This window comes from Myotis yumanensis, unplaced genomic scaffold (genome assembly GCF_028538775.1).
Source record: "Myotis yumanensis isolate MYYU_CA2020_CCGP unplaced genomic scaffold, mMyoYum1.0.hap1 SCAF_4, whole genome shotgun sequence".
Taxonomy (NCBI): domain Eukaryota; kingdom Metazoa; phylum Chordata; class Mammalia; order Chiroptera; family Vespertilionidae; genus Myotis; species Myotis yumanensis.
The window spans coordinates 2,954,031-3,025,504 of record NW_027223755.1 but is presented as its reverse complement, the minus strand read 5'-3'; the positions used below and the strand labels follow the sequence as shown (position 1 = coordinate 3,025,504).

The window sequence follows — 71,474 nt, the reverse complement described above, 5'->3', positions numbered from 1 at the left end:
CCCTGGGGGCGCCCTTCCCCCTGCTCACACCTCCCTAAATAGTCCCCTCATCAACAGCTCTCTAGCTCAGCCCTGGGGGTTTGCCATCCCTTTGCTGCCAGCAAACTCTCTGATTCAACACAGAATATCGTTGTCATAACTGTATTTTCCTTGAGCTGCTCTGAAGGAATACCAGGGGTAGGAAAGTTTAAGACAGTACAATAGTCTATTAACATTTCAATGTGCTCCTCTTGCAAATTGAGTGGTAACAACTCTTCCACTGAATCCTCCTCCATTTGAACAACAACAACAAAAAAACACATTTATAGTGGTTATTCACATTTACATACAAAAATAACGTTTACAAAAAATACCTTCAAGGAGCAAAAAATGTGTGTGAGGCTCTTTTAGAAGGAAGCAGAGGCAGGAAGGAAAATAGAGAGCCCATTGTCATGAAGTAGCACAATTCACTGCAACATTGGAGGGCGAGGAGACAGAACAGATCATTACTAGAATAAAGAATGGTAAATAGAATTTAATGTTTTAAATGTGTGTGCCCATCAGAAGCACACCTGCTTTGTTTATACTCCATCAAAGCTGTTACCAGGGCTGCGCTTAGAAACTACATCCATGCAATGCCAGTATCTGCATGGATCAAAAATACTTTGTCCGACATCTGTAATACTTTCAACAATAACGACGAATTTTATTTTATTTTTAAAAATATATATATTTTATTGATTTTTTTACAGAGGAAAGGAGAGAGATAGAGAGTTAGAAATATCGATGAGAGAGAAACATCGATCAGCTGCCTCCTGCACACTCCCCACTGGGGATGTGCCCACAACCAAGGTACATGCCCTTGACTGGAATCGAACCCAGGACCCTTGAGTCCACAGGCCGATGCTCTATCCACTGAGCTAAACCGGTTAGGGCATAAAGACAAATTTTAAAAGTACTTCGTCAATCTTCTAGAGACTTGCTGTAATATGGAAAATAAATATCCCAAATGACTGGTGTCCAAAAATGCATTTGTCGCTTAACATCTGGCCCTTCTATACTGTGTGCAAGGGAGAGCGGGTCCAGTCGCCCACGGAAGAAATGCCGTTGGATGGGCTTAAATTACGAGCGTCCACACTTCACTGAATTACTAGTAGATAAATCAAGGGGAAGTCATAAGGTAGCATGATTTCAAAAACCCTCCCCAGACCCTTCCAAATGGTTAGATAACTGGGTTTCTTGCAAATCAGGAAATTTTCTCTCCGCCTCACAATATCAGACCCTACAGATTGCTTATTACGCTGTGCAATCGCAGATGAGGAGCGATTCTGAGAAAAAAGTCCAGGTTCCATGCGGAGTGGCTGGAGATTTCTCGCATTAATTAACCTTGGTTTGGGTTGCCATTAAGCTGCAGGTCCCACCTCAACTGTCAACACTACACCCTCTTCCCTCCTCACTCCGGGATGAATGTCCCCAGGAGAGCAGGGGCTCCCGGGGACTCCACCCACCTCGCTCCTGGAAGTGCCACGGAGTCACGCACACAGAGACACAAGCATTCAGGCCCACATTCTCTGAAACAAAGGTACAGGCAGGCTTCATTCTCTAAACAGGGCACATTTCAAAAAACCCTCACATCAAGGCTTGTGACAATATAAGGCTAATTAAATATGCACATGAAGGTTATAATTCTCGCACCTGGCATTGAGCTATCAAATAGCTGCCTACCTCTAGAGGCATGCTAAGAGCAGAAAACATTGACGCTCACATTGTCTGACTGTTTGAACCACCCTGAGCTGCCTTCATAACACGGTACTTGTTAGTAAAACACAATGTGCTTGAAGTCACAAGTGTGTGTGAATACTTGCATTTTCAAGGTCAATTTAACATTTTTACCAATATTGTAATAAACCATTTGTACTTTACAGGAGAACTAGAGATTGGAGAGATGGGACTCTAATTAATATGTATGATAATTGGTCTATCTTTGGTATGAGGTATTAGTTCCTCTTCAAGTTGATGGACACTATAATATGTGTGTAGTCAACATTATAAAGCTATATAAAACATCATGGATAGTACTTACAAAATCTATGTACAGTATAAATGAAAATGTTAGTATTCATTTCAAATGTTAGTACACACACACATACACATACACATATACCATGTATATATAAAACATTCCCCTGGCATCTCTAAATAATACTAAAGCTATGTAAATATAATCATTAACAAATAATTAACTAGTAATTAAAACCTTAGTGTATTTCACATTCTTAAGTCCTTTGCCATTTGAACAACAGCATGTCTACCATAGCCTCCCTAATGCTACTACTGTCATAACCACCAATAATAACTAGAGTAATAATAATAATAATAATAATAATGCAAGTATAAGAATGCTGTAACTACAATGCCCATAGAACCAATCTGTTTTATATTTACAAATCAGTTTCAATTATCCTGTTATTTTGACTTCAAGCATTAAAGTAAAATACAGTCTTTAAGATTAGAGGTGTACATTGCAGGTGACAGGAAAGGAAAATTAGATTTGCTTATGTCTCATGTTGTCACTAAGATGTACACATCAGTTCTCTATGAGTAGACTTGCCGTGCACACCTTCATGAAATTGAAGCAGACACTGTCAAAACGCCTTTTTCTAGGTCGGTACTTGAAAACCAACCAAACTTCCGCTGATGTGGGGCTGCCTCAGCCCACCAGAGGCATCAGCTGAGAGCAATGCGAGCATCTCAGTGTCAATTAGGGGGAGAGAGCAAACCTGGGAAGGCCAAGGCAGGGCTGGGAGAACGTGCCTTACACCATGGCAGCCACATCACCATGTTGGGCCCTTGAGCTCAGTCAGGACCAGCACTGGAATCAAGTGCACCCCCCAGAGGCAGGCTCCCCAAGCACCCCACAACAGCACCATGAGAAGGGGGAGGTTCTAGAAACAACCTGCTTCATCATTCGCCTTCTCCCTGATTCGCCACACGGCCTGGATATGCAGCAGCATTTCGCTCTACAGGCTGTGGGGGGCGAGTGACAGACACCTGGCCAGGCGCGAAGACCGGGAAACTGAAGGATGAATGTGGTCCCGGGTGGCTGGAAGCTGATGGCTGATCGTTGCTTACTCACCTCAAGCAAGAACTTGATGGAAACGTCTGGTCTATGGCAGCCCTCCAGGAGGAGCAGAGGCACGGCGGGGCAGCTCTGTGCCTACACCTTTCTCAACAACATGGAATGGAGAGATCTGGGGGCGATTGTGTCCTTTGATTCGTGAAATTCAACCCAAACATCCAGAGATAAGCTTCCATTTCTGATGTTTTCCCTCCAAGAAATTTCAAGTTACCCTAACTGACGTGGACCAGCCATCCACATCCCCTGCTGATAACGCTGTCATTACTGCGTAGACGAGGCTCTAACACTTACTTGGAAGGCTGGAAATGTGAGAAATGCATGCCACTCCAGCTGGGACTTCAGAATGAGCGGGAAAGGGCCTCTTTCTCTAACAGGAGGAGGAGAGACGGGGGTTGCTGGGGACAACCTCCCTTCCTCCAGCGTTAGAGAGAGAATCACTCCGCACCGGACCATTTCGGACCAAGGACACAGACTACCAGGCAAGCAGGGGGCTCTGTCCACGCTGAGGGAGGTGAAGGCTCTTCGTCTGGCTCCGTTGGAAGCATTTATTTGCCCACCCAAAAAGTTTCCCAAAATATAGCTTATTGGGGTCATTTTAAAAAGATAAATATTTAGAAGGACACAACATACTCAACATACTTTTAGAAAGTGTTGTTGATATTAGCAGCAGCAGCTCGTTGTTTATTTTATACAAGTTTGAAACAAAGACCAATTGAGAAAAATCCTTTGAGTTCTAACTAATATACCAGTTCAGGAACTGATCATTAATAATGCCTTCTCTTCCAAAAATACCTGTATTAAAAACATGTTTATATACATTTTAAGGTAATTCTTTCTCTTAAGAAGTATATATATGTACATAAAACTTATTTCGTGTGTGTGTGTGTGTGTGTGTGTGTGTGTCCCATCAATGTAGGGCACTTTCCATAACATTGAAATGTGTCTAGTAAAGTCTGGAGTGACCTACTGCGTTCTGCTCCTACATATGTAACTATGTGCTTAATGGACAGGTTGTAAGAGCTCTGTCCCCAATTCCCTGCAATAGGTCCCCTCATTCACCTCTTTCCTTTGCTCTCATTAGAGCGATTCGCCGGGAGGAGAGCAGCAGCACTAACAGCTGGGCCCAGTCTTGTGAGTTAGGAGCTGGCCTGGCCCCCGCTAGGCCTTGGCGTTCTCCTGCGGGACCCACCAAACAGCCTCACAGAAGTCTCCACAAGGCGAGGTTTCCCTGCGACGGTAAAGAACAGCAGGACTCCTGAGCGCAGGACAATCGCGGGGTCCCTGTGTGAACCTCAGAAACACCGAGCACCTACTACTGGTCATGGGAGTCACTGCTGCCTCCTTAGCAATGATCGGCAGCTGTTTCCTGCCAGTCCGCCCTTCCTCTGGAGAAGATGAAGACACCATGGCATTATCTCCACTTTCTGCAGCATCCAGTCCAGAGTGAGCAACCCCCCATTTCCTTGGACTCCTGCCCAGCACCAGGCCAGGGCACAAATCCTCTGCTCCTTTCTGGGACCACTCTACTGAGACCCCACAGTTCTCCACGGGGTCAGGCCCACATGGCTCCCTTGCTGCAATGAGCAATAAACCCAACCTGCTCCATGGGCGGACTCTGGAAGGATGAAGGCATTAACATAAGGACGCACAACTTTTACAATAATGTGTATTGTATGATTCAATTGCAATAAATATAGATGTGTATGTACATATAAATATGTAATGACGTGGTGTTATATAAGGTACATATATATATGGGTGGGTGTGTATGTGTGTGTGTGTGTGTGTGTGTGTGTAAATGCACAGAAATAGGACTGTGGCGAAGAGCATCTGCCCCAGGGCAAGCAGAGAGATATTGGGGTAGTTGAAGGAGGGCTTTCTCTTTCGACTCTATTTTTAAAAAATTTTACAACCATATGTTTTTGCCACAGGCAAAGAAATGGCCTGATTCTTTCCTTGAACAATGATGTTTGAACCCCAAATCCAAACCATGAAGAGAATCAAATCTTCTGTTTACAAACCATCACATTGGAACACTTTCCCTTCCCCACTCTCTCTACCTCACAGCATGATTAAGGGTAGAACCAGTGGCTACTGGAAATCAGATGCTGAGGGCAGCTCACAGCCACTTAGGCTTCCAACCAAGAAGGAGCGCGTTGGGCATGTGCCAGAGACCATCCACAGGGAGAGAGGAGGATGCCAGCCTGTCTGGACAGCCTTGGGCTGTGGGCAGGTGCAGGGGGCAGTGCCCAAAGGATCTGAAGATCTCAGACGTGAGTCACGCGGACTCCAGGACCGGCTGGTGTCAGAACGGAGTGCGCAGGAAGTAGTGTATTTTCCAGGTCAACTGGCTGTTGACACCTGAGGAAGGTCAGCCAAAGGCAGCAGGACCCCAACAACCCAGCTGGGGGCCATTTGATAATTCACCAAAACATGCTGAAAGCCAAGAGTTTACACTATTGGATGAGAGTGGACTCTCTCCTTTAAAAAAACAAAACAAAAACATAAGAGGTGTGAAGATGGTGGGAAGGCCTATTCCTAAACAATGTAGGAGTGATAAAAAACAATTTACCCACAAAGCTAGAAATTATAGAATTAATTTGACTTTGGGAAAAGTAGGGCATTTGAGAAGCCTTCTTGAAAGTGTATATTGTGACCACTAATGGCGATACTACAGGAGGGAGGACAAGTGATGAAAATGAAGAGATTGTGTAAGAGGTTCAGCTTGGTGTTCCTGGCAACTCCTGATGAACACCGGTCAGGCTGAGGCTGACAGAAGCTCTTTCTCCCCCTTTAAGCGCCCCCATTTAATCACAGACAATGCTGTACACATGCCCTTCCCCCCAGCATCTTGTGATGAAGTTTATAGTGATGATACCAACAACAACAATAAAAAATAGGGCAAGACAATAGTTGCTTTCTTAGGTCTATTTTCAATAGGTTTACGGAAGTGTAATGTACATACAATAAGCTGCACATATATAAAGTGTAGAATTTGGTAAGCTTTGACATGTGTATGCATCCATGGAGCTATCATCACAATCAAGACAATGAACCTCCAAATGATGAGTCACCTCCAGAAGTCCCCTCTCTGCCGCCTCTCCCTGTCACCTCACACCCCTGGGCCCCATTTGTCTCATTTCTGACACATACAGTAGTTTGTATTTCCTAGCACACAATATACAGGGTGCCCATTTGTTGGTCTTCTTCCTCTTAGCATATTTATTTTGAGCTTCATCATGTTATATTGTGTATTGATGGTTAATTCCTTTTCACTGATGACTGGTATTCCATTGCATATCACTTATTTTTAGGTTTGTCATCCTTTTTTGACACCTTCCTTTCTTACTTTTTTATTATCAACACTAGAGGCCCAGTGCATGAATTCGTGCACAGGTGGGGTCCCTCAGCCTGGCTGGCTATAGGGGCTGATCGGAGCTGTTTTGCCCAGTCCCTGCACTGTACCAGCAGGGGGAGGGGCTGCGGCAGGTTGGCTGTGGGAGCGTACTGACCACCAGGGGGCAGCTCTTGTCTTGAGTGTCTGCCCCCTGGTGGTCAGTGCACGTCATAGTGACCGGTCATTCGGTTGACCAGTTGTAATGGTCGCTTAGGCTTTTATATATGTAGATGCTTATTATAGAAACTTCTATAATAGTGCAAATAGGTAGGGTGAAAAATCACCTACAGAAAATGTTGGTATTTTAATTAAAAACCAACCAACAAAACTAGACAAAAATCTCTGAAGACTAAGAGCAGGCAGACAGCTCTAGTGAGGGGTGAGGGGGTGAAATGATTGAGCAAAAAAAGAAAAAAAGCGAGAGAGAACTCATGGACATGGACAACAGTGTGGTGATTTGGGGGGAGGGGCGTGAAGGTAGAAGAGGGCATTGAGTGGATAAATGGTGATGATAAATAAATAAATCAATAAATAATAAAGAACTTGGAGTGTCAAAGAAGTAAATCTCACAAGAGTAATGTGATGTCCCCTGATACGATGCTGATGTGTGGGTGGAGGTGCGATGCTATTTCAGTCTGGGTGGCCTTGCCAGAGCCCTCTGAACGATACCAGTCAGGCTGTCACATCATTCCTCTGAAGGCTGCCATGTAGCATGTTTTGTTAGACGAACGGTGCCTCAGTGAGAAGAGATTATGAAGTAAGACAAGATGCTAAGTCTAGGAACACAGCGGAGTATACAGGGCACCTTAAAATGAGAAGTCCTGGAGAGCCACAGGCTGACAGCAACCGATCACCTCACCCCAAAGCGAACGGCAGGAGCAGAGCGAGAAAACACAATTTCAATGACCACGCGTCATCAGGAGTCTTTCTATTGTGAACCACAAATTTCCCTTTAAAAAAAAATATTAAGCCCTAACCGGTTTGGCTCAGTGGATAGAGCGTCGGCCTGCGGACTGAATGGTCCCAGGTTCGATTCTGGTCAAGGGCATGTACCTTGGTTGCGGGCACATCCCCGGTGGGGGGTGTGCAGGAGGCAGCTGATCAATGTTTCTCTCTCATTGATGTTTCTAACTCTCTATCCCTCTCCCCTCCTCTCTGTAAAAAAAATCAATAAAATATATTTTAAAAAAATATTAAAAACCCATAGGTGTTTCCAGTTGGCCATGGGACACACAGTCCCCACAGCTGCTTCTGTTCGCCCAGCAAAGAGCCACCCGACCGTGGCCCACGGCTCGTCCTGCGAAGAGTGCGCTTCGTGGAGCGTGTGCGCATGGGAGTGTTCGCGCTCGGCAGGAGGCGCGGTCTCTTTGCTCGGTATTTGGCCGTGATTAATCCACATCCACCCTCTCCCTGCCCGCAGCCCTGAGCAGGTGCCTTCGAGGCGCTGGCTTCTGGCCGGGCGGCCTCTCCCGGGCCCTGCTGCCTCCTACCAGGCTCTCCGGCCCGTGGGCTTGTGCACGTGTGTGGACACTCTGACCCGGTACAGAGCGCATGCGAACACCTGCATCGGACCCTTCCGGCATCTGGACCCCCCCCGCCCCCCAAACCTCCCCAGTGCGCGGGGGCGAGGGATGCTCCCTCGTGGGCTTGGCTTACTTTCTCTCACATCAGAAGAATCGTCTAGAATGTGAAGCCAGGTCAGAAGTGCCGACACCACAGCGATGTGTGGGCAGCCCTTCCCCGGCGGCGGGAGTGTGAGCGAGGGCCGTGTTCTCACATCTTTCCGTTTGTCTGTGGTTTAAGTGAGCAGCTCCAGAGATGTGAGTTACACTCCTGGGATGATCCCATCTGTAGCAAGGGCTACCAAATCTCTGGAAAACCTTGCAGCCATTTCCTTTTACATGTTATTCATTGATTTGAGAGAGAGAGAGAGAGAGAGAGAGCGCGAGAGAGAGGGAGAGAGGGAGGGGACGACGGAGAGAAACATTGATGTGAGCCCTGACTGGGGCTCGAACCCAAAACCCGGGCATGTGCCCTGACCAGGAATTGAACCTGAGACCCTGCAGGGTACAGGGCAACACTCTAACCACTGAGCCACACCGTCCATGGCTGCAGTGGTTCTTTAAAGTTTCTTTTCAGGTCTAACTTTTCTCCTACTTGAGTCCTGAATCCTGCTGTTAAATGAACCTAGTTACACACACACAGTTGTAGGAATCCATTTTATGGTATTGCTAATACTTTTGGTTGGTATTTTCTGTGCGAATACCCTTTACCAATAGTGAGTTTACTTCTGGTAAGCATTTTAGAGTTATTTGTTTAAAGATGCAATTCAACTTTTTAAAATAATTGCCAAATAGTCTAGTTTTCTACAGAAAAAGAACCCTTGAGTCAGTTTTCCAGTTTTAAATGTCATATAAAATAACTATAGAGCAGTGATGGTGAACCTATGACACGTGTGTCAGAGGTGACACACGAATTCATTTTTTTTTGGTTGATTTTTCTTTGTTAAATGGCATTTAAATATATAAAATAAATATCAAAAATATAAGTCTTTGCTTTACTATGGTTGCAAATATAAAAAAATTTCTCTATGTGACACGGCACCAGAGTTAAGTTAGGGTTTTTCAAAATGCTGACACGCCGAGCTCAAAAGGTTCGCCATCACTGCTCTAGAGTCTACTTTTCCCAGGTCTCCCTCTATTTTCTCAGGCTCCATCTGCTGCTAGGAAAGACCTGGGTTTTACCCTCAAACGCATGGCCTATCAGGGTGAACTGGATCGCAAAGCCTATTCCTTGTCATTTTGGCGTATTTGTTTTTTCTTTTTTTCAATGATCGTTTACATTCGATGTTATTTCATATTAGTTTCAGGTGTACAGTTTAGTGCGTAGACAATCATATACTTGACAAAATGCGCCCCCCCCCCCCCCCCCCGATATTTCCAGTGCCTACCTGGCAGCACACACAGTTCTGACACTATTACTGGCTGTACTTCCTCCTTTACATCCCAGCACTGTTTGGTAACTACCGTCTGTCATCTTGGCATTTACTGCACTTTTTCCTTTTCCTGAGAAGCTTTCTCTTTCTCTCCACAAAGTAGAAGGCTCTTCTCATCTTAGTCTCATGCCTACTTTCATTTTCTCTTCCGATGGCTGACAAAGTCAGGTCCTCCCCCCCCCCGCTCCCCGCCCCCCGTCTGTCCTCAGCCCCCCCCCCCCCCCCCCCCCCCCCCGTCTGTCCCCAGCACCAGATTCCACAGGTGGTTTTGCACCCCTCCCTTTCCCTCCCGTGCTTCTGCCTCACGGCTGGCATAGTTCACAAGAACATATGTGCCCCGCACCACGTATGGGTCATGTCAGCAGACCCCCAACGGCTGGGGTACGGGAACATGGAGAGGGGCATCCTGGGACATTTGGGGCAGCTACATCAACATCCCTGATGAAGGAATAGGCCGCCAACACCGAGCAGACACGGTGTCTATGTCTTCATACCCCAGATGGGAACCCGAAGCCAGGGTCCCGGCACCCAGTGCTTCTCCTCACTGTCACGGATGTGTGTGCGCAGCTCATAAGAAGGAGAGAATGAAACGCACGTGGTACCACGCTGCCGTGGAACATGAACTCGTGTGGGTCCTGTGCGGAAGTGAAAGCCAGCAGGAGGCTAGCTATGGGCAATCGTGTCACCTCTGACTTAGCATAACCGTTCCTGGCGCAGTGGTCTTCCCGGGATGGCATGTGTAGCTCAGCTGTGCAGAGAGGAGTCTTAAAACACAACAAAGCATCCATTTAGCTCCATTTAAAAGGGAGCGCACATGTCACACGATGGTTCGATGTTTTAATAACGAGACCGAGCACTCTGCTGGCGAGTGGGAGGCGCCGTGTTGTTCCCCAGATGCATCGTCTGACTTCTGGTCCGTTTTGATAAGAGACTCTAGACATTCTCCTGAGCAGCCCTTGCTCTTCCCCTTTCCATTAATTTCTTGTAAATGATGAGGTGGCTACATCTAGTGTTTTTAAATTTTAATGTATTAACATTTATATGCAAATAAAGAAGCACAACATTGCCAACCCACAGCACTTAATTATAGTCATCTCATTTGTTATGGACTTGAGAGAGAGGAAGGGGGAGAGAGAAACATTGATTTGCTGTTGCACTGATGTTTGCATTCACTGCTGCTTCCTGTCTGTGCCTGACCCCGGGATCACACTGCAAGCTGGGAGTAGTGGAGTGCTGATCTAACCAGCTGAGCGGCCTGGCCAGGGCGAATTCTGGTCATTTCCTAGCCATTTTTTAAACTCAGATTTTTTTTTTTCTTGCTCATATGATGTGATTTGAGAGTCCCGTATAGTACGTGGGAAAATACACACGTTAAATGCACAGCTGTGATGAAATGAGACTGTTGACAGAGCCGTGTTTTCTTGTATTGACCTGTGTCACCTAGTATTGGACCATCGTGTTTGACAGGATTTTTGGTTCGTGAAGTTTCCGAATTTTTTTTTCTATAAAAGCACCTCTGAATATTATTGTAAAGCCTGCTCATTATTTATTTTCTTGGGAGGAGGGTGTTATGTGTATTAGAAATAGCATTTCAAACTTTTCTTTATGGAGTTACCTTGCAATATTAAAATGATGTTACCACTAGCATTTAATCATAACATAAATGATGTATAAAAGGTAGGGTGTATACTTTTGTAATGCCTTTCCTATATGTGTGCGAGTTATACATAATCCATAGACAAAGAGCTCTATCAGCATGGTTACCTCGTTACACAGTAATTTTTTACTTTTCATGTTTGGATCGAATTTTGTACCACGGAGGCTTTCTAAGCTATGCGCCAACGACAGACAATTGAGAAAAGGCAACAAGGTAATTGTTACGCCTTGCCCTTGCCCGGTGAACTCTTAAATCAACAAAGGCCCGGCCTCTCAGGATCCCCAGCCACGTGGGTCCCCTCGGAGGGGCGAGCACGGAGCGCATCCTAGCTGCCCGAGTTTCTCTCTTGTTTCCAATTCAAACGCGTGCAACACAAAGCGAATACAAATAAACCTGCAACATTGTGCCCACGAGGACTTCGCTGGATCTCTATGCGGGGGTGACAGTAACAATTAGACCAGTCACTCCAACGCCCCGCACCAATAACCGGGCTGTCATTCCCGACGCTGCCCCAGGCAGATGCGGAGAAGAGACTGTCCTTCAGTCTCGGGGGGCGCGGGCCCTAGGGAAGCTGAGCTCCCGCAGAGACGGCTCAGAGGGCCACTGGCCGGGTTTGAGGCCATCGAGATGGTGCCTGATCCTTCTACAACTGCATTCGTTTTGGGGAAGCCCGGGAGGAGGGGGCCTGGCGGAGAAGGGGCCCCCTCAGACGGAAAGTTTAATCTTTGGGGAGGGGGCCTCTCTGAGTCCCTCCCAGTCCCCAGCAGGAGGGGCCCTGGTTTCTCCACTCCCGGCGCCTGGAGGCTGGGTGGCCTCCCACCCAGCAGCCCCGCAGGGACAGGCAGGACCTTCCTCCCTTAGCGACTAAGGCCACGATTCCCCTTCGCTCTCCATCCCCACGCGCGCCCTTGGAAACAAGGCCCTGGGGCCTCTGGTCCCCGAGGTGGGCGGAAGGAGAGTCCCACCAAGGCCTGCGTGGCCTCTGCCAGGCTCCGCCGCGGGGCCCACGCGGACCTGCGGGGCCTTGATTGTTAATTTCCCTTGAATCTGGCAGGAGCTGGTGTGTGTGTGCGCGCGTGAGTGTGTGTGAGTGCATGTGTGCAAGTGTGTGTGTGCGAGTGTGTTCTGTTCGATTGCTTCACTCCTGTGAACAGGGAGATAGCGCAGCAGCGGAGGGTCGGGTGGTCGGGCGGGAAGGTTGGCAGGTTGGGCAGCGGGCGGAGGAGGCCTGAGGCCGAGGGGGGGGGGGGGGGCTTTGTGCCTGGCATCCCCTCCCCGGGACCTCGCCAGGCGAACTTTCTAGACACACACGTTTTTGAACGCGGGCGGTGGGTTTCGCCCAAAGTCCAGAAACTCGCCCTCAGGGCTCTGAGTCCAAAAAGGACCGTCGGACAGGAGGCTGGGCCCTGCGACGGGGCGGGCGGTGCCCTCGGAGGCGGAGCGGGGAGGCCGGGAGGGAAGGCGCCGGGCCCCGGGCCCCGGGGGCGCAGCTCTTCCCGCGGCTGAGCCGATCCGACCCCGTTCGGGGGGCCTGTCCCGCGGGCCTTTCTCGGTGGGTGTGCGGGTGGGTGTGCAGCAGGCAGAGGGCACGGCCGGCCTCTCCGGGAGTCACCGGGAACCGGCGAGTCTTCCTACCGCGTGGAGCCCAGGCTGCGGGTCCGAGGGCGCTCCTCTCCCGCTCCTCCCGAGTCCGCGCAGGGACCAGGCTTTTCTCCAGCTCCGGGGCCCTCTCCCCTCTCCCCCGGCCTGCTCTGTGCACCGCAAACCCCGCGGGCCCTGCCCGGAAACGGCCCCCCACGCGCCTCCCAGACGCTCAGCGCCCCCCGCGCTCTTGCCTGCAGGTTCGCTCACAGAGAGCGGCTGTGACCCCGAAACGCTCGCAGCCCCCCCCCCCCCCCCCCCCCCCCCGCTCTCACGCTGCCCGGAGGCTGTTTCCCGGCGCCGAATACGGAGTCGAATACGGAGTCGGAGACGGGGAGGCTGCGGGCGGCATCCCGAGGACGCGCCCCGCCCGGCGCCCGGGCTCCCGCTGCGGCTCCACCGGCCTCCTCCCCGCCCCGCGGCTCCGGCAAACCGGTGGGAGGGAGGGAGGGAGGGCTCCTTCCCGCTCCATCCCGAGCTGCCGGCGCGCGGGCTGCGGGGCGGGAGGTGGCCCTGCTCTGGGGAGGTCCGCCCTCGGAGCAGCTCCCGGAGTCGGCTGGCTCGGGGCTCCCAGAGCTCGGGGGGGGGGGGGGGGGGGGGGCGCGGCGTCGTCTGGACTCGGTGCTGATGTGGGAGCCGGGAACCCCACGGCCCGGACTCCCCGGGCTCCAGCCGGCCCGGGAGGATCCGCTCCGGGTGCGGGGCGGGGGCGCGAGGCTCAGCGAGCACCGCTCCCCGCTCCAGCCCCGCTCCAACGCCGTCTGGCTAAGAGTCCCAGGCACCTAGGGCTGCAAAAGGAAAACAGAACAAAACCAAAAATCCAAAAAAAAGAAAAAGAAATTAAGAAAAAGAAAGGTTCCACAGGACTCTGCCAGCCGCTTTGGGAAAATCAGAATAAATGCCTCCAAAGCACCATTTTAAAGGGGGTGGGGGGGGAGGTGCAGAGTTCTGCCCCCGAGGGTCCAGCTCCCGCTGCGAGGGGCTGCGGGCCACGCTGCCCTCGGTCTGCTCGCGGGTCCGCGGCCTCAGCGCGGACGCTGCCTCCCGGCTCCACGGCCGGGGAAAGGGCCCGGCATCGCGGGGACGGAGCCCCGGAGCTCACCCACGCGGGCTGGGCCCTGCTAACTCCCCCAGATCGTTTTAACTGGTTAATAAAGCGATTGACACTCAACAAAACCGCCGTCGCCGCGGGAGTCCTTGGCAATAAAGTGAGAATCACAACTACCGGTTTGTAGTCGTTGTTAACTGCCTTTATTACCATTACTTGGTATTCCTGAAAAAAGAAAGAAAGAACAGAACAAGGAACAGGGCTGAAGAAGAGATAATCCTTTCAAACCCAAAGGCACATAAAGGAGACCCTTCCCTTTTTCTCTGAAACCAGAGCCCCGGTTTTTCTGGATTCGCCCTCAGTGAGCCACCACCAGTAACGCTGGGAGAGAGACACAGGAGCTCTGAGCACCGTTCGGGGTGGAGTATAAATGGTTAATGGCGACTCCCTGAAAACGCATAAAATTTTATCTGACTCTTGGCCCTGATTTAAGGTACGGATGCTTTAAATGGTCGTGTTCTATCTACAGGATGAGACGACACAGAAAGGGTAAAAATAAGGAGAATGAGATACATTCTATACCTGTTTCCTGAGGTGAATAAAATATGTTCATTTCATTTTGACACCCTCCCCCCCCCCGCCAAATTATGTGCGAGGGATATTAGAAAATATAAATCATCCAGTTATGTAATTTTCCTATTGGAACACCTGACATGGAAACTGGCATCCCCAATTGTGATTCTGCTCTTGCAGACCGATTCCGATGCCGGCTACACACAACAATTCCCGGGAGTGAGCGCCCAAGCCAAGCCATGGATCAGGGAAAGCTGACCAAAGCCCCTCTCCTCCCCTTCTTGGTTCACGGAGGTAGGAAAGGCGCTGTCCCACACGGTACATCATTTCCCACGGAACCAACCTAAAATCCACTTCGATCTGCCAGGGGCTGTTGGGGGAGGAATTAAACCCTAAACGTGTAATGCTCCTTTGCAATTGCAATCAAATCCTATTTAGATTTTTTGAAAAGTATCTCGAGAACTTGGTATTTATTCAGGGACCTGCATCTAGCATTAAGTTTGATGTGGAATTTTTCAATTTTAAGTAAAGCAGAGAAAAAAAGCAACAACAACAACAACACACACACACACACACACACACACACACACACACAAAATCCAGGCCTAGGAATTCTAGGTGTATTGGCTGCATTTTGGAAGGTGCACTGGGCAGATGCCACAGAACCAAGAGGAATTTATTAAATCTTAGCTTCTCAAAGACACTGTCAAGTGCACCTGGGTGGCCTGGCCGTCACAGGAACTATATCCACAACTACTCCCATTCTTCCTTCTCTCTCCTCAGCTGGACACCTAGCACCGGGGCCTCCACACCACTGCTGTTTTAAAGGATGTATTTTTGAACCCACGGAATATTCAAAGGTCAAAATGAGTCCCTTTTTTGACAAGAGAGGGTCTAATCCCCCCTTTGAACACAAGAGGTCGCTCCTGGGACCAAATACTGGGGGAAATATTGCTAATCACTATTTGATATATTCTATAAATACATCACAGAAATTTTTTACAGATACATTTACTGCATTAAATGCACACATCAGCGAAGGAAATGGGACTAATCTGTGATTCTATTGGAACTTCCAGGTGAAGGGAAACAATTAGTACCTGCTATCCAAACAGATTCTGATGCCAACTGTATCAGCAAGACACCACTCCAGAGCGAAACAACATAATCATCGGGTTCCCTCAAATTGCCCCCTTGGACAGGGGCAGCGTCTGCTTAATCTTCACATCCATGGGCCTGGGAACTTGCTAGCAAAATACTTGTTTACAATACCAGTGGCTGCAGCAGGCAAACACACACTGTCCTCCCTTTAGTATGACATTGCCCGGCACTAACGGTTTTCCTCCGCGGAGCACGCCAGCTTCTGTTTGGAACTGCTCTCACCATCAGCAATATTCTTTGGCACCGCTCATTCGTTTAGGGGGTTACAACGCCACACGGAGTGTGTAGCTGGTGGGAAGGAGGGCGCTTTGTGAATTTCAAACATGAGCCCTCAGGCTTCTGGCAGCTTCCGTGGTTCAATTCCCCGGTATAAAAGCGGCATGATGGCATATGATCGGTTAAAATCCTGTTTACTTTCTGGTGCTACACTGGCATCTCTTTTATTTTCCTAGAGTCAACTTGGTTATCTACCCAGGAAACATGCCGGTATACCGGGAAGCCAGCGTCAGTTTTGCAAAAGCAGCTGACAAAAGGCTCCATGCATAGAACAGCAGAGACTAGAAACTATTACCAAAAACCAAAACCAAAATTCTGGTAAACTGATCAACCAATTTGTGCATCCGACTTTCTCTCTCTCTCTCTCTCTCTCTCTCTCTCTCTCTCTTCTCTCTCATACACACACACACACACACACACACAGGACTCACAATGAAAATAAAAGGGATGGAATCCAGTTAGAGATCTTCCTTGAGAGAAAAGAAAACACCACAAATGCATGTTCTTGATAAAGCCTCGGCGAGGCCAGGGGGACACTCACGCATCTTGGCTTCTCCTGAGTTCAGGCAAACCCAGCCACCGAGGCCGGCTGGCGGCTGGCGGCTCTTATCAAGGGTGAGATCTGGGAAAGATACAAAGAAAGGAGTTTCCTCACCGCTGGCCTCATTCCGGGCAACAAGACACCAAAATTACCCCTATTCTACTGCGGCCTGAGTTTGTGGGCCTTTTCAGATAAACCTGGCAGCCACGTTAGATAAGGAATCACTATTTAGAAGCTTTAGGGGGGAAGTGTGGGAGCTCCTGGGGGGGGGGGGGGGGGGGGGCTGAGACTTTGTCTTAGGGAGACGGAAAGATGCCAGGAACATGGAAGAATTTACTGGAACGGGTTCCCGGCGAGCTGCAGCCGGCATTCATTCCTTTCCAGGTTGTTTTCAGAGAGAACATGAAGATATTCACGCCCAGTTAAGTGAAATCCGTATTTCAGTTTTATCTTAGACCCCTCCCTACTCTCGCCCTTGGACTAATGCATTTTAGAAATCTCTAGAGAGACATGGAAATTTGTCTTTATAATGACCGAAACGCCACGAGCTAATTGTACACGTTTACTCAAAGACAAAGGGCAGGAGACCAGCAGAGAGAGAGAGAAACTGGGCAGGACATAACCTCTTCACAAACTCGAAACTACTGGCAGGCCATTTCGCTTGGGGCTCGTGTGAGCGTCCTAACTCCTGAGTGAAGCTGGCACAGCAGACGCCGCGGGGCACGAGGGGAGAGAGGAGTTCTCGGAGCCCACTGGGTTTTACCTGTGCGCCTCCCACCAGATCCTCCGCTAAGGCCGGCGCGCTCCTGCCCTTCCACCCCGCGTGTTTGGCGATCGGGGCTCGGAGGGGTCGGGGTCCCGGGGGAGCAGTAGCGAACAATTCCTCTGGGTGCATTCATCCCACCCCCGGGCCTTCTTCCCCGAGTCAGCTCCCAGCGGGCCCGGCGGAGCCAGCTGGGGAACTCACCCTCCGGGAAGCCAGGCGCGGCCAGGCCCGGAGCTGTGCGCCCCAGTGCGAGGTTGAACCCAGCCAAACGGGCTGTTCCAAGTGGCCCCTTTGCTAGCACCCGGCGGGGGGGGACCTCATCCTCGGGAAAACCTACCCACCAGCCGCTCGCCCGCGGCGGTAGAAAAGTGAGCCCGGCGCGCAACACGGCCGGCGGGCACCCCAGGAGCGCTGGGCGGAGGAGCGGCGCGACAGGCGGCGAGGGCCCCGGCGGCGCGGCCGGGAAGGAGCGAGGGAGGGGACGGGAGGAGGCGCGGCAGCCGGAGAGGGAGGCCGCGGCCCGATCGGCCGGGCGGCGAGCGCCGGGGGAGAGCGGCGGGCCCGGCACCGGCGGCCCGGGAGCCCGCAGCCCGTCCCGCGGGCGCGCCGCGCGGTCAGTGGCGCACGGCGGCGGCGGGGCTGAAATATGATAATCAGAACAGCTGCGCCGCGCGCCCCGCAGCCAATGGGCGCGGCGCTCGCCTGACGTCCCCGCGCGCTGCGTCAGACCAATGGCGATGGAGCTGAGTTGGAGCAGAGAAGTTTGAGTAAGAGATAAGGAAGAGAGTGCCGAGCCGCGCCGAGTCCGCCGCCGCCGCAGCGCCGCCGCTCCGCCTGCTCCGCCGGCTCCGCCGCCTCCGATTGGACTCCCCGATCGGCGAGGGCGCGGCGGCCGGGCAGCCCCCGGGCCGCGGTCTCCCCCTGGCCCGCAGCTCCAGCATCCTCTCTGTGGGCTGTGCACCCACTGTGCACCCACCATTTCACTGTGGACACTACTCCCTCTTACCGATATGGGAGACATGGGCGATCCACCAAAAAGTAAGAGGCTCTTTTACCTTGTGGGGCTCGGTGTGCCTGTCTGTGCGGGGGGCTCTCTGGCACGCGCGCCAGGGGCTCTTCGGAGTTGGAGTTCTTGCCTGGAGACACACACGGAGACGGTGGCTTTGGCTCCCGGCCGCCACTCCTGCATGCTCGGCTGTCGGTTCTGATCTTCGGGAAACGGATCAGACCTGGGGTTGGAGTTCGCCCGTGCGCCCCCCGAAGCCCTAGCCTTCTGGTGCTACGGGGCGGCTTCCTCCCGGGGAGCCCTGAGCTCTCCGAGACGGCGATTCTGTCGCAGAGGTCTGCCTGCACGCACAATACCCGGCGAGGTGAAGCAGCATTAGACTTGCAAAGGAGAACGAGTGACAACTGTATTGATGTGTGCTCTTGCTAACGAGAGCCAGTCCCCGGGACCGTTCGAGAGCGCGCTTCGTGGAAAACACAGGCATCCCCGCGTTCCCTGAACGCTTCTAGTCAAAACCTTTTCTTTGACTTGACTTATTCATAATCGTTCAGGGTGGCTATGGCGAAGAGGGAGGAGGGGAGAAAAAGAAATGCAAAATGAACGGGTTTGATGGTGTGCTAGGCTTACAAATGTGGACTATTCAAATCTGCATTTTACATATATTCCACCTCCTTTTTTGAAAAAAAAACGAGTCAGGGTTTTGATGGCACGCTTCAATTACCATTCCAAAGTGCAATGCGCTTTAAAGAGAAAGAAAGGAAGAGGGGCGGGAGGAGGAAACCTCCCAGAGCATGCCCTATGAGAGAGCGATCCTAAAAGTGTGTTTATCTCGGTAGGAAGTAAACGGTTAGTCAATCATGTATTTATTTTCATTTCAGAAAAACGTCTGATTTCCCTATGTGTTGGTTGCGGCAATCAAATTCACGATCAGTATATTCTGCGGGTTTCTCCGGATTTGGAATGGCACGCGGCGTGTTTGAAATGCGCGGAGTGTAATCAGTATTTGGATGAGAGCTGTACGTGCTTTGTTAGAGATGGGAAAACCTACTGTAAGAGAGACTATATCAGGTATGCCGCGTACATTCTGCTTCCTTCGCCTCCCGAGATGTCTGTCTCTCCCCACGCCTCATTTATTATTTGGGGTAAAATGGTGTGACTTGGCCTGTTTTCCTAGTTTGCCTTAGTGGGGTCTGGCGTGCAAAAGTTACCCAGAACGTGTATTGCATAAATTAAACTAAGCTGTTCATCTTACTTTTTAGGGGAAAAACCCCTGCAAAATTTGACTGTGGTTTTCACAAGTTGTGTGTTACTGAAGCTTGTTGAATTGCTCTTGGAATTTCTGGTGCTCAAAATATTTTTCTTTTTCTCCCTCCCCCTTCCAAAACAAACAAAAAATGCATAGAGGGATACATTGGGGTTTCTAAATTTTAAAAAGATTGATTTTTGTTGTATTGTGCAGTATTTTTCTTTCCTGTATGCTCTAGTTCAGGGTTTTATTAGTAACTTACAAATTCTTTGGAGATGTCAGTGTAATGGGCGAAATAAAAGTTTGACCTAAACATGCATTTTGAAACAGCAAGTAGCCTTTTACTTTTAGGCTAAGAGTTTCTACCTTGAAAATCTAAAAACAAACCCAAATATTTTCTGCAAAAAGGCCGGAAATTTAATCTTTTTAAATATTAACCCTTTGGTGATATCTGACTGTCTTTTCTTTCTTATCTTATCTGAGCTGATGAATTAGACAGGGCAGATCAAATTGCCCATCATCCCTCTACGAACAATTGGTATATTTAGATAATTGAACAGCTTCCTTTCTCACATTAAAATCTGGTAACTGATAAAATGAGCGAATTGCCCACACGGACAAGACTAAAAACCACATAAGGGACTTTCTGGGTTTTCTTTTTTCTTTCAGTGTATTCTGCGTCTAAACTTCATGCTTTGCTAATCTCATACTTTCTTCTGAGCTGGGTATATATGTGTGAGAAACTTCATTTCCTGTCTTCGGAAGCCAGTCGAATGTCTAAAGAAAATTTTATTGTTTCAATAACAAACCGAAGAGATAATACCTTTGCTATTATGTTAAAAATATCAAAATCACATATTTTTTAAAATTCTCTGGTGGCTATTAACAAACAAAAAATTAGCTTCTTGTAACTCCTGGAGTTTCTTTCTGGAGCTGGGAACTTATTTAAAGTTTAGTCAAAATTTAGGTATGCACTTAAAATTTTTCCTGCTCGCTTCGTGTCCAGGATTTTGCATTATTTTAAAAGCACGAAGTGGTGAGTAGAATCTTGATAGATCCAGCTGAGCAGTGCAAAGAGAAGTTAAGGAGACTTTGATGGAGGTGGGGGGTGAGTGGGAGGAAGTGGGGAAGCGGGGAACCCACGAAGGGGGAGGGGTTTTCCAAATTGTTTGGTCACCAGCAAGGTGAAGCCCTCATCCTATGAAATGGGAGATCTCACCGAGAGGAGGCGGAGGGAGGCAAACTTTGGAATCTACCTTCTAACCTCTGACAAATGAGCCCTTTTCCCATTGTTTACCGGATGGGTGTGTGAACTGGCGATTCTGGCCGGGGAGCGCTCACTTCGCGCCTCCCGCCGCAGTATCTCTACCCCGTGGAGATAGGGTTGTGCCCAATTGCAGGATTGCATACCGACCTGCAAGGGCCTAGCTCTGGAGACACGGTGTAGAAGGAGCCCATTGCTGTTAGCCCTTCCTCTCCTCTCTCAACCCGTGTGTGTGTGTGTGTGTGTGTGTGTGCCCTTCCTTTGAGATCCTGTAGTTGTAAAAGCAGAACAGAGAGGTCCTTCAGGTTTCCCAGTGCCTTCTCCCCGTGGGGGAGTGAGGTGCCCCCTCCTGCTTTCTGCGGATCCCTTTGTAGCAATGCCGCTTCTGTTGTCGCCGGTAGCGGGCCAGGGGCCCGGCCAGTGCGCCCCGAAACCTACCCGGGAAAGGTCAGCCGCGAGGAAGAGGCCTGGCTCTCCCGCAGACTGAACTAGAGGCAGATGCTTCGGCCCCTGGGAAGGGGTTGAGGGCCGCCGCAGCCGCAGCGGATTTAAAAAACAATAATGAAAGGACGACCGCGGAGGAAACTTTCTGTTAACATGGTTGCCCGCGGGGAACCTCTAGTTCCGGTCAAATCGCTGCAGACTCGTGCGGGATGGATCTGCAAACCTCGGTTTCATTTTGTTGTTTTGCTTGTGCATTTGGGGGGGGGGGGGGTGTGCACAGCGCGTGGCGTGACGGTCTCTCTTTCCCTTGGATGGAGGGCTTCTGGTTGCAGGTCTTAAGACCTTTCTAGAACGTGTGGGCCAGAGAGTACCCACTCGGTGGCTGATCGCTGCAGCCGCGCGCGGCCCAGGCTTCAGAGCACAGGAGGCATTTGTCCTCGGCGTGGCCTGGGCGAGCGGAGAGGTGCGCGGAGACCGGAGAGGGGTTCGGAAGGAGGAAAGGGAGAGGCAGCGAGACCTCATGGCGTCGGTGCTTCCGACCCCAGCTGGTCTGTGGATGCCGATCTCGGAGGCTCAGGGCCTTGGGGCCCCGGTCGTCGCTGGTCTCAGACGGGACAGTGTCCGCCTAAGTGACCGCTGCCCTGTGCTTCTCCCCGGCCCGGCCCGGCCCTGCCCAGGTTGTACGGGATCAAATGCGCCAAGTGCAGCATCGGCTTCAGCAAGAACGACTTCGTGATGCGCGCCCGCGCCAAGGTGTACCACATCGAGTGCTTCCGCTGCGTGGCCTGCAGCCGCCAGCTCATCCCCGGCGACGAGTTCGCGCTGCGCGAGGACGGGCTCTTCTGCCGCGCGGACCACGACGTGGTGGAGCGGGCCAGCCTGGGCGCCGGCGACCCGCTCAGCCCGCTGCACCCGGCGCGCCCGCTGCAGATGGCAGGTACGCTCGGCCCTCCCGGAGGAGGCCGCCCGGCCCGAGGAGGCGGCTCCGAGGCCGGCGCCGGGCCAGGCCGCCCACCCGGCCCGCGCGCACCCGCGGCTGCCGCGAGTGACCCCGGTCGCCACGGGGCGGTCGCTGGGGCGGTGGCCGAGGGCGCCCAGGTGCGGGGTGCGGTGGGCACCGCGTGGCCTGGGGCGGCCGGGTTCCGTGCGCTCAGGGCCCCTGCTGCCGGCGCCCGCACACCTGCGGGCCTGCACACGGGTGCACGTGAATGCAGTGAATGCACACCATGTGCACACAGGTAGACACACGCCCGGGCAGCGCTTCCGTTCACCTTGGCCTTCGGGCCGCGGCTTCCCGAAACCGGCCCCGGCTCCCTCCCGGTACTCGCCCCGCCGCTGCCTAAGGAGGGGGGCGGAGTCCCCGGCCGCCCCGGCCTCTCCTCTGACCCAGCGAGGGCAGCTCGGTGCCTGAAGTCACTGAGCTCCTCAAATCCCTCTTCTGCCCCCCACGCCCAAGCATCTTAACAATGTATTTTTATCCTTTTGTGAGGAAATGCGCATGAGAAGATAGAATAACTGCAGGCCCTTGCGCAGAGCTGTAATTTAAAACTGTCAACAAACTAATCTGCAGTAATTGCCTTTTAAAGGGAGCCTGCCTCTTTAGACCATGCCTTCTGAGGGTCTCGGTGAGAATCTCCTCTCGGGGCCGGTGGCTGTAACACCGAATTGACCCCGTAGGTGTTGACCTGACCCCTCGGGGTCCTGGGAGGTGTGGGATTTGTACCCTGCAGGTCGGGGAGCCTTTTCCCAGGAAGGGGAGTAGAAACAGCCCGGTCGCCTGGCCAGGAGCGGGTGGAGGAGGGGCGGGGGGAGGTGTTCAAAGGCAGACACTGTTTCCAAGCCTGCCTTCCGGTCATGAACAGATCTGCCCGGTGCGTTTTTAAAGTATCGATTCCCTCTAAACCTGGCGGCTGAGCTGCAGCTCACCCCTCTGCTGGCTGGCAGCCGGGAGGTCTGCAGGGGATGTGCGCCCTGCTGGGCCGGGGACAGAGCCAGAGGGTGGCAGCTCCTGCTCAGGGCTACCTGTGCTCTGCTGGGGGGCGGGGGGGGGTGGGGGCAGGGTGCTGGGGCAGAGTCAGGAGCCCGCACTTCCCAGCTGCCCCTCCTTATCTGGAGCCCAGGCCTCAGCCGAGTTTCAGTTTTCCTTCGCCTGGGCTCAGCCACGTCACAAACACCCAGGTAGATGAGGACTAAGGAAGACCAAGGACTGGAGAGCCGGCCCAAATGCCCCGTTGCTTTAGCCCCTGGACACGGGTGGCCCCTCCGCACTGAGCCCACGGCTCTCCGGCAGGACCGGCCTGTGTTGCAGACACCTTGGCGGGCAGGGCCTCTGGCCGCCCTGGCGTGTTCTGCGTCCCCTTCCCCGGAGCCCTCCGTGCCCTTGGCCCAAGCGTCCGGAGGCGGGGGTGCTTGGTGTCACCTGGGCCCGCCCTGGGTGCTGGGGAAGGCCCGGAGGGAGGAGAGGGGACGCCGAAAGGGGCCACCCGGGCTCCGAGCCGGGGCCGGGCGCTGGGACGCGCGCCCCTTTGCGACCTGGGTGCTGACAGAGCAGGGACAGGGGCAGCCCGGGAGCGGATGACTCCGTTGTGACCACAGATCCGAGAGCGAGGTTTTGCTCTGCCTCGGCGGCCAAGCTCTGGGCGGCGGGGAGGGGGACCCCGGCCCCTGGCCCGCGCTCACGGCGCCCCTCGCCCCGCAGCCGAGCCCATCTCCGCGCGGCAGCCGGCCCTGCGGCCGCACGTGCACAAGCAGCCGGAGAAGACGACCCGCGTGCGGACGGTGCTGAACGAGAAGCAGCTGCACACGCTGCGGACCTGCTACGCCGCCAACCCGCGGCCCGACGCGCTCATGAAGGAGCAGCTCGTGGAGATGACGGGCCTGAGCCCCCGCGTGATCCGGGTCTGGTTCCAGAACAAGCGCTGCAAGGACAAGAAGCGCAGTATCATGATGAAGCAGCTGCAGCAGCAGCAGCCCAATGACAAGACCGTGAGTGCGGAGGCCGGAGGGGGCGGGAGGGCGCCGGCCAGGGGCCCAGGCTGCCCAGGCTGGCCCGGCCTCGGTGTCCACCCTGCTTGGGAGCAGGAGCCCTGGCAGGCGGCCCCACACCCCAGGGCCAGCCTGATTGGGGGTGGAGGGTGGGGTGGAACTCCAGCGGGTGGGAGGGTTAACCCATCACCCCAGCCTTCACGGGTGGGCTCATGCCCCTCAACCTTGTCCCCATCCACACAGCGACCCCTCTGCGGGCAGGCGGGAGGCGGCCAGGCCTGGCTCTGGGTTTGACATTCAGGTCCTCAGCTCTAGGTGCCCTGAGAGGAGGGAGGGACAAGGCTTGGCTTTCAATGAAATCCAGGGGGGGGGGGGTACCCTGGAGGCCCCCCCCCCCCCCGCGTCCCCTGCCCACCGGCCAGGCCTTCTGCAGCACCTTGAGGCCTGCGAGGTCCCCCAAGGTGACCCCAAAGACAGGGCACCCTCTGCTCAAAGTCAAGCTCAGGCTGCAGAGATGTCAGGCCCTGGCACTGTCCCCCCACCCCCCCCACCGCCCCCCCCGCCCTCCTCCCCAGTCACAGCAGCTCCCACCACAGGCCTTCTGGTTAAAAGAACCTCAAGAGTTCCTTTTCCCCCCTCTTTTGCTTTTTACTGCTTTGGCCCTATTTTTAAATGCCATAAAACCAGCTGTCATTAAACTTGGCAGGCCGGCCCAGCCTGGGCCAGGGCACTTTCTAAGCTGGTTAGTGCTTAATAGTACAACAGCCACCAGACCCAAGGGCTGGAGGGCAGGGGTGGCCTGCAGGGAGAGCCGCCTGGAGAAAACCTAACCGAACAGCTCGGTGAAACTGCCCAGGAGGCCACCCTGTCTAGAGCCGAAGGGAGGCCTTGCCTGCCTCCGCGGCCTGTGGCCTGGGATGGCCGCGGGGGAACTGGGATTCGCTGTGAGAGTCAGGGAAAGAGGGAAGTTACAGCAGAATTTGTTGTGGTGAGGCCCAAGCAGACCTAATAGTCCAGCCCACAGAAGCAGAAAAACAAAACACAGTAAAACAACAAGGAACGCCAGCTCACATCCATAGGTGCAGCAGATTAACCCAGTCAATAAAGGCCACCATAGAGATAAGATAATGCCTGGGCATATTTGTTCAGCCCGAGCAGACAATGGAGGGAGGGCGTTTGCTCATTAACGTGTTGGGGCGGGGTGGGGGCCTCCTTCACAGAACATCCAGGGGATGACAGGAACTCCCATGGTGGCCGCCAGTCCCGAGAGGCACGATGGTGGCTTGCAGGCCAACCCGGTGGAGGTGCAGAGTTACCAGCCGCCATGGAAAGTACTGAGTGACTTCGCCTTGCAGAGTGACATAGATCAGCCTGCTTTTCAGCAACTGGTGAGTGTCAGCTCCCAGCGCAAGTCTCCACCAGCAAGGAGGTTCTGGTGTAACCGCCGAGAAAAGAAAGATCCCAGGGGTGGGGGTGGGGGGGCGGGTGCTTCCCTGGGCCCAGGGTTGGGCAGAGATGAGGGTGGTGTGGGGAGGAGGAGGAGCAGGCTTGCAAGGAAAACAAACCTCCCGTGAGCCTTTTCTTTGAGCTCCATCATTTGACCATCCAGGCTGCATTGTCTGCCAGTCCTGCTTTGATGGATTGGCCTCAAGGTGCCTGACTAAATCGCCCTGCGTGGGGAGGCGCTGCCCTGTGTGGGGAGGCGCTGCCCTGCGTGGGGAGGCGCCGGGCTTGCAGAAGCACACCTCTCCGACTGGGGAGTGCGGAGGGACTTGAGAGAGCACCTTGACACTTTAATCAGCAATTAGTATATGCCCTCCTGCCTCAGCTCCTAGAGAACGGGGTGTTTCAGGGCCTAAATCAAAGCGATGTTAGTAATGTGGACCTGCATGATCAGTGTCATTACCAGTGGGCAGCAGGCATCTGTCTGGGTTCGGGTTCAGATACATCAAGAAAGAGTCCAGTTATTATTCAAAGACAGGACCGATAGGATAGCACTTATTGTGTTACAATAGCCCTTTCTGGGACTGCCCTCATCTGAAAGTGGGACTGTTGAAACATTTTTAAGTATAGAAGTTCAAATTTCACACTTAGTGACACACTGTCGAGCATGTATTTAGCAAAAGGGAACACGAGTTCGACCCATCAGAGAGCTACTAGGTGAAAATCCCTTAGAATGCTTCACACATCCAGAAAAGAGAAAAGGAACTCACCTTTCACCTACAAAAGGCTTAAAGGTCAAGATAAATAAGATGATTAAATATACATCCTCTGTGGTATATTTACACATAAGATTTTTTTTTTTTTTGCTTAAATAGTAAACAGCCCTAGAGAATCTTGTATGACATAAGATCTATCCTAAAAGCTTGTTCCTTTCCTTGGAAATGACAGTTTAATTGAGGTTAGCTTTTTACCCTCTCATTACCTGGAGGGCGTTTTCTTCTGCTGTGGCCACACGTAGGTTACCCAGGCCTGGCCCAGGTTTCTGTCTGTAAGTTGGCCGGCTGGGAAAATCTGAGGAGTCCTTTGACCTCCCAGTGGGAAAGCTGAGCATCGAGGAGAGGAAGGTGCCTCTGGAATGAGGAACCCTCACTTCTTTAAAGTCAGGTTAATCTCATGAGTTATTTGGGTGGAACCTGGACCCTAGAGGGCAGGTGGGGGAGAATGCGGGGCAGCTTCCGAAAAGGCAGTGACGGATGTGAGCAGAAGGAGGAACCCAGGCAGGAGGCGTGGGTGGGGGCTGGGCAGAGAAGGAGCTTTGCGGCAGCAACACGACTTTCTCGGCTCCAAAGGAGCCCCGTATTTATAATGCGATGACGTTATAATCTATGGGTCTCCTCTGGGAAGCGAGAGCCCGGCTTAAAGAGAAAGAGGAGACGGAGAAAGGCCCACAGGCTGCAGGGCCAACGAGGAAGGAGGCCCCGGCTGCGAGCCCTCGGAGGAGCCATCACTCTTCCTTGGGGCCTCCCCGGAATCGCCGGTCACAGGAGCTGAGCGATCGGAGTGTGTGTTACGGATTTTCCAGCTCAAGGGGAGAGGCTGTGATGCCTGGAGACAGCACTCGCCTGCTCCTGTGGCAGCACGTAGCCCGCAGGAGGATTTTATCTCGAGCATTCCTGGTAGAGTCGCGATGCATCCTACAGTGGGAAACACGTTTGTTCTTAAATAATTTTATGCAACATAAGGTTGGGAATTCAGGTTCAGCTCCAACAGGTCTCTTGGAGGATGGGAAATGGAGAGGGTTTCTCCTCAAATCCTTTTCCTGGGAGGCTTGCTTTAAGCCTGTTAAAATGGAGTCCCGTCGTCCCCGGATAGCTCTCTCTACATCTCTCTCTGTCTATACACACCGGTCCCGCAGGCACCCACACACAGACGATCTGATCATCCTCTGCTGCGTGTGATCAAAGCCTCCTCCATTCACTTCTCAACCTTCCCCGCAGGTCAATTTCTCCGAGGGAGGACCGGGCTCGAACTCCACCGGCAGCGAAGTGGCCTCCATGTCCTCGCAGCTCCCGGACACCCCCAACAGCATGGTGGCCAGCCCCATCGAGGCCTGAGGACACGCACGCAGATGCGTTTTTTTCCCCTGTTGGAGACAGTGGGAGCCCATCCCGTTGAACTCCGAAACATGAGTATTTAACGACCCAGTCCATGGAAACTGAATTGAGGAAATGAATGCTCCATGAAATGCACGAAGTCTGTTTTAATGACAAGGTAATATGGTAGCAACACTGTGAAGACAATCATTGGGATTTTACTAGAATGAAATCAAACAACAAAGCAAAACCCGAACCCAACACACGCTATCCAGTGACCTTAGGAGGACTGAGGAAAAAAAAAAGACGTTTTTAAAACGTAGAGGATTTATATTCAAGGATCTCAAAAAAAAAAAAAAAAAAAAGCGCTTTCATTTCACTGCCCATCTAGAGAGAAGCAGACATAGCGATGTTTCTAGTCCGCCCTGCGCTGAATGGTGCTGTTTCTATGTTGGTCCCCGGCTTTGCCAAACAGGAGCCGCAGGAGGAGCGGCTCAAAGGCCCTTTCAGGAGAGGGCGCTGGTCGGCGAGGTTTCCAGTTGACTTAACAAGGGGTTAATTGAAAGCCTGGGTTTCTTAGCATGTCCCTTTTTTTTTTCCTTTGGCCCCTTCTCCCCCCGCCTCCTCTTTTTTTGAGATCCATCCTCTATCAAGAAGTCTGAAGCGACTTTAAAGGTTTTTGAATCCAGATTTAAAAACCGACTTATAAAGCATTGCAACAAGGTTACCTCTATTTTGCCACAAAGCGTCTCGGGATTGTGTTTGACTCTCCTGTCTGTCCAAGAACTTTCCCCCCAAAGATGTGTATAGTTATCGGTTAAAATGACTGTTCTCTCTCTCTCTCTCTCTCTCTCTCTCTCTCTCTCTCTCTCTCTCTCTTTCTGGAAATAAAGAGGAAAAGAAAAAGGAAACTTTTTTTTGTTTGCTCTTGCATTGCAAAAAAATTATAAAGTAATTTATTATTTATTGTCGGAAGACTTGCCACTTTTCATGTCATTTGACATTATTTTTTTGTTTGCTGAAGTAAAAAAAAAAAAAGACAAAGGTTGTACCGTGGTCTTTGAATTATATGTCGACTTCTATGTGTTTTGTCATTTTTTTTCCTTCAATATGTGAAAATCAAAGCGCCATATGTAGGATTATATCTTCAGGACTATTTCACTAATAAACGTTTGGCATAGATAAATAAATAAATGCAACGGCCCAGGTCCCTCTTTTATATGTCTACCAGCGAACCTTCGCGACGCCTGCAAGTAGTGCTGCCTGCGAAGGGGGTAGTCGCCCAGGCCCTGCGAGGTTCCCCTGTTCGGTGAAGGCTGAGCTTGCGGGCCTGCATTGTGGTGGTGGGACCGCCTAGCTCAGTGGTTCTCAACCTTCCTAGTGCCGTGACCCTTCAATACAGTTCCTCATGTTGTGGTGACCCCCAACCATAAAATTATTTTCGTTGCTACTTCATAACTGTAATTTTGCTACTGTTATGAATCGTCATGTAAATATCTGCTATACAGGATGTATTTTCGAACGACCCCCGTGAAAGGGTCGTTCAACCCCCAAAGGGGTCGCGACCCACAGGTTGAGAACCGCTGGCCTAGCTGGAAGCCTTCAGCTCTCAGCGGTAGCAATATTACTGGTTTTTGAAAATTAGATGCTGTCCTCCTGCCTGCCCCCCCCCACCTCTCCTTCCTCCTGTCCCTTTTCTTGCCCTACCCCCCTGCACCGCACGTCAAATAGGAAGAGAGGGTCCTGCTTTATTTTCTTAAAGACAAAGTTTTCTTTCAACCAAAGTGTCCCGCGTAGGACTGTGGAAGGGACTCCTTTTCAAGTGTGAGCTCTTGCTCACAGAGGGGCTATCTGCGTAGCCAGTGAGGCCGGACATTCCTACCAGCGGGGCCATCAGCCCCTGGAGAGATGCTGCTGTATTTATCAGGAGGATCAGGCGGGGAGGGGAGGCCAGATCAGCCTGTGTGTCTTCTTGCCTCCCCCACCCGGTACGCAGCTTGTTCCCTAAGCCCCGCACCCCACCCCTGACTTCTCCCGCAATGCCAATTCCAAAAACCTTGGAGGGTGGCTGGTTGGGTCTGGGCGCACAGAGGAGGCCCGGTTGGGGAACCGCCTTTAGGGGATGGGGGCCCGTCTTGCACTCTGCGAGGCCCAAGGACTTCCCTCGCTCTCATACGTGTCCCCGGGCGTCTAGTAGCTCCTGTGTGGGAGCCAGCGCCCTGCGACAGGGCAGTGGCCCCCTCCAAAGCCTGGTTTCTCCCTGCTGCTGCTTCCTCCCTTCAGGGCATAGAGTGGGGGTTTGGGGCTCCACCTTTCCCCTCCCTCATGATACTCTTTAGAAGCTGCATTCATTTGTACTCGGGAGTGTAATGTCATGTTTTAAATATCCGACAACGCGTAATACCTAATACCTACGAAAGCGAACGAACCCTAATCCTGTGTCTGTGGCTGGTGCCCCTCGGACCCCTGCCAGGGAGCAGGGCGGAGGCGGGCTGGGGCTCCCAGCTCTCTGATCGCTGTGCCCCTTTCCAAACCTCCACAATTCAGGGAAACAGGCTCAATTAGGCTTTTGTTTGGCCTGGGTCTACCGAACGGGTTAATTACAGGTCCCACGTGGGGGCTGAGAGAAAACAAACTTTGCATTGACAATGTTACAGCGCATTAGACCTGCCCCTCGATTGCTTTGATTGTTGCCTGATTCTTGACAGAGGGGTAATAATTTGGCTCCGGGTGATAATGGCTTGTAGTGTGTTGAGAAAAACAGGAGTTATGTCTTATCTCACACAGATCTTCTCTGGGGGGAAAGCCCCCCCCTTTCCTTTTTTATTTGCCTTTTCTTTTCTCTCCCTTGTCTGTTTCTTGCAGGGGACCTGACTCTGTTAGCTTCCTGTTCACAATCTCTATTTGTCTGTCTTTTCCGTTTTCCTCACCGTCACACCTGGGACAGACGAAGAACTGACTGGAAGAGTAGCAGGTCCAGCGTGCACGCTGGTGTCACCGGGAGCCCTGGTCCTTAAGCCCTCTTCCCTCGCCTTAGCCTCTGCTAGACTGTTGTGACCACTTATGACCTGGAGATGGAAAAAAACACACCCCAAAACTTTATTTAGGGTTCAAATGCCATGGAAGGACGTCCGTGAGGCACACATCTTTGTGATACTTCATCATCCTGACATTTATTTCTAAGATTAGGACGGTGTGTGTGTGTGTGTGTGTGTGTGTGTGTGTGTGTGTTTGGTGGGGGGGGGGGGTGATGTTTTACATATATAGATGCCAGTCTGTCCTGAAGCCCACAGCTTGAATTGAAGTGCAGGACTTTGGGAGGGGAGTGATGAATGATGTGGTTTCACCTGCTGGATTCAAGATATTTGTTGCCTGATGGCGGAGAATGGATGGATGGGTAGATAGCATCCCGGTTCTTGTATTATTCATAGGAAAGGTGTGTTCCCTCTCCGCTCCTCAGCGTGTGCTCTCCAGTGCGCAACTGAAATGTCTCCTTGTTTGCAAACCCTCTCCTGTGCACGCGCCCTTTTCCCTGCACACCTCTGGGGACCCCTCTTCCCATGGAATTCCTCTTGTTTGCTATTATCTTGGGTCCTCCCTCCCGTTATGACTCTGCATTCTCCCTTCTGGCCGTTGGGACTCATGTCCTCCCGCTTCTGCAAGCTAAAGCGGGATGCACCTGACACCATCCGGCCAGGATGCTCCCCTCAAATTGGGGATCCATATCCGTATCTGTGCTCTCACAGACAGGATTGCCCCCCCCCCCCATTGTTTCAGCCCTGTCTTTCCTTTCCATCACGTGGACCTGGCTTTTCTTACCATTAAAAAAAAAATTCCCCTCTCAGCTAGAATTACATGCCTGACAATATTTTTCTTCATGGAAATAACACTTCTGATCATTGGAGATTCTATGGGGGAGTGTGTACCCACTTAACCATTCCACCGCTTTCGTGGGATTCAATATTAAAAGGCGACTTGTGCAGCTCTGCCTCTGTGTGCCTCTGCTTGTGAAACTGATCTTTGAAGGACCTCTTTTCAGGCCCATCCTATCCAGCCACAAAGACAGTGTGCTCTGAAGGCACCTAGAAGTACTTCGCATTTCCCCAGCACCTTGAAATTTAAGTCATAAGATCATTCTCAGGGGAATGCCTGGAAAATCCCATGTGGACTTACTTAGTCTTGTCCCTTTTCTTTAAAAAGAAGAGGGGGAGGGGGAGTTACAACTCCGTCCAAACCACCAGAAAAGCTACCTTCGGATGGAACCCAGCCAGTCAGGTTTTAACCTCACCCCGCCTGTAAGCAAACTAAGCAGAAAGGACTTCCTTCTTATTTGTAAAGGTCCTGTGGCCGACGGCTTCTGTAGAGGAGATTTCCAATCCCAATCATGCTCGAGTTCCACTCATTTCCTATTTACTTCCTCTCTGCTCATCAGCAGTTAAAGATGACGTCACAACAGCAAGGCAAGTCACCTTTCCTCTGGGGGCTGGGCGGGGGGAGGGAGCAGGGGATAATTTTTGTGCCTCTCTTTTAAAAAGTGTCCCTTTTGCAAGTGCCCCCACATCTGGAATCCTCCCCGTTTAACGCTTTTAAAATAAAAACAGTTCACTTGTACAGTGTGCGTGGCTGTTTTTCAACTCAAAGTGCGCGGCGCTCCTTCAGGGCGCTGAAGGCCCTTCTGTTTACTGATCTTTCCTGATTGTTGTTTTCTTGATAAGGCAGCAAAGCCACTGAATGGCTGTTGGAGCCCTGGCGCCGCAAACATAAACTTCACAGCTTACACTGTCCCAGGCCTGATGGGGGATCTCTCCACACCTCCCGGGGACTCTGAAGTGCAGACAGAGCCCCTGGTTCACAGGCAGCGAGGGAGGGGGAGGGGGGAGGGGGAGGGGGAGGGCGGTGGGGGAGGGGTGGGGCTGCGGGGTGTTTGCTGGCAGCAGCATTGTTGCCATCACGTCCTTTCATTTCTCTGGCGCTGAAGCTGTGGCTCCGAGAAGCCCGTCTCGTCTTCCCAGCGCCGCTCTGCAGCAGACGATGGGGTTCTTTCTGTTTTGGGGGAAATGGCTTTTGCAGATCTCTGCTTGCTGAGCCCTCTGCAAAGGCGCGAAGCAATGGTACCCAGAGCGTCCTGGAAAGAAAACACCCCCCTCCCCCAAGGGGACACCTAGATTTGGGGGAACGGGGTGTGTGTGTGGAGGGTGCTGTTAGCCAGGTGGGAAAGGCCTGCCCAGTGACCCCGAGGGCCCGGTCCAGCGTGGGAACCGCTCCCATTCTGCCCATCCAGGTGCCTGTGCGTTGCAGGTGATGGTGCTGGAAGGTCTGGTTAAGTGGCAGCTCCTCTCGCCGGCGGCCCAGTGGTCCCTGTGCAGCGGGCGGGCGCCGCCTGGGCGCACTCAGGTTTGGGGAGCGGGAGCGAGGAAGGGGGGCCGACCCTGGCCTCCCCAGCCCCCGGGCCCCCGGGCCGGCCGGCCGGCGGGGAGGAGGGTGCTGCTGGGCCCCGGTCCTCGAGCCCCTCAGGTCGGCGGCCGGGAGGCCTAATCCAAACAAGGCGCTTGACTTGTGAGGTCGCGAGTCTAGACAGAGCGGGTGGCTCGGCGGCTCCTTATCTCCCCCCGGAATCAGCCGAGAGGCGCGGCCCGGCCCAGGCGGCACCGCCGACCGCACCTGGGGCCGCGCCGCCCGCGGGGCTGCTGCCCGGGGAGCCCTGATCGCCCCGGAGCCCCCCGCGCGGCGCGGACACCGGGGGCGGTGCTGGGGCGGGGGGGTGCGCGCGGCTCAGCTCCCTCCCGTCCCCCCGCCAGGCCTGCGGGGACCCTGCCGACACCCCGCCGCGGCCCCGCTCGGCAGCCCCAGCCCGGAGGGGACGGGGGCGGGGCGGTGGGGACAGGTCGGGGCGGAGTGTCCCCGGGCCCCGCTCGCTGCCTGGAAATGACAGGTCCGCGCGGCACCGCTAATGGTTGTCGGGGCCGGTGACTCTGACTCAGGGCGATCAGTGGAAACATTTAGAGCCGCAGCCAGCTTCGCCCCCCACCCCATGCACCCTGAAAGCTGCGTCCCCCTCTCGGACAGGGCGTCCCCAGCAGCCGAGCGCCCCAGGCTCTGGGAGCACAGACAGAGGCGGGTGATGGGTGTTTTCCGTGCATTTCGCGGGGCGCGCGTGGGAGCTCCCGGGTTCTGCAGCTGCCCCCGCCCGGGGCCTGCCACTGCCCGCCCCTGGCGCCGAGGGACCAGGGCTCCGACTGGCAGGGCCCCCTCCGCAGCGACGCCCAGCCCAGTGTGCAGGCTTCTAACCCAGGAGTGTGAGGCTCGCCCAGCAATTAATGGAGTGAAATTAAGTTGTCATTTTGGTCCTTCCCTATGGACATGTTTTGTTGCTTCAAAAAAAAAAAGGGGGGGGGGAGGTAGGGTGGGGGGAAGTTCCTAGCGACCTCTTATTATTCACGATGCGGGTTTGCAAACAGCAGTAGATGTGTGCGTATGTCATTAGCATGGAGAGGGCAAGCCGCCTCCTGGAAACGAACCAGAGCTGGAGGTGAGGGCAGTTTGGTGACGAGCTCAGTGTGGTGGCAACACAAACCCCAGCGCCCAGCTCTGGGGACCCCGCAAGCTGCAGTCCGCTCTCCTGCCTGGGCCCAGGCTCAGGCTCAGACCCCGTGTCCACGGCACGAAGGAAACAGAAACCAAACCCAGGTTCCCTGAAATGGATTCCTGAAAGGAGGTGGAGAAAAGAAAACACACACACACACACACACACACACACACACACACACACCACAAAACACAAGCTTTCTTTCTCCAGAGAAGAACCCTTCCCTGCCTCTGGCTGCTCCCTTTCTCACGGGGAGCGCGGCTGTTTATTTGGGCCTGTCACGAATACAAAGTGTTGTTTGAAACGTGTGAACCCAGCAGGTATATGGAGATAGGGCCAGGCAGGCCTCCGAATACGATAAAGTAAAAGGCGGTGGGAATCGGCTTTCAAGGGCTAGGAAGGTTTTTCCCTTTTCCCAGTAGCTTTTTAATGAATATTTCTCCAACGGGTGATATTTGCTTCCTAGCAGTTCTGTAATAGCACACGGCTGTTCAATATCCAGTAGAGATAGGATTGGCAAATTGTTGTTGGTACGCGTTCTTATCTGCAATTATGATGATAATGCCTCCTTAATTAGTTTTTAATAAGTCCTCTTTTCCCTCATTAGAAAAATTGCCTCCACCTATCGAAAATATATGTTGTCTTAAAATTTTCAACACTTACTTATTAGAACAACGATTATTTTTAAAAAATTCTAGGTAGGAGGTTTACTTTAAAACTAAGTTCAGCAAAGGAAAAGGTATGTATGATTTGGGGGGTAGGACTAGGAGGGAAAAATGAGTTAGATTTCTGAAAACTGCATACATACTTTGAAACACTATATTCTAAGCAACAAAGGGGGAAATATATATGAGCCAAGTAGTGAAAGTCTCATTTTAAACTCACAGAATATAACTGCTAAAAATTTATATCAGTAATCTAAGAGTTTCTATGATGGGAGATTCATTGTCAAGAAGAAACACTTGAAATAGAATAACCTGGCAACCTAAATCACATTTCATATTTAACTCTTAACAACAAAACGAGTGACTTTATTTGTAAAATACAGTAACGTGCCTTCACTCACAATGAGTGCTGATGTCTCAAAAGATTAAGTGTGGAAAACACGGAGAATGAAATGCTTAGTATATTCTGAGATCATTCATTTACTTTCTTTAGTAACATCTAGGAATACTTTGGAGATGACTACGTATACTTCTGTGTCTGTATCAAAGTTCATTTCATATTTTAAGGCTGTGATGTATCCTTGAAGTCCACAACTTCAAAGACTAGTCACTCTTGCCTTGTATGCATGGCCAAATTTCTACCTGTTCACCAGAAGTTGAATTCTTGGATGAAGGATTGTGTGTCACTGATAAAAACTCACCTTTTAGTTCTAGTAACCCATCAATGGCTTCATAAGTCTCATTAATGCTAATGGAAAGTGTCTTTATGTGTCATGTGCAAAACAGGGCTTGAGGATATTTCACCCAGCGATGCCTTTATTGCAAGTATGCGAGGGCTAGAAACTACCTAAGAAATCATTTCAGTCACACAGGTGGAAATGAGCATATGAAGGGGTAGGATAAGAACTGACTTTAAAAACAAATACATTAGCCCTAGCTGGTGTGGCTCAGTGGAAAGAGCAACGGCCTGTGGACTGAAGGGTCCCGGGTTCAATTCCGGCCAAGGGCACGTGCCGGGGTTGAAGGCTCGATCCCCAGTAGGGGGCGTGCAGGAGGCAGCCGATCAGTGATTCTCATCATTGATGTTTCTATCTCTTCCTCTTCCTTCCTCTCTGAAATCAATAAAAATGTATTTAAAAAATAAAATAAAAACAAATCCATTATAGAAAAAAAAAAAAAGGCCTGAAATCATTTCCCCCCACCTTTTAGAATTTTAGGAGTAACCCTTAGTTAACTGATGGTTCAGAAATATTCCTGCCAAGCAGGTGGGATAGCTTATCTACCTAGCAGTGAGCTCTGGGGCCAAGGCCGGCATCCCCTCCCTGATGGCCACGTAGGCAGTTGTTTCTCCTGCATTATTTACTGGCCTGTGCGCGGCGCTTTATTTATTTCCATTTGGTGCTGGTGGTGGCTCTGAACGCCTTCGTGTAGATTAATGTGCGTGTGTAATGCGGGGGCCGGGTGAGCACAGAGCTTTCTCTAGGGCAGTGGTTCTCAACCTTCCTAATGCCGGGACCCTTTAATACAGTTCCTTATGTTGTGGTGACCCCCAACCATAAAATTATTTTCATTGCTACTTCATCACTGTAATTTTGCTACTTTTATGAATCGTCATGTAAATATCTGATATGCAGGATGTATTTTCATTGTTACAAATTGAACATAGTTAAAGCATAGTGATGAATCACAAAAACAATATGTAATTATATATGTGTTTTCCGATGATCTTAGGTGAGCCCTGTGAAAGGGTCGTTCGACCCCCAGGTTGAGAACCGCTGCTCTGGGGCACAGCTCCGGTACTAGGTACTAGGATGGAACCTGCGCTACAGATTGAGTGAGGGTCCCACGGTGAAAACGATGGGAGTCGCTCATCACGAATGCTACTTGGGTTATTCGAGTTAAAACCTTGTAGCATCACATCCAGACGAAGCATATTTTCAATCTGTTTTATGGGGAGGATGGCGAGGGGCCGTGTCTCCGGGGCAAGCACGTGGTGGTGGTTTCTCAGCCATAACACGCGGCCGGCAGCGCTCTGCAGGCAGCAGCCGAGTCTGAGAGCCGGCGAGGCCTTTCCCCAGGCCCCCTGCACCTGCTTCCCGCACGCTCCTCAGCCCCCTGGTCCCCCTTCCTGTGTCACAGCAGAACATCAAAGAGGCGGTGCTGTGGCCCTGAAGACTCAGCCGGGACTGCGGCGGATCAGAGAGGAAACCCTCCACAGACATTTCCAGCGACATCACTCTCCTCGCTCCCAGGAACTGAGGGGCGACGCTGAATGGTACAGCCGGTGGCGCGTGAACTAGCACACTGTACTTTATCTTCTTCTTCTTGATTTCTTAATCCTCACCTGGGGATGTTTTCCCCATTGATTTTTAGGGAAAGTGGAAGGGACAGAGAGAGAGAGAGAGAGAGAGAGAGAAACATCCATGTGAGAGAGAGACACTGATTAGTTGCCTCCTGCACACAGCCTGACCAGGCCTGGGGATCGAACCTGCAACCCGGGTACGTGCCCTTGACCAGGAATCAACCCAGGAGCGGGGTGTTTGATGCACATGGGCCAGGGCGGTAGGTTATCTTCTTAAAGCAGTGACTCTCCAGTGTTTTGATTTCAGGACCCTTTATGCTCCTTGAAATGACTGAAGATCTCAAAAAGCTTTTGTTTATGTGCATCACATCTATCAGTGTTTGCCTTTGATAAATTAAAAATGAGGATATTAAAATATTGATCAGTCATTCAAACAACATACTACATGTTTCCATAACTACTTTTTAAAACCTACATATTTTTTATTGACTTCAGAGAGGAAGGGAGAGGGAGAGAGAAATAGAAGCATCAATGATGAGAGAGAATCATTGATCGGCTCCTCTTGCACACCCCCTACCAGGGATGGAGCCCGAAACCCCAGCATGTGCCCTTGACTGGAATCAAACCTGGGACTCTTTAGTCCACAAAACAATGCTCTATCCACTGAGCCAAACTAGCCAGGGCACCATAACTACTTTTTAATGGCAAACAACTGTAGATTACAAAACAAAAATGTAGTGAGAAGGGCAGCAGAGGGTTTGGGGTTTTCTTTTGCAAATATCCTATATAATAAAAGGCTAATATGCCAATCAACCAAACGGCGGAACGACCGGTTGCTATGATGCGCACTGACCACCAGGGGGCAGACACTCAATGAAGGAGCTGCCCCCTGGTGGTCAGTGTGCTCCCAGAGGGGGAGCACCACTCAGCCAGAAGCCAGGGTCACAGCTGGCAAGTGCAGTGGCGGTGGCGGGAGCCTCTCCTGCCTCTGAGGCAGTGCTAAGGATGTCCAGCTGACGGCTTAGGCCTGCTTTCCAGGGGGAGCAGGCCTAAGTCAGCAGTTGGACATCCCCCAAGGGCACCTAGACTGCAAGAGGGCGCAAGCCAGGCTGAAGGACCCCCCCCCCCCAAGTGCATGAATTTTGTGCACTGGGCCTCTAGTTTTAAATATCTGGCTTTCTAGAAGACAGCCTAATTTTCACATCTGCTTCCTTAGTCAGTCTGAGGCAATATCACACACCATGTGGATTCTAGAAAACTCCATGTCTACTTGTGAGAGACTGAAAGGAAAAAGGTAAATAATGTCTTAGCATTCTTATGAAAAGAGTGTTGACCTCACAAACCCCACGCTCCCAAAAAGGTTTTAGGGACACCCCCTCGAAAGTCCCCAGAATGCATGCCTTAAAATGGGATTTGACAAAAAGGTTGCAGAGAAGCTTTGCCTAGGGGAATTTAATGGCTTCTATTCATGCTCTAGAGTAGCGATTGTCAACCCTTTTCATCTCATGGCACACATACACGGATTACTAAAATCCTGCAGCACTGACACAAATGTAGGTATAATTTTGATTCACTCACACTGGACAGCTCTTGTTGTGTTGGCTGTTGTCATTTTTTACTTGACAATCTAGGGCAGCGGTTCTCAACCTGTGGGTCGTGACCCCTTTGGGGGTCGAACGACCCTTTCACAGGGGTCGCCTAAGACCATCGGAAAACACATATATAATTACATATTGTTTTTGTGATTAATCGCTATGCTTTATGTGCAATTTGTAACAATGAAAATACATCCTGCATATCAGATATTTACATGACGATTCATAACAGTAGCAAAATTACAGTTATGAAGTAGCCACGAAAATAATTTTATGGTTGGGGGTCACCACAACATGAGGAGCTGTATTAAAAGGTCCCGGCATTAGGAAGGTTGAGAACCACTGCTCTAGGGAAAGGAGGTCAGTGCCCCTGACGAAAGAGTCAGGTACTGCATGTTTCATAAATCCCTCAGCATACCAGGGTGCCGTGGCACACCGGTTGAGAATCGCTGCTCTAGAGATACAGTCTGTCTTTAAGTCAAGGCCAGGCCACCTTTTTATTTTGTGACTTTTCAATTTTATCATTAAACACGGATCTGAAAATCACTTGCATCCGTGGCCTTGAAGGAAAAGCAGAATTGTGTTGTGACTGGAAATGGAAGGCTCCTTTCTAAAACACGCTGGGAAAATGGAACATGAACAGGGCCTGGGGCGGGGAAACGGTGTGGGTATCTGTTCTCTCTTAGGGATCTCTTCATCCTTCATCCTTGCGAAGCTGGGGAGGAGGATGAGCCCTGAAATCCACAGCAAATAAGTCCTAATTGACACAGGTGAGGGTGGCCAGCCACAGCGTTGTGAGGCCAGGAATTAAAAGTGACAGCTGTAATTTGGAAAAATTGCTTGGCTTTTGGAATGAGATAAGCTTATGAGATGAAAGACGGAAGGCTGGGAAAAGCAAGTCCAGGATCATCGTGGTTCGGGCAGGGGAGGGACCTGTTCGTGGTTGTGAAGAGAAGGATTTGGCCGGAGAAAGAGTCTGAGAAGCTGACTGTGGAGGAGGTGGCGTCCGTGAGCATTCGTTTAATACCTCACAAGCACAGGGACAGATTGCGCACCTCCGTTTCCCTCACCTCTGGGTTGGCCACGTGGCCACGTCCTCGCCCGTGGCATCCGGGCAGAAATCATGTGCGCGACTCTAGGGTTGGGTGTGCTCTCCCTTCTGGTTCTCTCTTCCCTTCCACCTGGCTAGAGCCCATGAGAGCTGCTTTCCCCGGGCACCTGGTGGACGTGCGCTGAGGGTGTGGTGGAACCATAGGATGGGCACAGCCAGGCTCCTGAATGACATCGGGGAACGGAGCTGGCAGCCGGCCCACCTGGAACGTTCAGCTGAACTGTGAGAAATGCTTCCTTATTACCATTGTCCTTATTTATTACACCAGCCTCGCCCTACCCTCATGCAAGAGGATAAAGACTAGAGCAGCAATTCTCAACCTTTTTCATCTCTCGGCACTCGTAAAGTAATTACTGACATTCTGCGGCACACTGAAAACTATATATATTTTTGCCGATCTGACAAAAAATAGGTATTATTTTTATTGATTTGCAAAAAAATAATAATAACAGTAATTACGTACTGTTTTGTTCCAAGGTGACTTTTTAAATATATATTTTTATTGATTTCAGAGAGGAAGGAAGAGGGAGAGAGAGATAGAAACATCAATGATGAGAGAGTATCATTGGTTCAGCTGCCTTCTGCACGCCCCACACTGGGGATCAAGCCTGAAACCCAGGCATTTGCCCTGACTGGGAATCAAACTGTGACCTTCTGGTTCATAGGTGGATGCTCAAACATGAAACCACACCAGCTGGGTCCAAAAAAAATCAGGAGCCTCTGCTTGTATATAAGGATTTCTGGTAGCAAAGTTTAACCAATCAGACATGACTTTTTAAATTTTTATTTTTTAAAAAATATATATTTTATTGATTTTTTACAGAGAGGAAGCGAGAGGGATAGAGAGTTAGAAACATCGATGAGAGAGAAATATCAATCAGCTGCCTCCTGCACACCCCCTACTGGGGATGTGCCCACAACCAAGGTAGATGCCCTTGACCAGAATCGAGCCTGGGACCTTTCAGTCCACAGGCGGATGCTCTATCCACTGAGCCAAACTGGTTAGGGCCAGACACGACTTTTTTATGTGACATGACCAATCAGATGCAACCCTATTCCTGTATATATTTATTTCTGTATACATATTTATGGTGAAGGCAGGTGGCTATTGTGTTGGCTGTTGTCATTTTTTAAATTTGACAATCTAAAGGAAAAGGGGCCTGTGCCCTGACTAAATAGCCAGGTAATGCATGTTTTAAAAGTCCCTGTGGCACTCTGGTTGAAAATCGCTGGGCTAGAGCATTGAGATAGTAAGAAGTCAGGTTGACTCTACGGTTCTGAATCTGAATGACAGATTCTGGATGATTCATGCATTTATTCACTCCCTCCCTCATTCATTAACCCATTCAAACATTTATCTGATACTTACTACGTGCCATGCATTCTTCTTCTTCTTCTTTTTTTTTTTTTTATAAATGTACTAGTGGCCCAGTGCACGAATTCGTGCACATTGAAAGGAAATTAATTAGAAGAAATATTTTAATATCGCTATTTGCCCTTTCTCTATAATATAGAAGTGTCAACCAAATTCACGATTAATAATGACAGATCAAAACACACACATGCAATTGGTGCCAGTGAGAGCTTTATATGTATTGTGCATGTGTGAGTCAACATAGCCTTCTATAGATATAGAATAAACTTGCTTAATTAGACCTGCTTTGTGATTTAGCTAAACTTTTTCCAGCCCAGTGAAGCACCCCAACTTCTCCTTCAGGTAATTGTCAGCAACACAGCAGTAGATCACGCAAGGAGAACAAAGGGTGAAATATTGAACTGCAGCAGTGTTTGACTGTATTCTGTGCAGTGAGAAAACCTGAAGTCATTTTCAAGGTCCACCATTTCTTACTTCTTTTCAGCCAGGCCAAGTTTCTAAGCTTTCTGAATCTCCGTTTTCCAGCTAATGAAAAGGAAATAGGATTCCACCAAGCTTCCTATCTACCTACTCCAGGACTTCTGTGAGGATCAAATGAGATGAGGCACGGAAAACGCTTCACAGACATTTGGTTACAGTGTAAAATGTTTATTCCTGGCTATAAAGCAAGTTGTGTTCTGGGCTGAAGAAACTGCAAGGAGGCTAGTCACGAAGGAGAGGAAGCCGGGCATTGCTACGTGAAGTCATTATCCAGCACCCACAGCAACCATTTTCGGGCTGGGCTGTGGGCCACATTTTGTGCCATGGTGTCTTGGCAGCATTGGCTGCAATTTGGTGGGGTATCGCTCCGGGGTGGTGGTGGGGCCTGTGTCCCACTTGGGGGAAGCTGAGTGTTGGTTTGTGGGAGCCAGGTCTGCGGTGCCATTTCTTTGTAAATGGCCAGTTCACATCACATCACGGCAGCTCCTATGTTGAGCATCTGCCCACTTGGTGGTCAGTGCACGTCATAGCGACCGGTCAGACCATCGGACACTTAGCATGTTAGCCTTTTATATATATAGATTTCTATTGATTTCAGAGAAGATGGAGAGAGAATCACTGTTCAGCTGCCTCCTGCACACCCCACACTGAGGATTGAGCCTGATACCTGGGCATGTGCCCTGACCAGGAATGGAACCGTGACCTCCTGGTTCATAGGTCAATGTTCTACCATTGAGCCTCACTGGCCGTGCCATGCCACGCACTATTCTCTGTGCTGGCTGTAGATGTAGCAGAGAGAGAAACTGAGTTCTTGCCCTCATGAAGCTTACCTTTTGTGGTACATTCAAATCTTATTATGCTGAGCAAAATAAGCCAGTCAGAGAAAGGTAAGTATCACATGACCTCACTCATATGTGGAATCTAATGAACCAAATAAACTGGTGATCAAAAACAGACCCAGAGTCATGGAAGCATGAACAGACTGTTGAACCTCAGAAGGAAGCCAGGGGAGGGGGGCGGGTAGGAAGAGATCAACCAATAAACTTGCATGCATATATGCATAACATGTGGACACAGACAATGGGGTGGTGAGGGCCTGTGGTGGGGGTGTGGGGAAAGATGGGAGTGGACTGGAAGAGGTTTATGGTGGGAAAAGGAGGGCCTATGTAATACTTTCAACAATAAAGTTTAAAAAGAAAAAAGGAAAATCAAGCTGATAAAGGGGATAGAGAATTTGAGCTAGAATGACCAAGTAAGGCTTCTCCAAGGAAGTGACTTTTAAAGAGATGGTGAGCCCCCAACCAGGTGAAAATGAGATTCCTGTGCAGGGCATCGAAGCGGTATTGGAACTGCATCTCTGCATTTGGACGTGTCCTTGATGTATATAGAACTGTGGGAAAAACAGCGGATCCATGTTAGCAGAGAAGTATCCATATTCACTTACACAGCTAAGAGAAAACAAAGGAATCCAAGTAGAATGAAAAAGCAGGGGGAACACAGCAATACAGTAATTTATAGAAGCACCGTTGGAAGGAAAGTGACCGGGAGGGTGTAGGGGAAAAGAGAGACATGTAAGTGTGAGAAGTAGGTGAAGAGAGCAGGGTGGTGCTGAAGGAAAAGAAAAGACAATAGCAATGCCTCAGGAACTGAAGCCAGAAGCCTGCAAAGGGGCAGGTATAAAAGCTGTGCCCCAAACATCAGAAAGATCAAGGAAGATAAGGGCTGAGAAAATGCCTTTGAACTTGGCTGAACGGAGATCATTGGATACCATAAAGAGGCAAAGATGGAAGCCAGATTTAGGAGGGGAATTAGGGGGACTATTTTAAATACAGCCCATCGAACCTTCACCAAGGCTGTGGGACATTTATGGGGTGCGGTGATCCTATGGAGCTCTCCTCTGATAACCAGAGAACCACCGCGGCCGTCACCAGGTCTGCGGAGAAGGACGGAGGACGGCCCAGCGGCCGGTGCTTCCATCCATCCTTGCGGGTGGGCTCTGGAGGACAGAAGTCCCTAAAATGGTTTTCATCCCCTTGGCCGTCGGGCTTTGCTGAATTTAAAGACTCAAGAATCTACAGTCTATGCTGAGCGAAATAAGCCAGTCGGAGAACGATAAATATCACATGATCTCACTCGTGTGGAATATAATGAACAACATAAACTGATGAACAGAAATATATCCAGAGACAGAGAAGCATCGAACAGACCGTCAAATTTCAGAGGGAAGGTGGGGAGAGGGAGGGGACTAAGAGATCCACCAAAGGACTTGTATGCATGCATATAAGCATAACCAGTGGACACAGACACTAGAGGGGTGAGGGCATGTTTGGGGGGTGGGGGTCGCCAGAGAGAGGTCAATGGGGGAAAAGGAGACTTATGTAATACTATATGTAATACTTTAAGCAATAAATACTTTTAAAAAAAAGAATACAATCTAGCAGACAAACCAAGTATGTTAAAATGCCAGAGGCTACAACTAAGTTGTCAAAAGAAAGTGAGTAGGGAGAGGTAATTACCTAGTAATTATGAGAATCTAGACAAAAATCTAAGAGGAAAAGCCCCTACCAGCGGTTGTAAAACTGTTTGAGAGGTTAGCAATTTGTTTAGCTTTGTTGACACTGGGCTCAACTATGTGATGTTTCACCAGAAGGCAATACCTCAGGCTCTTTGTTACCCTACTATTAAAAAGTCAGCCCAACAGGCTTTTATTTGGGGGGGGCGGGCGGGGAGAAAAGCAACATGTTTGAAAACCACATGAAGTAAAGAAAAAAAAATCAGTTAGGCCTCAGACATTCAGGTAGCAAGAGGAGAAGTCCTCATATGTTTTGCATTACAACCCATCGCCTGCTGATGCTCTGCCCGCCTGACAACCCTAGGGAGGCGGAGCTATGCTATTTGTGCCACTGAGGTGTGTCCGTAGTAAGAGAATCGGGGATAATATCTGCCATAATCTGCCTCTTCTGAAATGGATTCCTACCAAGAATTTATAGTTTCTCTTCGTTTTGCTTTGCTCTGTGCGAAATGGTCGGGTGTATACAATGATAGGTGTGCCCACAATGTAAGCCCTTCGGGGAGGCGGGGGGAATAAAGACTGAACCCAGGAACACACGCAAACACACCATGTGACTGATGATTTGTACTTCAAAATGATGACATCCCCACCCAGGATTTTGGGGGCGTATATGAGAGCATAAAACAACATCTTTGGTGAAGAGGTAGGAATGAATAGAGAAAGGAGGGGGTTTGAGGGCCAAGGTGAAGGAGAAGAAAGGAAACAGTTGGCAAAGGCATGAGGTTCAGTGTGGAGAAGTAGGTCTAGACAAAGCAGCAGCCTTCTGTGAGGACAGCTGCAAGACTTCGCTTTAGAAATGTTTAGTCACGGGGGTGTCTGAATGCTATTTCCCCCCAGAATGACAGCGACCCCATCTCTTTTCTCCCTGAGCTCTGATTTTGGGATAATGTTAAAGTATATAAAGCAATACAATAAAGACACTTCCATAATTGTAAAGTTTCAGTTATTCCATTTCTTGTGGAATCCATAATTGGCATATAAAATGTTTTCCAATCTAATCTTTGATATTTTTTTCCTGAAATATCAATTGTGTTCACCCCATGCACTTTCTAAAATGCGTAGCATATACAAAGTATATTAATATGGAAATGTAATTTGCCTCCTCTACCTAGATTAATTTGATATCACCTGATATTAGTTGTATTTTTTTTCAAAGACAAAATCTTGTTTCTCTTTATGGAAAAAAAAATGCCACAGCAATCCAAACTACATTTGTTTTTAGAAAACGGATTTTCTTTTAGAGAGAGAAAAAGAGATTCTTTTTTTCAAATTGAATGATGATACATTTATTTTTATACTTGAGAGTTAATGAGAATCATCTTCTTCCCTCCCACCCACTATCTCAGAATGGCAGCCTGAACCCCTCCCTGTTGCTTAGTCAGAGTACATAAGCAGCATCGTCTGGAAAGTTGTGAAGTAAAATAAAGGTCTTGGTTTTATAGGCACAAAACCAATACGGTAATTAACTATCTCAGAAGGAAAGAGGCCAGGATAAATTCATGATGGTTGGGCACTCGAAAGAGTCCCCAGACCTCTCGGTATTGAGCTAATGAGCTCTACAGCCAGCTGGGCGGCTCACAGTGAACGAGAGCTTTTGTGAACCTCTCTCTTAAGTTCAGTAACGTCCTGCCCTGGCCAATGTGGCTCAGCGGGTTGGAGCATCATCCCTTACACAGAAAGTTTGTGGGTTCTATTCCAGGTCAGGGCACATGCCCAAGTTGTGGGTTGGATCCCCAGTTGGGGAACACACGGGAGGCAACTGATTGATGTTTCTAGCTCACATCGATGTTTCTCTCTACATCAATGTTTTCCTCTTTCTTTCTTCCTAAAAACAAAAAACAAAACCAAACCAAATATCCTCAGGTGAGGATTAAAAAAAAAAGTTTAGTAATGTCCTAACTGTCCTAGAGGCCTTATTCTGTAGTACATATTCTTATATCAGTTAGTGTGAATGAATAGCTATGAAGCAAGGGAAAGACAAGACAGCTTTTGAATCCCGAACGCAGTTGGACTTTGCTATCCTATATAATAAAAGGCCAGCGACCATAATGGCATAACGACCAGAATGAATGATCAACCAGTTGCTATGAGGTGCGTTGACCACCTCTCGGTCCCTCCCCGCAGCCCGCAGGCTCCAATCGCTGGACGGCCAACAGAGAACCACGGGGAACCGGGCGGGACTACGGACTGGCGAGCGGGCCGACGATGGCCCTGATTGCAGGCTAGGCCTAGGGACCTTACCTGTGCACGATTTCGTGCGCTGGGCCTCTAGTTAGTAAAATAATCTTATATTTGAACAGTCAGGATTAGGACCCAAGTGTGAGGCAGATGGGAAAAATGGTTCTTCGTTCTTCTTGTCACTAACATGAGAGTTTTTGGCATTTGGCTTTTAAACTCTCCCAGAGTTACCATGGGATGGCTCCCATCTGCACCCCGGGCACCAGCTTAGGTGACTGTCTGATACTGCGTCTCATTCTCATCTGCAAACACGGAGAATGCGTGGATCCCACTTTGCGGAAGAGGAAAGCATTCTCCGGTCAAGATAACGTGCCTGAGGTCTCACAGAGTTTGTGATTACAGACACAATCGCATTGAAATGAACTGCACTGGTAATTTGCATAACAGCACAATTTAGATGTACGTCTTCACAAAGCAGTTTTTATCGCTCACATGCAATCAGAGAAAACCTAGAAACTTGTGTGTTGCACTTTTGATTCCGTGAATACATCTTTCCTTGAACATCAACGCCTCCAGGTCTTCAAAGAGCGAGACTGTTCCAGGTACAACCAGGTGTTTATGGCTGCTATTGCCTTCCAGCTCTCCGGTTACTTTCAGTTTCGGAAATGCACTGTTTTGTTTCGTTTTTGTCTTCTTTTTATCCCCCCTTGGCGCTCCGTAGGGATTATTTCCTAGCTGTGCACCATTCACCCGGCTAATCCCAACTCACCCTTCCATTGCTCACCTCAGACGCCTGTGGGTCACACAGCCCAGGTCCCAGTCTCCAGCTCTGTGCTCTCATAACAGGCCGCGTTTGCCTGCTCGAATGTGTGTGTCCCCCACTTGTGTGCAGCCCCCAGAGTGTCTGTTTTCCTCAGCTTTCATCCCCAGCACCAGCACATGCAGAGTGGGCACTCATTTCCTTATCTTCTGAATGTAAATGAAAGCAGGAGTCAGTTTCAGACCTGCCAAAGGCAGGTGAGAGCTGCCCTGTTTTACAGGGGCTCAGGGTCCCGGGAGGAACACAGAAGAGGGCTATTTCAGAATAACGACTCCTGGAACCTGCTTAAAATGCTGAGAGAGAGAGAGGTGAGGGGAGCTGCAACCTAGCGGTTAAGGGCATGGACTCAGGCAGTCTTGGAGGGGAACACTTGCTGGTTGATCTTGGCCATGTTGCTTAGCTTCTCTGAACCACAGCCCCCAGGTGCTGAAGAAAGGCTTGTCGGACTAGTTTGATGTCTGCCTACTTTTTAATGAACCCTGTATGTGTGATTGTTGTTATGAAGAAGAGTGTGGGGAACGTATCATCCTCTTGAATGAACATACTTTGCTCTTTGCATCTTTTTCTTTGTTCCCCGTTGAGATGGGTGCTGAGTCTGCGTGTTTGTCTTGGTTTTAGGTGAGTGGAGGGTGCTTCATGCTCTTACATTTGTTTTCCTTCCTGTAGTTACTATTTTCTTCATGAGAATGCGGGCAAACATATACTTTCATGGTTTCCTCTCACTGAGTAGTATATGCAACATTAAAGAGAGTTTAGCAGGAAACCAAAAGACAGTTCTTAGCAGTGCAATTTACAATAGCCAAGACTTAGAAACCGCCTAAGTGCCCATCAGCAGATGAGTGGATACGGTACATCTACATAATGGAATGCTACGCGGCAATAAAAAACAAAGAACTCTTACCATTCGCAAGAGCATGGATAGAACTGGAGAACATTCTGCTGAGTGAAATAAGCCAGCCAGAGAAAGATAAGTATCACATGATCTCACTCATATGTGGAATCTAATGAACCAAATAAACTGATGATCAAAAATAGACCCAGAGTCATGGAAGCATGAACAGACTGTTGAACCTCAGAGGGAAGGCAGGGGAGGTGGGGTGGGAAGAGATCAACCAATTAACTTGTCTGCATAGATGCATAACCCATGGGCATAGACAATGGGGTGGTGAGGGCTTGGGGTGGGGACAGGAGCAGGCTGGAAGAGGTTCATGGGGGAAAAGGAGGACCCATGTAATACTTTCAACAATAAAGATTAAAAAATAAAATAAATAAAAGCATATCACCCTTGCCGAACCCAGTTCTCTTTGCATGTTACTAGCCACAGCAGATTCTTACATCGTTATGATTATAATGTGTGTGTATAATATTATTCATTTTACTTAATGTCCCCTAATCAGTATTACCCATGTGCACTTCCAGAATCAAAAACATCTTGGGAAGGTGGCTTTGGTACATGGGTTGTCCCTTAAGCGTTTCTCATTGGCTATCATTGCACAGTCTCAATGCAGTATCCCTTCTAATATTATTGTTTATGTCTTATTATTTCATCACATTTCTTGTGGCATAGATGCTTCACCTTTTATACAAATAGATTAAAGATGTTTTTATTGATTTTTAGAGAGAGAGGAGGGATAGAGAGATAGAAACATCAATGATGAAATAGAATCATTGATCGGCTGCCTCCTGCATGCCCCACACTGGGGATGGGGGTTTGAGCCCGCAACCCGGGCCTGTGCCCTGACCGGGAATCAAACCTGCGACCTCTTCGTTCCTGGGTTGACCCTCAATCACTGAGCTATACGCCAGGCGACTCTTCACCTTTTAATGGTGGCAAAATATCAAAAAGTTAATGAAACAACCCAAAGCCGCTCTGGGTGCAGCCGCTATTGTCCTCAGCTGGCTGACTGTGCTCCGGACCAGCGGCCCCGCCGGGAAGGCCAGCCCTCCCCGGCCTGACAGTGACCACGGCCGCCCGGCTGGCTCCTTTCTGTTCGCTGCAGAGATGGACGCAGAGCCCGCGTGGAGGACGAGGGCCCAGACTGGGTTCCTGTAACTGAAATGTCAAGCTCTGTGGCGATGCCACAGAAGCTGGCCCTGCGAGAGGTGACAGGGCTGGCCTGCTGCGCTCTGCGGTGGGAATGCGGGAGGGCGCCAGCTGATGGAGCTGATGGAGCTGATGAGGGTCATCGCTCTGGTCATGTGTCCTTTTCCTCACCTCGCATTCTCCCCGTCGTGTGCGCTCACGGGGAGGCTCACGTCTGGACTGCTGTGACCTCGCAGTCCCCGTCAGGAGAGGGTGACTTCTCCCGGGAGGGAGGCTGACCTCTCATTTCCTTAATAACTCGGAGCATGCGGGTGCTCCTCAGCCACCGCTGCTGGATGAGTGAGAAAATAAGAATTTTGGAAAATGTGTCGTGTGCATTTCTTACACATTGTTCCGGTTGGGGACCTCGCTGCTTAAGAAGACATGGTCTGTTTCTTTTCTTTGGGGAACAGTCTTTCTTCCAAGGATTTGTAAGAACTCTAATGACAGGTTCGGGTTCTTAATTCTAACTGTAAAACATGCTTCACTAGTTAAAGATGCTGACAGCGGGGCTTCAGGGACAGATAGATGGAGCAGAGTCCGCAGCGTCAGCTCATGAACGCAGAGTGCTCGCAGGAAAACTTCAACATAAAAATCTTTCCAGCGCTGTCTCTGTCGCCAGACCATCCCCTGAATGTTGTCATTCTGTCTTGTGTTTTCTGCATTTGTGTGAAAAGTAGCTGTATTCTTAAAAAAGTGGAAACCTCCGAACATATCTTTTAGGAAACCAGCAATGATCAAGTCTTGAGAACATTGTATATGTACTGCACGGAACAGGCAGGCCTTCAGTCCCCGCCCTCCGTGAATAAAGGGGGATCAAAGAATCCCTGTAACTCAGGGTGCGAGAGAGGCCCCGGAGACCAAGAGGCGTCCGGCCGCCGTGGAGGCAGAGCCCACGCTGTTTGCCAGGAAAAATGTGTGTGCTCCTCAGTGTGGGATCCGCATCAGCCTGACGGCGTAGTTACCAAGTTGTCTCTAAATTACAAACAGGCCATTTTAGTCCTTTCTTCTTCAGCCCAGGCCCAGGAAGGTCCCAGCAAACATGTTGTTCTGAGGACTAAGTATCGTGTCCAGAAACATACCAATTATAAATCGCTCCTATCGGTGAGTAACGTGTTTCTCAAAAAAGTATAGACGTTATCAACATTCTTCCGTGAATAATATCTGTGGCTCTAATTGCTCAGCCAAAAGGTAATGCCTTCCCCGTGTCCTGTCTCTCTTGGCACCTCTGACTATTGTCTCCATCAGGTATGACTTCAACCTCATGCCAGTTCAAAGGCAGACGAGTTTGGGTCACCTCAGAATTTAGCCGTGAACTCAGACCACTCCAAACAGGTTCTTCTGTGCCTTCCGAATGGGCGCAACACGAATCCCAGAGAAGAATTTTCTTCTAACTTAGCTATCCTAAGAGGTAGACACCCCTCGGTTTAAGATGAAAACAATCAAATTAGGGAAGAGTGACATGTCCAGTGCCCCCCGGGACACTGCCATCTGGCCCGGCTGAGCCTCCGGGAAGGACCGCTCTGGGAAGAGAAGAATGGCCCTCATTGTCCCTGGGCGGCGCGGGGCAGGCTGCAGGGGCCCTGGGGAGGCAGGCTCCGTGGGGTGGAGCATGGACCCTTCCCGGGCTGTGTCCCGTTGGGCAGGGTTTGTGTGGAGGGAGGCTTCTGTTTACATGGCCCACGGTGTGAGGCGAGGCTGCTGAGTGCAGCTGGGCTGGTGGGAGTGGGACTGGAGGCAGGTCTGCAGCATATTGAGTATTCCACTCTTTTATACAGGGGTCCCCCCAAAACTCTGTACACACTTTAACAGCTGAGAGCTCAATTTTGAAAAGGAAATGCATTTTAGTAAGCACTACCTTTATAATTATTCAAAGTGTGTGTAGACATTTTTTTGGGGGGGGGGGCACCCTATCTATATTTATAAAAGCCTAAGTGACTGTTACGACTGGTCGACCGGTTGCTATGACGTGCACTGACCACCAGGAGGCAGATGCTCAATGCAGAAGCTGCGCCCTGGTGGTCAGTGTGCTCCCACAGCCAACCTCCTGTGGTCCCTTCCCCTGGCCAGCCGGCCCCAATCAGCCCCGATCACCAGCCAGGCTGAGGAACCCCATCTGTGCACGAGGTTGTGCACCAGGCCTCTAGTATATACATATGACACTTTAAAATATTTGACAAGAACTCTCCCCAGAGAATGACCACAATTTCAATGGCATCCATGTGCTTTCAGCAGAATCTAAAAAGGGTGGAAAATCAGTCGGTTCATTGAGCTGCATTAGCTGACGTGCTGGGGTCCTGCCCCAGCAAGTCCAGGGGTCCCCAAAGGTGTGGACGGAGTCGGCGAAGAAGGAATGACACGGAGACAGCCTTCAGTTGATCAGCAGCCTAGCCAGGATCTCCAGCCAAGTTCTGGTATTAGGTTCTCTTGCCATGTTCTCTCGATAAGTTCTCCAGCCAGGTTCTCCAGATTCTCCAGCCAGGTTCTGTCCAGGTTCTCCAGCCAGGTTCTATAGCCAGGTTCTGTGTCTAGGTTCTTCAGCCAAGTTCTGTAGTCAGGTTCTGTCCAGGATCTTTTGCCATGTTCTATCCAGGTTCTGTCTCTAGGTTCTGTCTCTAGGTTCTGTGTAGGATCTTCAGCCAAGTCCTGACTCTAGGTTCTGTGTCTAGGTTCTGTCCAAGTTCTCTTGCTAGGTTCTGTTTCTAGGTTCTGTTTTTTGTTGTCTTGTTACATCTGTATTTATACCAGTTGATTTTAATCCTATCAACTTCTATTCCAAAGGTTAGGGCGTTTCTTATCTCCATTCCAGGGAGTAAAAGATTATGTAGCTTAAGCGTGATTGTTCGTAGTTAAAGTGATTAACTACCCGCCTGGCACTTAGTTAAGGGGTTTTATCCCCTCCCTAACTTCAGGGGAAAATCCCCACCTGGGGAAACAACCTTTCTCGGAGAGGTGACCTTGGCCAAAACACATAGTGCTAAGGGGAGCAAACACATTAAGAACAGTATGCTATATATGCCAGGTCCCTTGAAACACATGCTGTGCAGATGTTTCTTCCCTGCAGCGACTGTGTCAAGCAGCAAGGATGGACTGGCTCCTGGCACTGACGGCCCGGGAATGAGAAATCTTCAGGGACACCTGGCTCATGACAAGACCAAAGTGGACTGCACAGGCGGTTTTTACCAGCATCTTCCATGTATCCAGCCACGGCCCTCATGGGCATCACCTTACAGCAGCAGCCCTGGTGGCCCACGGTATCATAGAGAAGGGAGCTGGAGGTCAGAGAGGTCAGGACTGGGAGAGTAGTGAGATGTGAGCCGGGATTCGTCTAACACCAAAGCCTCCGCTGGTTGGTCTTGTTTCTCATCCTCTAACCCACCCTCCTCTTCCCACCCCCTCCCCAGTGTTTGCGGTTTTACTCTCCATACACCAGAGTTCTACGGAAGCAAAGGTCTCGAGAAAGAATCAGGCACGTGGGGCTCGAATCCTGCTTCTGCCCGCGGTGATGATCTGTGCACCGTGGTTGAAGAGATTCGTACCCAACGACGGGTGAACTAAAGTCAAATTAAAGTGGCCCAGGCGATCTGCCTCTGATAAGATAATCTGTGAAGTGGTCAGCCATCTGGGGGGCAGGTTGGTGGCAGTATCCTAAATTGTGAGGTTTTTCTGAGTAATGACAGTTGTATAGAAATTACATCTCATTTGTTTGTCTGGAGACCGTCAACCTAAAGTGGACCTCAGAAGTCTACACTGATTTCTTGTAAAGGAAAAGGACTACAGAGCAGTTCGCACATGTCGACGGTAAGAAATGAGGCTTACTAGTAGCAAAATGCACAGCAACTCATCAGCGAGCGTGATATGAGTGTGCAGAATGGATACGGGTCCATTAGATGCTATACAGAACCTCAGGCAACTGATCACTGTCAATGATGGTTGGAGACTGCTTATCCACGGATTGGGTTGTCTGTCCTAGATATGGACAAACTACAATACAAGGATCGTGAGCATCTTGCATGCATTTTAAGTTACTTATGGAAATACGCATACACACAGGTATGTTTTTAAAGGAGGCTCATGTTTACCTGCCTTGGGAAGTGTCAGGATTTGTCTGATATGGCCTGACATCTTTTTACTGCACGGCGGAACTTACAGTGACATTTCTATCCTCTAACATCCAATCATCTTGGTTTTAATGAAAATATTTTCCTTAAATATTTTGAAAGCAAAGCATCTTCCCCGAATCAAAACTGACATTTTAATTTGAACTCTCTACTCTGAAAAGAGTTTGCAGTCAAAATTTGTCATTAAAAAAAAAAAGAACTCGATGAAATGAAAAATAATGATATGCCGGCTCGCCCCTAGAAGCATCTGGAATAGAAATGCTAACGATACCGTAGTTTAATGCGCGGTTGGCTTCTCTCACCGCCACGTGGGGATTAAATGGGAGGCAGAGCGTGGCGCAGTGGAAAGGGCCATGGCCTTGAACTCAGAAGAGCTGCATTTAAGACACGGCCGTGTCACCTATCGGTGGGATGGCTTTGTTTAAGTAACTTAGTTTCCTCATCCTTAAAATGGGCAGGATGATAGGCAGGTTGGAGAGGCTCAGGCAGCATTCTGTGGGAAAGTGTGAGAAACAAAATCTTATAAATGTAACATGAAGACACACCTTTTACATTTTCTAGCAAATGACATTGTTTACATTCAGGTTCAATAAAACCGATACACGTTTGTTTCAATTATCCTAGTGCTAAAGCAATATGTGGTAAAGGTAAAAAAAATAACAACACAGAAAATGAAACATTTAAAAAGCAAAAAGGAAGAACTGAGAATCACCCATAATCATCCCAGGTAAGATTTTCACATGTTTATGTCATTTTTATCTAAATTTTAACTTATGAATATAGGTTTTAAAAGTATACCCTATTATTGATTACAGTGTGCAATATATAAAACACAGCATGTTCCTTTTCCTTTAGCATTATATTATGATCATGTTTTCATGATAACACATGTACTTTATAGGACTGAATATGTTACTAATATGACTTTTTAAAACATATATATTTTCACTGATTTCGGAGAGGAAGGGAGAGGGAGAGAGATAGAAACATCAATGATGAGAGAGAACCATTGATTAGCTGCCTCCTGCATGCCCCACACTTGGGGATCCAGCCTGAAACCCGGGTATGTGCCTTGGCCGGGAATTGAACAGCAGCCTCCTAGGTCAAAGGTCGACACTCAACCACTGAGCCACCTGGCCGGGGTAATACGACTTTATATGAACGAGCCATATTTATAATTTACTTAACCACCTCCGTATTAGTTGAACAAAACCTTTAGGCCATTTTCAGTCTCTCATCCAGATGAATATTGTTTTTTTGAATCCTTCCTTGTACTCATTCACTCATATTCCTAGATGGAAGAGTAAACAGCACTTCTGTGAGGCTGTTTTTGGATGAGACTAACATGTAAATGAGTGGACCTCGCGTAAAGCAGATTGCCTTCCAGGATGCTGGTGGGCCTCACCCAGTCAGTTGACAACCTGGACAGAACAGAAAGCCAGAGAGACTCCCCAAGCCAGAGAGAGACTCCCCAAGCCAGAGAGAGACTCCCCAAGCCAGAGAGACTCCCCAAGCCAGAGAGACTCCCCAAGCCAGAGAGACTCCCCAAGCCAGAGAGACTTCCCCGGCAGACGGCCTTCGGGCCTCATCTGGGTAAGACTTGGCAACAGCTTAGTGACGATGAGGCCACACACCCTCCTGTATTTGAATTAGTAATACACACGTCTTTAACCGATGTCAAGAAAAAAAATTCATAAATTTATAGTAGCCTTTGTAAGAAAACAAACTAGAATCTAGTAATTTAAAAAAAAAATGATGTGCCCCGGTTTTTCAGAATGGAGAAAGACAGCAGGAACACAGGAGCGCTGCTTGTGAAAATGCCTTTTTCTCAGCGTTCACCTTGGTGTTTCTATCTGTGACGGGCGTCGCTCATTTACACTGCAGAGCAATTGTGTTCAGTCCCACAGCCAGGTCAGTATGCGGTGTGCACCTGGGTGGCTGACATAGACACAGGATAAGGCCGAGGCAATTGTGTTTTTTTTTATTTTTTTTAATCTTTATTGTTCAGATTATTACATTTGTTCCTCTTTTTCCCCCCCATAACTCCCCTCCTTCCAGCTCCCACCCCACCCTCCACCCTCACTCCCCACCCACTGTGTTCATCCATAGGTGCGTGATTTTTGTCCAGTCACTTCCCACATCTCCCACACCCCTTTCCCCCCCAAGAATAGTCAGTCCATTCCCTTTCTATGTCCCTGATTCTATTATAATCACCAGTTCATTCTGTACATCAGGTTATTTATTCACTTGATTCTTAGATTCATTTGTTGATAGATGCATATTTGTTGTTCATAATTTGTATCTTTACCTTTTTCTTCTTCTTCCTCTTCTTAAAGGATACCTTTCAGCATTTCATATAATACTGGTTTGGTGGTGATGAATTCCTTTAGCTTTTCCTTATCTGTGAAGCTCTTTATCTGACCTTCAATTCTGAATGATAGCTTTGCTGGATAAAGTAATCTTGGTTGTAGGTTCTTGGTATTCAGCACTCTGAATATTTCTTGCCATTCCCTTCTGGCCTGCAAAGTTTCTGTTGAGAAATCAGCTGACAGTCGTATGGGTATTCCCTTGTAGGTAATTGAGCCTCTTTCTCTTGCTGCTTTTAAGATTTTCTCTTTGTCTTTTGCTCTTGGCATTTTAATGATGATGTGTCTTGGTGTGGTCCTCTTTGGATTCCTTTTGTTTGGGGTTCTCTGCGCTTCTTGAACCTGTAAGTCCATTTCTTTCTCCAGGTGGGGGAAGTTTTCTGCCATTATTTCTTGAAATAGGTTTTCAATATCTTGCTGTCTCTCATCTTCTGGCACTCCAATAATTCTGATATTAGTCCGCTTAAAGCTGTCCCAGAGGCTCCTTACACTATATTCACACTTTAGGATTCTTTTTTCATTTTGCTTTTCCAATTGGGTGTTTTTTGTCGAATCTTTGGTTTGATTCTTGAGCTCCTCTGGTCTGCTATTGGGTATAATATTCTTTATTTCAGTCCGTGTATGCTTACTTTCTAATTTCTTTATCGTAGCATCGAGGGTCTCATTAGTTTTCATGAGGCTCTGCACAAATTTATGGCAAGCCCTCAAAATTGCGATTCTTAGCTCCATATCCTCCATTTCTGTCATGTTTTTTTGTCTCCGCATCTTTTATGCTTTCTTGGTGCACCCCCTTGTGGTCTCTGTGCGCAGTCTTGTTCTAGCCAAGCCTTAATTGTTGTAGTTAACACTAGAGGGATTTGACCACCAGGCCGACTGGCTGTAGGAATCAGCTGAGCGGAAAACGTCTGTCTTCTGGGGAGGCGCTAATCCAGCCTTTGCCTGAGGCAATTGGCAAATGGCTGTGCGCAGGGCCTGGGCGGGGCGGGCTCAACAGGGCGGGGGGAGGGAGCCGCTATGGCCGCTCTCAGTCCGTCCCCAGGGGCTCTGCCTCTCTGTCCCCACAACCGCTGCAAACCTCGGAGGGGCCGTAGCCAGACAGTCCCGCTTCTCCCGTTTGAGTCTGGGTCCCTAGAGACTCGCCCGGATCTGTAGCCCAGAGTCTGAGACTCACTCCTGATTGAAAACGACAACCGCGCCCTCAGCCGCCAGCCCGCTTTGCGCGCGCACCCTCACCACTGCACCGCCGTACCTTTAAATTTTCCACACTACGCCTCCTCTGAGCGTCGGAATGCTGTTGTTTTTGCTTCTAGTTGAAGAGTCTCTCCTCAGCCAGCCTTCCTGTGGTTCTGGTTGATGTCCGTTCAGACTTTTAGTTGTATTTTTGAAGTGGTTGTTTACGGCGGCAATCTCCGGTGTTTACCTATGCCGCCATCTTCAATTCTCCAATTGTGTTTTTATTTACGAGTTCCAACTAGAGCAGAAGTGTGTTCAGATCTTTTTCTTCACTTTTTAGGAAGAACATTCCTCAACATCAGCTGCTTGAAAGTCATCTTCCTATTTGCACATTAATTTCTGCCAATTACTGCAGTAAAGGTGATGCCTCCAAGGACTATCGATCATACATTGCAACCGTCCAGGAGGATCCTGTGTTGTGTTAAAGTCAGAGCTTCCTATTGGATGTGAGGTGGTAGAGGGAGGCGTTCTGAGGCAGCTGCGCTCTTACCTGCCGGACCGCAATCCCTGGGCACCACCGGGACATGTACCTCCAGCCAATGTGGAGTCAACATCTTGAGCCAAGTCGGTGTGGCGGAGACAAGAGGAAATTCGGACCGTTATTCAGGCAGTGCGGGCGCCGTCTCTCCTCTGCATGTAACCACGTTGTACAAACGATGCAATCAGGCCTGTGTGTGTTTTAATATCTCCTTTCTTTTTGCGGCATCTTATATGGTTATGCAGACTTTCCCTTAGGACTATACGATTGCTGTTACTATATATTTATAATTACGATGATGATGGGTGATGGCAGGTGCTATTAGATATACTCTATTCGCGGTGACGGATTGCTGAAGAGGGGCAGCAGTGCGGGGCAGAGGTAAGGTGCTTGGGGAGACGATGGGACGCACATCATGATGACAGGCCCTGGTTGCTCGGGAGCAGCCCAGCAAACAAACCACGGTCAGATTGAAGGCAAATATTATGCAAACATTATTGAGTGTGTGTGTGTGTGAGAGAGAGAGAGAGGAGAGAGGGAGAGAGAGAGAGAGGGAGAGAGAGGGAGAGAGAGGGAGAGAGAGAGGGAGAGAGAGGGAGAGAGAGAGAGAGAAAGAGGGAGAGGTGAGATGCTGTGGACCACACAGCCACATAATATAGCAAAATCTACATTCATCTTAGAAAATGCTGCGCTCCTGTGTGAGGTCTGTTCTGGGAAGGCTCACACAGCAGGATCCGTGCCTTCAGCGACCTTTTGTTGACATTTTTAAAATTCAGCACCTTTGCCTCATGCTATAGATTTTAAAGGGAGATTTAAATCCTGAAGGCGAGCAGATTTAAAGACCATTTTCCATAAGTGGTGTATTATTTAAAGCTTTAGATATTTTAGCATATATGCCACATAAAATAAAAACTGTTATTTTATTTTACTATTTTATTGTTCTTTTCACTTCCTATGAAAGGTGCAAGAAAACAAAAACAAAAGAGCAACAACACCCCGCTCCTGTCACTGCGCCCCCGAGCCTGTGCTGGTGGCGTGTGCTGGTGGCATGTGCTGGTGGCATGTGCTGGTGGTGTGTGCTGGTGGCGTGTGCTGGTGGCATGTGCTGGTGGCGTGTGCTGGTGGCGTGTGGCCACAGCAGCCTAGCTGGTCCAGGTCCCCACAGGAGGAGGCATATGGCAGGGAGCACAGCAGGACCCCCCCTCCCCAATGGGCTCCGAGCCAGACCCCAGACAGCACAGCTTCCTCCCGGTCAATGTCCTCAGGCCAATACACATAGTGGGCGCCTCCCAAGCTGACTGGACTCCACGGCAGGTCTGGAGCCTGAGAATGGGGGGTGGGGGGGGAGGGTCACCATCTGATGTGAATCCAGGGCCCTCGGTCACTAACCAGATCTACCCTCCCCGCGTCTGTCCCCATGGAGCTCCCGTCCTTGGGGTGCACGGGGCTGCCAAGGTGTGTGTGTGGGAGTCTCGCATCAGGCTCGGCGCACAGTGCCTGTCTGTTTACAGGACGTCTCACTGGGAAACACAGAAGTATTTTTGGAGAAAAAAAGTGGAATGAGATGATCTCAGAGCCCACTCCAGCCCTGGCCGCGTGGCCCAGCTGGTTGGATACCGTCCCTCACACCACAAGGCTTCCAGCTCGGCTCCCAGTCGGAGCACAGGGCTTATTTCTGGTTTCCTTTTTAGCACCTTTCACAGGAAGTGGGAAGAACAATAAAATAGTAAGGAAATTACAGTTTTTACTTCATGTGGCATAAATGCTAAAATACGCAAAAAATCTAATTAATATACTACATATGGAAAACAGTCTTTAAATCTGTTTGCCTTTGGAATATAAAGCTCCCTTTCAAATCTACAGCATGAGGCAAAGGTGCTGAATTTTAAACATATCAACAGGTTGTGGTTTCAGTCCTGGTTGGGGTGCATACGGGGGCAACTGATGGGTGTTTCTCTCTCACATCAGTGTTTCTCTCTCTCTCTCTCTCTCAATAAAGTCAATAAAAAAGCATATCATACCCTCAGGTGAGGATTAGGGAAAAAACACTCCATTTTAGTTTTATCCTCTGGTGACGCCATCATTTGCCCAGATTAAGACCTACTGCTTGGCTCCCGGTCCCTAGGCTCTGAGGGGAGGCCCTGCTGACTACACAGCAGCGGCTGCGGAGAAGCCTCTGTGAGGACAGGCTGGTTTAGCTCCTGATGGGAGCACGCCTGAAAGGAGACAGGCGGCTTTGCCACGGCCTCTCATCCGTGCTCCTGACATTGCAGACATTTGCCGTATTGTGTCATCAAAGTGGACTTAGCTGAGTCAGAATGAAACGTGTGCCTCTTTCCGTTGACAGATGATGCGATAATGAGAATACACGTTTGTGCGCCGGGAGCCCCCAGCCCCTGCTGCAGAGGGAGGAAGGAGCGTTCTGTTAGGTCCATCCTTTTCTCTCGGAAAACTCCATGTCTTCTTCAGCCTGTTGGTTCTGATCCACGTGTTCCATTTTCTAGAAAAATCATCATTCCTTTGTCCTCAGAGACCACGCTTGGGGAATGGCCCGAGGAGCATGGAGCTCTGTTGGAGGTGGGTTAACAGCTAACCTTCCAGTCAGGTGGGTTATTCACTGCGAAACTTCTTGGGAGAACTGGGTGGAGAGTATAGAAAACCAAATCCCTGGACACCCATTCCCAGTCTTCCTTCCTCCGGACCGCCCACGTGTTCCTGCCAGGACTCCTGTTCTCCCTCCGCGCTTCCGACCTGATGGAGGGTGATCTCTTCTCTCCAAAGAGCCGATGCCATCTCCAGCCTCCTCCTCAGGGTCCTCTGAGGACACAGTTTTCCTTGCCCCGTTTTCTCTCACTTCCTTCTGCGATGTAAGCACTAGTGCTCTATCACGCTGTGATGTGTCCCATCTTAAAACATGCTAAGTCTCTCTCCTGGTCCGAGTAAGCTTTGCAGAAGGACTGTCTACATGTCTTCACCTACTCACTTCTCATTCACCCCTCACAGCAGCGGTTCTCAACCTGTGGGTCGCGACCCCTGTGGCGGTCGAACGACCCTTTCACAGGGGTTGCCTAAGACCATCCTGCATATCAGATATTTACGTGACGATTCATAACAGTAGCACCATTACAGTTATGAAGTAGCAACGAAAATAATTGTATGGTTGGGTCACAACATGAGGAACTGTATTTAAAGGGCCGGAAGGTTGAGAACCACTGCCTCACAGTGTTCGTCGCACTGCTCTGCTGAAACCAACCCTTGTCCATGTCACCGACCACCTGTGCCACATCCAGCACACCCTGTCCACGATGCTGATTGTGGGGAAAGTTGCCACCAACGCTGTTGCCCCTGCATGTTCCTCTCTGTGCAAACAACTGTACCTCCCATCAGAGCACTGACTGCTAACGGTGTGCTCGCAAGAACGTCTCCAAAGCTGGGCACCCCCGTCAGAATCCTCTTGTTCTCCCTCTCTTCTGGGAAGGAGGTCCCTCTTACTGTTCCCCTTTTAGTGGCTGAAATAAAAGTCTGAGCCTCTGAGTTTATGAATAGACAGAATAACTTATGTGTTTCACATATTAGGATTTTAGAAATATATAGTTGTGAATTTTACCCACCTGTTTCACATCAGGGAGTTCTGTGGCATTCCCTTACTTTTCTTGATATTTAAAAGGTGAATTTTGATGGTTTTAAAAATAAAATTACTTTTAGTCATATCACCTGTGCTAGAAACACTCTGCATGACCACTTACTGCTCTATATATGACCAAATATAAAGATAGAATATGTTTCTACCCTGTTTATCTGACATATATATTTTTTTTTAAGAGAGGGAGGGAGAGGGAGAGTGGGAGAAACATTGATGTGAGAGAGAAACATTGATCGGTTGCAACTGGCTATGTGCTATGACCGGGAATCAGCCCAGCGACCTTTTGGGGCATGAGATGACACTCAACCAACTGAGCCACACCAGCCAGGGCTACCTGCCACATTTTGAACAATGAATCTCTTGAATTTTTCATATTTACAAAAGAGCAAACGTTGGAAAAACGTTACTTTATAAAATTCGAGTGGACTTTTAAAATATCAACCTTTTGAGATATAGTCTATACTCAATAAAATGTACCTGTTTAAAAATAAAATTACTTTTAGTCATATCACCTGTGCTAGAAACACTCTGCATGACCACTTACTGCTCTATATATGACCAAATATAAAGATAGAATATGTTTCTACCCTGTTTAGAATGGTTCAGTGAGTTTTGAAGAACATATCTGCCCATGTCACTTCAAGGTAGAACATCCTCATTCCTAAAAGTTGCCTCCAGCCTCTTTGTCTCAGCCACTGGCCTGCTTTCTGTCTCTATAGATTGGCTTGCCTTTTCTAAATGTCCACACCAATAGAATCCTACACTACACCATCTTTTAAGTCCTGTTTCCATTACTCAGCTTAGATTTTTGTGCTTCATCCATGATGTTACGTGTATCAATAGTTTATTTATTTATTTTTTTTGCTAAATAGTATTGCACTGTATGGATATACCACCGTGTTTGTTCATTCACTTGTTGTTGGACATATTTCCAGTTTTTGACTAATATGAGTAGATTCTATGAATACTCATGTATAATTCCTTGTGTGTACATATTCAGAACTACTGGCTGATTCAGTTAGAGGATAAAAGATATAAAGTGATGGTTTTGAGAGCTTCACACTTATGAAATGGAACTACATCTATATAATAAAAGCCTAATATGCAAATCAACCGAACAGCAGAACGACCAGCAGAACAACCTGTTGCTGTGACGTGCACTGACCACCAGGAGGCACACGCTCAACACAGGAGTTGCCCCCAGTCCACAGGCCCCAGGCCAGCCAAGGCAGGTGGGAGCTGGTTGCCCCACAGAGGGAGGTGACTGGCAGCGGCGGTGGGGGCGGGGCCAGTGAGGGGGTGGTGCTAGGCCAGCCAAGGCAGGTGCCAGTGGGGGCCCCCTGATTGCCCCACCAGTCACCCCACAAATTGGCCCTGATTGGTGGCCAGGCCTAGGAATCCAACCTGTGCACAAATTCCATGCACTGGGCCTCTAGTTAATAATAATTGTCAATAACATAAGTTGGTCAGTTCTACAACAGAGGTTACAATAAAGTATTGGAGAAGAATAGGGAGGAAGCTGTTAAATTGGGTAAATATCTATGGTTAAAAGTGCTGGGCTGTGGGTGCCCTGAAACTGTGCTGCTCCTGTGTTTGGCTGTAGCAGACAGCGTGTGCTCTCACCCCATGGTGTCCCCCCACTGTTTGCTTGGAGGCCATGCACCACATGATCCTGTCACGCTTCCTAGCCAACGGCTCACCCAGCAAGGGAGCTCAAGAGGGGCCAGCCTGTGAGATGGGGACCCCTCTAGTGTGTGAGCTGGAGTTGAGGATGCCTGACCGCACCTTCCTTGGAACTGACGATAGCTCAAGACTCTACCCTTCCTTTCTTCCTTGATGTTAAATAAAAACATCAAGATCTTACGATAAGTTACAAGCTTAACATGAAAGGAACGCAAGGCAGCCATCCTGTGTTATTGATATAAGATTTCTGTGATTTATTTTTTAGCAAAACATAGACCCAAATGGAGACGGTGACGGTGAATGTTTAAATGATCAGGTTTCCATTTTCTCTTCCTCAAAGGAGAGATGCAGGGGAAGCTTCTGATTGGCCCGAATTTCCTGGGAAGCTCTCGGATGCAGACCGGTAAAGAGAATTCCTGGCTACATGCGAGCGTGACACTGCGTAGCTTTAGACACTGTGTCTTGGTGATTACCACATACCCCAACTGCCACATAAATTATCTTTATAAATAAAACTTTGCATGCATATGCAGCATCCAGAATGGAGCAATAAATTGGTCGTGACTCCTGTCTCCAATGGCGCCACTTCATCGCTTCCTGGAGCGAGTTGGGGCCGAGGGCACGTTGGTGAACGCCTTTGTCTAATCTCCTCTCACGAGGCACCTCATATTTCAATACACAACGGGCACCATGGGCCTGGGAGGGACGGAAAGCCCCGTTTCCTGCACGCCAGCCTTCTTACCTTCCTGCCTGCAGCCAACTCAGAAAAAACGACTGGGGAGCAATGTTAAGCAACCAAACCTTCTGCAAAACATGTCAAGATTAATTGCTAGGTTCACTCACGAGCTGTGTAGACTGTTTCCTAAGATCCTCATCGTATTAGGGACAATGATTCATTTTCCCTTTCTTGGCAACATGTCTGCTTCTCCGCAGATCTCCCATCAATAACGCGGCCCTGGCGGGCCCTGCCAACACAGAGCGCACTTGGAAATGCAAAGCATAAAACCCGTCCGGAGCCTCTTTGGTCCTTCAGACTTTAAATACTTGGTCTTGGCAATTCCGAACCCTCATTGTCCCAAACGGCGTTACAAGAAGGAGCCAAACCCCTGACCTTGGTTTATAGTCAACCAGTTGGGAAGCTGTTAATCTGAGGTCTGGGCCTGGTTCCCCATATTCCTCCGTTCTGCGATCTTGCAGCGCTAATCCTGCAGGTTCCTGGGCAAACTTGTGAAAGGAGGTGACTAGCCTGGGAATCGGAGACTGCCTGGTCCTGGTGGGGCTGGGCCTCTGGGCCGAAGGCCTCCACCTCTGGCCCTGCGAGAAGGAGAAGTCCCTGCTTATTCAAGCCACGCGGGCGGCTGCTCTTTCCATCCCGCAGACACGCTGAGCTGCAGGGAGAGACGTCAGCCTTGCATTCGGGACCCGGATGCATGGAGAGGGAATCTTTCCTCTGAGGATAAGATGGAAAGAGCAGCCAAACAATAAAATGGGTTTTGTTGTGAACCTTCTCAGACAACCTTTATGGTGGATGATGCCGGGCGAGAGCTAAAGGCTGGCCTCCCGTTAGCAACGGCGGTGCAGGTTTGTTAAAAGGCAAACTCTACACATTCTAGTTCTTTAGAAAAGCCATGCGCATTCCGACCTCTGCCTGTCTCTCAGGACTTCCTCCAAGTGATGTTTTCTCGTGTTTTCTTTCCTCTCATTTCTCCCTTTTACTTGAACCCCCACCCTACCTTCCCTGGGTGGTAGGCCTTAACCCAGTGGCTCTCAACCTTCTGGCCCTTTAAATACAGTTCCTCATGTTGTGACCCAACCATAAAATTATTTTCATTGTTACTTCATAACTGTAATGTTGCTACTGTTATGAATCGTCATGTAAATATCTGATATGCAGGATGGTCTTAGGCGACCCCTGTGAAAGAGTCATTTGACCGCCAAAGGGGTCGCGACCCACAGGTTCAGAACCGCTGCCTTCACCGGACACACAAATCACAGTGGTCACTCCCTGCCCTCACGCACCCTGATCACCGGACAGCAACCTGGCATTTTCCTTGGTGCACCTCTGGCTGCTCTTTATTCCAGCACCTGTTTTGGATCTTCGATCAGGGCCCTGCTTCCTGAGAGCAGGGCATGGGGTTGGGCCGAGGCGGCAGGCATCGGGCCGCATCCTGGTGGGCACGTGGGAAATGCTTGTTGGGTGTCTGAGCATCGCTGCAGACACGCCTGCGTCTTCCCCATCCAGCTCCGGGCAGCTGGGAGCTCAGGGAGAAACTTCCCACCATGCCTCACCCTCCCGTGGGGGCCTCCGAAACCCTTATTCCTGTGGCACCCCAAGAGCTCCACGTCCACCAGCCGCAGTGGGGACACAGAGGACACCCCAGGATACCATCACGGCCTTCGTGTGCTTGGCCTTTAAAAGATTCCTCTGGACTTGGACACACTTGCCATCAGCAATGGCTACTGTACGTCGGTGGAGTGTCATGTTGGCCTTTCGGTTTGTCTCTGCCTCCTGCTCATCTCATTATCCACTGACAGCTCTACTGACTGTTCCCCAAATTAATCCGTTCTGATCGTTGTCTGATGTACAGTTTGCTGGGGGTGGGGGGTTGGGGGGGAGGGACAACGTTTGCTGCCTTACGTTTGGGGGCCTAGCTATAATTTTGACATCGGCACAGGGAGAAGACGTTAGGGCTCCAACCCCTCCGAGCAGGCCCAGGGCGGACTGTAAAGGGCCAGGCGCCGTCCCACCACTCCGCTCAGATGGGGCCCACGTGCTTTCACAGCTCAGCCCCTCCCCCGCGGAGAGCAGCAGCAGGAGCCACAGCATGTCCGCCAGCAGCTGTTCGTGCAGCACACAGTGTGGCCAGAAGGGTTTTTCTCTCGCTCATTAGGGTTCAATATTCTTTAGCATCAGGACTTATCCAAAACAGACTGGCACTGAATCAGAGCTTTCAGTTTTTCAAAAATTATGACACGTGTCTGAGCTCTATTTTAACATGAACAACGCTATTCTGGGCTTGCACTTCGATACCTCTGTCACCAGCATTTTCAGAATAAGAACTTCAGCGGTATAGGCTCAGCTATGGCATGAATTAGGTCTTTTCACGATTTATTGAACTTAAAATTAATTCGATCTCTTTAATAGCTCCATCAGTATGGAAACATGAGCTCTTACGTTTGTGTATTTTTGTTAAAAAAAAACACACACACAACACTTTATAGGAGACTTTCCAAACAAAACCCAAAGTAGGAAGTACAGTAGACCCACATGTTCACCACCTGCCTTAAATGACCACCACCTGTGCCATTAGGTGTCTGTGTGAACAATCACAATGGCTAGATATTAACAGAACGAGTCTCATTGCTGTATTAAAAATGCTATACGGCCCTGACCGGTTTGGCTCAGTGGATGGAGCGTCGGCTTTCGGACTGAAGTGTCCCAGGTTCGATTCCAGTCAGGGGCATGTACCTGGGTTGCGGGCACATCCCCAGTAGTGGGTGTGCAGGAGGCAGCTGATGGATGTTTCTCTCTCATCGATGTTTCTAACTCTCTATCCCTCTCCCTTCCTCTCTGCAAAAAAAATCAATACAATATATTTTAAAAAATGCTATACGGTTCATTAGTTTGTAAAGACCTATGCGTTGGGGTGAAGCTCATTATAAAAAGCAGAGTATTAAGGATAGAACACTACCCGGACATGGTACACTGAATATTAAAATCGAGAGCCTGTTTCTGCTCCGAGCAGCTATTAGTTAAAACCTTGGTGGCATCTGAGGTTTTGTTTTCCAAGTGTCAGCTGTCCCTCCCGTCCTCCTGGTGCAGGGCCAGGTCGGCCGAGGGAGACGCGCTGGCAGGCAGCCTGGGCGCCCGCCGCGGCCGCATTGTCTCTCCGGACGTATAGTCTGAAACAGCACCTTAAAGATCTGCGGGTAATTAGTGCGGCGGCCTTGAAAATATTCATTAAGAAAGGAGCTAATCATTACTGTGCTTGAGACGGAAAGTGATATAATTAGGCCTGAACTGTGAGGTTTTTATTTGAAATTAATTAAGACCTTCGCCGAATTACTTGGCACAGAGGAACGCCCCATTCCTATCACATCTCTACTGGTTAATGGAAATATAAACAGCCCCCAATACCTGCCTGCGTGTGCTTCTCTTATCCGATTCCATCTCATGGTAGTTATTGGTGGGTTCTGTGCTTTTTATGATAACAACACTTAGCAGAGTTGGTGAAATATTCTTGACAAAAAGCGGATCCACTAGATTAGGCTCTTAGAAAGCTATATGCTTGATTTCTTTCTGAAATCGTCGGGTGTTTCCCAAATCATTGTCTATGCATTTAATTTTTAAATTTTTTTATTGATTAAGTTATTACATATGTGTCCTTATCCCCATGTTACCCCCCATCCACCCCACTCACGCCCTCACCCCCCTGGTGTCTGTGTCCATTGGTTAGGCCTATATGCCTGCATACAAGTCCTTTGGTTGATCTCTCCCTCTTCCCCCAGCCCTCCCCTACCTTCCCTCTGAGGTTTGACCATCCGATCGATGCTTCTCTGTCTCTGGATCTGTTTTTGTTCATCAGTTTATGTTGTTCATTATATTCCATAAATGAGTGAGATCATGTGATATTTATCTTTCTTCGACTGGCTTATTTCACTTAGCAGAATGCTCTCCATCTCCATCCATGCTGTTGCAAATGATAAGAACTCTTTTTTTACCACAGCGTAGTATTCCATTGTGTACATGTACCACAGTTTTTTCAAATTTTCTTGCTTTAAGTATTACAAATAGTAATATATATGTCTCCTTTTCTCCCCATTGTGTCTATGCATTTTAAACAATGCTTTGGGTTTCTTTCTTTCTTTTTCTTTTTTTACCTCTCAAAGCAAAGGAACTGGAAATGGGGGCTGAGGAAAAGGTCTCAGCTGCGTGATGCCACTTTGTGGGCTGGTGCTGACCACCTGGGTGAGTCAGGACCCTTGCCCCCTAGAAGCCACTCCTCTCTCAGGTGCACGGTCCCTGGGGATCGCCTGCCTCCGGACCCTTCAGAGAACTCAGCGCCTCAGCCAGCCCTGCCGCCTGGGCCCGTGAGGTCCTCATTATGACCTCATTTCTTATTTCCACGTAATCCAGGCAGAACCTGAGAAACCTCTCTGCTTTGCTCACCAGCTCTCACTCTGAGCCTGGGAACGACGGGAGAGATGTCCTCTGAAATGTATGCACTTCTCTTTAACCTCAGGAGGCCTTGAAGCAACACAATGACTTTCTGCGCAACAGACCGACCAAACCTAAGTCAACCGCAGGCAAATGGCAGCTTCTTCCCAAGTAGATAGTCCCCGGGATGCAAAGGAGAGAGAGGCCTTCCAAGGGCACAGGATGGGAGCACCGGGGGAAGGACAATGGGAGCACCAGGGGAAGGAAGATGGGAGAACCAGGGGAAGGACCATGGGAGCACCAGGGGAAGGAAGATGGGAAAACCAGGGGAGGGAAAATGGGAGAACCAGGGGAAGGATGAGAGCACCAGGGGAAGGACAATGGGAGCGCCAGGGGAGGGATGATGGGAGCACTGGGGGAGGGATGATGGGAGCACCAGGGGAGGGACAATGGGAGCACCAGGGGAGGGACGATGGGAGCACCAGGGGAAGGATGATGGGAGCCCCAGGGGAGGGATGATGGGAGCACCAGGGGAAGGACGATGGGAGCACCAGGGGAAGGACGATGGGAGCACCAGGGGAGGGATGATGGGAGCACCAGGGGAGGGACGATGAGAGCACCAGGGGAAGGAAGATGGAAGCACCAGGGGAGGGGTGATGGGAGCACTAGCGGAGGGATGATGGGAGCACCAGGGGAGGGACGATGGGAGCACCAGGGGAGGGACGATGGGAGCACCAGGGGAAGGAAGATGGGAGCACCAGGGGAGGGATGATGGGAGCACCAGGGGAGGGACGATGGGAGCACCAGGGGAGGGATGATGAGAGCACCAGGGGAGGGGCGATGGGAGCACCAGGGGAGGGATGATGGAAGCACCAGGGGAGGGGCGATGGGAGCACCAGGGGAGGGACGATGGGAGCACCAGGGGAAGGACGATGGGAGCACCAGGGGAGGGGCGATGGGAGCACCAGGGGAAGGAAGATGGGAGCACCAGGGGAGGGATGATGGGAGCACCAGGGGAGGGACGATGGGAGCACCAGGGGAGGGATGATGAGAGCACCAGGGGAGGGGCGATGGGAGCACCAGGGGAGGGATGATGGAAGCACCAGGGGAGGGGCGATGGGAGCACCAGGGGAGGGACGATGGGAGCACCAGGGGAAGGGAGATGGAAGCACCAGGGGAGGGATGATGGGAGCACCAGGGGAGGGATGATGGGAGTGCCAGGGGAGGGATGATGGGAGCACCAGGGGAGGGGCGATGGGAGCACCAGGGGAGGGATGATGGGAGCGCCAGGGGAGGGATGATGGGAGCACCAGGGGAGGGATGATGGGAGCACCAGGGGAGGGATGATGGGAGCACCAGGGGAGGGATGATGGGAGCACCAGGGGAAGGACGATGGGAGCACCAGGGGAAGGACGATGGGAGCACCAGGGGAGGGATGATGGGAGCACCAGGGGAGGGATGATGGAAGCACCAGGGGAGGGATGATGGGAGCACCAGGGGAGGGGCGATGGGAGCACCAGAGGAGGGATGATGGGAGCACCAGGGGAGGGATGATGGAAGCACCAGGGGAGGGATGATGGGAGCACCAGGGGAGGGATGATGGGAGCACCAGGGGAGGGATGATGGAAGCACCAGGGGAGGGGCGATGGGAGCACCAGGGGAGGGATGATGGGAGCACCAGGGGAGGGATGATGGAAGCACCAGGGGAGGGGCGATGGGAGCACCAGGGGAGGGATGATGGGAGCGCCAGGGGAGGGACGATGGGAGCACCAGGGGAAGGGAGATGGAGTGAGAACAAAAACAAGTTTGAAAGTCACAGAACTAGTGAATAGGGGCCAGAGATTGTTGACATCACTCACTCAGACAATTTATTTTAAAAAGAGTGAATTTCTACATCTTTCAAAAATGGTTAAGAATATGGGCTCTGAAGTTTGAGCAGAAATATATAAACCAAACACTACCACCCACCTGCTGGCTAAAATATTGTTGATCTTGCTTCCATCTATGACAGGGATTGGCACATTTTTTTGTGAAGGGCCAGAGAGAAGCTAATTTTGGCTTTGGGATCACAGTGTCTCTTTCACAACTAGTCACTCTGCTCTGTAGCGTGAGAGCAGGCACACAACACATGTGTGCGATGAGCATGCTGAGTTTCAGTGACACGTTATTTATAGACATTGAAATTTGGCTTTTATATAGTTGCCATGTGTCACAAAATTTCTTTAATTTTTTTTTTCTTCTATTCAACACTAAAGACAATCTTAGCTTGAGGACCAAACAAGAAAAAAAGCCCTGGTTTTGGCTCGGGCCACAGTTTTCTGAAACTGATCTGTCCCAGTGGCTGCCCCAGTGTGGTCCACGCACCAGCAGCCCAGCATCGCGGGCCGCCTTCCCGGGGCCTGCTCGCATAGGCACGCGGGGTGAGGCCAGCAAGTGGTCCCACAGGCATCCAGGTCACTCTGATGCACATTCAAGGGTCAGAACTGCTGGTCTATAGACCACGCACTCAGCCGCTGTGCTCCTGCGAGGATTGAGGAGATAATGACGCGGCAGGGCTAGAATGACGTTGAACCAGCGCAGGGCGCAACACCCGAGAGCCACCATAAGAGTGACGCGAGCTGGCTTTAATTTTCATCATATTTTTTATTCTTTAAAAAAAGATGACTGCTTTTGCAAGAATTCCATAACCAAACTAATGAGAAGGAAACTAAGAGAGGATAATTCTAATCTGGAACTAAATCGATACTACCCAAGGATTAAGAATAGGGCAGGCGAGGGCTGGAGGGGGCTAATGGGGGAGAAAGGGGGGCATCTGTCATACTTTAAATAATAAAGATAAGTTAAAAAAATGAAAATCATCTCTCCACAGTGTAATAGACAGCACTTCTTTGGAAAACAGAACCCCTTCAATGCTAACATGTCCTTTGGTCTGATAGTGGTTAGAAAATGATAGCAGTAGAGTTTGTGATGTTGCAAATTCTATAGCAGAATACATTCTTTTTAAAAAATATTTTATTGATTTTTTACAGAGAGAAAGGGAGAGAGATAGAGAGTTAGAAACATCTATGAGAGAGAAACATCGATCAGCTGCCTCCTGCACACTCCCTACTGGTTATGTGCCCGCAACCAAGGTACATGCCCTTGAACAGAATCGAACCTGGGACCCTTGAGTCTGCAGGCTGACTCTCTATCCACTGAGCCAAACCGGTTAGGGCGCAGAATACATTCTTCCTACAAAAAGCAAAATGTGAATTTATGCTTCTACGATGAGAGCATCTTCTACGCAGCGTGTCTCGTCTTTCATGTCTCCATGAATGTGTGGCCCAAGGCCTCCCCCTGGCCGCTCCCCGCTGTCTGAGGCTCAGCGGCTG

General features: G+C 49.9%; 1 protein-coding gene across 1 annotated transcript; it reads left to right on the top strand.

Moving 5' to 3' along the window:
- Nucleotides 1-18,065: 18,065 nt before the first annotated feature.
- Nucleotides 18,066-28,799, top strand: ISL1 (ISL LIM homeobox 1). The gene is made up of 6 exons (XM_070411406.1): nucleotides 18,066-18,211; nucleotides 19,058-19,247; nucleotides 21,811-22,070; nucleotides 23,832-24,118; nucleotides 25,339-25,506; nucleotides 27,559-28,799. Exons 1-6 carry the CDS (start codon nucleotides 18,184-18,186, stop codon nucleotides 27,673-27,675), a joined length of 1,050 nt encoding a protein of 349 aa, XP_070267507.1. The 5' UTR covers nucleotides 18,066-18,183; the 3' UTR covers nucleotides 27,676-28,799.
- The last annotated feature ends 42,675 nt before the right edge of the window (nucleotides 28,800-71,474 follow it).

Bases quoted from the DNA above. Each gene is read 5' to 3' on its own strand.
- ISL1 (XM_070411406.1), top strand. From the start codon at position 18,184: ATGGGAGACATGGGCGATCCACCAAAAA. The intron at 18,212-19,057 runs GTAAGAGGCTCT...TTTTCATTTCAG, and splicing joins CATGGGCGATCCACCAAAAA to AAAAACGTCTGATTTCCCTA. The intron at 19,248-21,810 runs GTATGCCGCGTA...GGCCCTGCCCAG, and splicing joins TGTAAGAGAGACTATATCAG to GTTGTACGGGATCAAATGCG.